General features: G+C 35.9%; 1 protein-coding gene and 1 pseudogene across 1 annotated transcript; both read right to left on the reverse strand.

The window, feature by feature from the left end:
• Window positions 1-18322: 18322 nt before the first annotated feature.
• Window positions 18323-19330, reverse strand: LOC118573007 (olfactory receptor 14A2-like). Its single transcript, XM_036173014.1, has one exon. The coding sequence runs from the start codon at window positions 19328-19330 to the stop codon at window positions 18323-18325; it is 1008 nt and encodes a 335-aa protein (XP_036028907.1).
• Window positions 19331-39629: 20299 nt separating this feature from the next.
• Window positions 39630-40597, reverse strand: LOC118573070 (annotated as a pseudogene).
• Between the last annotated feature and the right edge of the window lie 10084 nt (window positions 40598-50681).

Genomic DNA, 50681 nt, shown 5'->3' on the forward strand with positions numbered 1-50681 from the left:
AGTCTTCTAGGTATACATAGAGATATTTCAGATAGATAGGTAATTTTCAAATACTTCAAAGACCTTCAGAATATGGCATTTAAAATATTTTTAAAATTTAGACTTTCTGGACATTGAGACATGTGACTCCTGGCAATACTGATTTACTTCAGAGACGAGGATGGGCATTGAAGACACTTCATATCTTATCTTCACCTTGGCAAAAATAGCCATTTGGGCAAGAAACTGTTCTTGCCTGGACTGCTTGATCGACTGTATGTGCAGGACGCATAGAAAGGTGACCACTGAACTTTGCTTGACAAAATGGTCCTTCAGGTTCCTGCTTCGCAGAGGAAACTGCCAGACATTCTACAGGACACTGAGAAAAGTGACCAAGAGACTCTAGCCCTGTGGGCTGAAGACAAATGCCCCAACTTTACAAAGGAACATTAGGTGACTGTCCAGGCTGCCAACTGTCTCTGTCTACCCTGCAAGACTCGCAAAAATTGCTTGCATCCTTCTCCCGGTTATCAGGTAATATTATATCCTTCTGAGGTCTTTGATGTGGTTGAAGACTAGATAGTTATAAAAGATAAATTTGATATAAAACCTTGGACTCACAAATATAAGATAGATAGGATATCTTCTTTAATAATGTAACTATAATTCTTGCTTGATAATTGTTTTGTTATATGTAATTTTACTATGTAAAAGTTAAAACCTTCCTTAAAAAAAAAAAGAAAAGGGGAAGTGCTGTGGATATCGCTCTGTACAAATAAAATGCTGTTTGGCCAGTGGCTAGGCAGGAAGTATAGGCGGGACAAGAGAGAAGAGGATCTGGGAAGTAGAAGGCTGGAGAGAGATACAGCCAGCTGCTGCCATGTGAAGCAACATGTAAAGACACTGGTAAGCCACAAGCCATGTGGCAAAGTATAAACTAATAGAAATGGGTTAATTTAAGATAGAAGAAGTAGATAACAAGAAGCCTGCCACAGCCAAACAGTTTGTAAACAATGTAAGTTTCTGTGTGTTTACTTGGTTGGTTCTGAGCGTCTATGAGCCTGGCGGGTGAGAGAGATTTGTCCTAACTGGGTCAGGCAGGAAAACTCTAACTACAACACTTCCTACTTATTCAGTTAATATTTCCTTTTCAGGTCTCTGAGGGAGTTGAAGATTAGATAGTTATAGTTTTCCTTGTTAACAAATTCAGAAAAGAATCTCTAGAGAGTTGGAAAATGTATATGTTTGAAAGATATCAAAAGATAGATTTGGTTGGTAATACTAGTTAGGATAGAAAGTGAATTAGGTATAAATAATGGAGTATTTTCTCTAAAATTGTCAAATATTTATGAACTGAACATTGTTAATGTAATTCTTAACTGTATATAATATTGAACTTATTGTATATTTTTTCTTATATTAGATATAATATTTTATTTTAGACAAAAAATGAAATGTGGTGATATATTGTGTATGCTAATAAAATTTGCCTGAAGTTCAGAGAACAGAACAAGCCACTAGATTAAATATAGATGCCAGGCATTGGTGGTACACACCTTTAATCCTAGAACTTAGAAGATAGAGATCTGTCTGGACCTCTGTGAACTTAAAGCCACCCCAGGTACATAAGACTGATTTAGTCTAGGAAAGAAACAGAACCAGACAGTGGGGCACACACCTTTTATCCTAATAGTTGGGAAATGCAGATGTCTTTAATCCCAGCACTAGGAAATAATATGACTGGGACACGAAAGGTGTATAAATCACAGGAATGAGGGCTCTTTTGCATTGAGAAAAGCTTTTTGGCAGAAACCTTCTTTCAGCTGAAGCTTTTTCAGTTGAAATCCTTTTTAGCTGAACCCCTTTTAGCTGAGGACTCAGAGACATTCAGTCAGAGCATTCATGAAGTTACTTTGGCAGGAAGTAGCTGAGACTTGTTCCCTTGTCTCTCTGATCTTTCAGCATTTACCACAATGTCTAGTTCCAGGTTTTATATTAAAATATCTATTAGATTTTATGTCACAATGGTGGATATATTTTAAATGTACTTTGTAATCATTTAATGGTAAGAATATTAATAATTGTTCAACTAAAATTAGATTGATGTGCTTATTCAAGCACAATTTTGAAATTTCTCTGATGTGGTCCACACACTCCATGAAACTCTGTTGAAAGAAGTAGATGCACGGCCAAGGAATTCTGGGAAAAGACTGGAATTTAACTTGAAGCAGGTACTATGTATTCTAATGAATATCATATTAATGTCAAGGATATCATTTTTATAATCTGTACCTTGTGTTCTATTCAAGTATTTTAGGAGCTTCTCTCAAACCCATCAATTTTATATGCTTTGATTACAAATCATGTGAACCTCATTTTTTGAATAGATTCAAATCCAGCCAAAACTGACATCCAATCTGAGTTTCATGATCCAATTAAAAAATGTTTATATTTCTAACACATGTGGATTTTATGTTTTTAATATTTGAAACAAAAATTTAGTGATTTCCCATGCAAATTTTAATGCCAATGTGTAAGTTGATTGGTCTTTTAAGTAATCAAGAAATTGGAGATCAATGAAATTAATGTGTCTAAAATAATAAGTGATTTTGTCATATTGTTTAACCAATTGAGACAGGCAATCCCTAACAGAATGAAAGATGCCATAAAACAAGAAATAGGCTTGGATTGTCTCACCACTCTCCAGGTATTTCAGGTTTGCAAGTTTGAGATAAATAGGGCAGTGCTTTCTAAAATATAATGATATTTTTACTACTATCTAGATTTTTTCTGCTATCTAAATAATTGTAAGTAGTTCACAATTTGAAACAGATTAGTAAAAATTAGATGCAATCTAAACTTCATATTTTCTGTTGAAATGGGTAGTCATATTAAGATTATCATAAAAGTGTTTCAGATTGTCCCTTTCTTGAAAAACCTCCAATTTATAAACCCATCTGGAGACCAAATAAACATGAACCAGAAAACAAAAAACTGGGTATGGGGTATGACATTCACTACACTATGGATTATTTGCCACTCTCAGATTTAAGGATAATGGAGTAAAGTTTTCTCCATATTTGCCACATGGTCATCAATTTTATATATCTGAAGAGATGATAAAGTAGAATACAAACATCAGCTGGTGTTTTGAACTTACTTTTGAAACTCTATATACAATATAATTACACTGAATCTCAAGATTGAATTGAGTATCCTTATGGAATAGAGTTTTTCCTAATATAGTCACTAACTCATATTCATTTTAGGACATATTTTATTTCTGTTATATATAAATATGTGTGTATGCATATATATGTATATATATATATATATATGTGTGTGTGTGTATGTGTACACATATATATATACATATATGTATGTATATATATATGTGTACATGTGTGTGTGTCTATGTGTGTTTGTGTGTGTTTCACTTATACATATATGTGTGTGTTGATATATTTATTGTGAACCGTAATAAAATTTGCTTTAATATCAAAGAGATATTAAGGAACAATCCAGTGCCACATCTTAACTCTAAGATTCCTCCGCCTGAAAAGCCTGTAGTTCCTGTTTCCTCATGCATTATATACCCTTCTCTGGCCAGCAAAACTTTCTTATTAGTGCTCGTATTAAAGGCATGTGATTTCCAGTACAGGGATTAAAGGTGTGTACCAACACTGCCTGGCTCTGTTTCTCTCCTAGACTGAATCAATCTCAGGTAGTCCAGGGTGGCTTTGAACTCACAGAGATACAAACAGATCTCTGCCTCCCAAGTGCTAGGATTAAAGGTATGTGTCACCACTTCCTGGCATTTATTTATAATATTATATATGTATTTATAGTGGTTTGTTCTATTCTCTGTTCTTCAGGCAAATTTTATTAGGCTACAAAATGTATCACCATCTATATTAACTCACCCATGCCCACATATAATAGATAGATAGATGTTTATTGTACATACATAAAAACAAATATGTACATATGTTTCACATTTTATAAGTAATAATGAGTCATATTATCTAACCACAAAATGGAATGAAATATTACTTTTAATTTATTTCATGTGTATACAAGGATTTTTTTCAATGAGGCCATGTTCTAAGTCACTGGAACTATTGCCAAGTATGTATAAACTTTGCTTTCTAACCCATTTGTTACTTTATTTGAAATCCACCCTAAGTATGCAATGTGCCTTGCAGACCAAGATTCATAAAATCACATCAGTAGGGAAAGATTGTGTGCTGTTTTGCTTGTACCCCTGCCCAGAAAATGAAATTTCCAACATGACTCATTTGTATATAACTTATCAAAAGATTCATTAGGTGAATTAATATCTCCCATGTTTACATAATTCTATGATGTCTTATGGGATTTGAAAAGATAAATTTCTTTGTAAAATTAAATAAATCAACAATTCTTCCTCTTAAATAGCATGCCACAGTGTCTTGAACTACACTTTTACTTATTATTCTAGAACAATTTCACATATGCTTTTGGGAACTCTTTTATTGCAGTAAATATCACTGGAGCATTATCTTCAGTCTAAAATTCAGCACTACATAATGCAGTACATTTACTTTTGATTTTTCCCAAACCATGGGCTGGGCTGTATATCCTTAGTTTTACGTTCATGTAAGTCTTTTTCATAAGTTGTATATGCTTGTGGATGGTGCATCCTCTTTGTGAGGTAAGCATTCAGTAGTAAGTCCTATGTAATACAATGTCATCATTTGGTAGATTGTATTTTCAGTTGTACTGTATTCCAAATGTGATTTTGGAAGTGAGCATATAGAAGTCTAAATTAAATCTTTATTTTAATGTTAAATGAGATGTACAAAAAATTAATATTAAATAGTTGAGGATATCTCCTTTGCAGCAAGTGTTCCTTTGTTCCTTTGATAGTGATATTGTTGTTAGTGTATCAGGTAACTGAATAAAGAAGTTATTTTTTGGAGTAATGATACATATCTATATAACAAACAGATATTTTTATTTAATTTTCAGACTAACACACAAGTTGTTTTGTATAATTTAATATCATACCTGTGATGATATACATTAAGTTCAGATACAATATACCATGGAAATAATGACTGTAGTTTGTAGAGAACCAAGTGAACAATATTAAAAACAGTTGTATTAAAAACAGGGATCACCCAGTGACAGAGAAATGGATGAGATCTATATGAACAACATGGACGACAGTGGGAGTAATGAAGGGCAAGGTTTGAGGGAAAGAAAGCTTAGGGGAGCAGGAGGTCCCAGCTAGATCAAGAACAGAAAGAGAACTAGGAGTAACAGACCATGATAAATGAAGACCACATGAGAACAGGAATAGGCAGAGTGCTAGAGAGGTCCCCAGAAACCCAAAATGATACATCCACTGTAGACTGCTGGCAATGGTTGAGAGAAAGCCTGATGTGACCTAGTCTGGTGATCAGATGGCCAAACACCCTAATAGTCGTGCTGGAACTCTCATCCAATAACTGATGTAAGTGGATGCAGAGATCCTCAGCCAGGCCCCAGGTGGAGCTCCAGTGTCCAATCGTCGAAAAAGAGGAGGGACTGTAGGAGTGTGAATTGTTGAGACCAAAATTGCAAAAAGCACAGGGACAAATAGCCAAACAAATGGAAGCACATGAATTATGAACCAAAGGCTGTGGAGCCCCCAGCTGGATCAGGCCCTCTGGATAAGTGAGATAATTGAATAGCTAGAAATGTTTGGGAGGCATCCAGGCTGTGGGACCAGGACCTGCCCTTGGTGCATGAGCTGGCTGTTTGGAACCTTTGGCTTACACAGCGACACTTTGCTTAGCCTGGAGGGAGGGGACTGGACCTGCCTATACTGAATCCACCACGTTTAAATGGATCCCCAGGTGAGTCTTGTCCCTGGAGGAGATGGGAATGGAGGGGAGGGACTGGGGGGAATTTGGGGCCAGGGGTGGGTGGGGGGAGGACAGGGGAACCCATGGCTGATGTGTAAAATTAAAATATAAATATAATAATAATAATAAACTACGTAGCAAGAACTCCCACCTGGACCACAGGTGAGTGTCTGGGGTCACACCCTGAGAGGCCCACACAAGGTGCCAGCCCTGTGCACCAGCCACTCAGGGGAAGATCTGCCCAACTGGCCCAAAGTTCTGGCCATAGGGCAGGACTACCCATTCCCACTAGGAAGGTTTCCCCCTCTCTAAGACCCTCCAGTGGACCATACAACCTCCATACCCTACACCCACACCCACCTGTCTGAGACCCCAGACACTTCCTGAGACTCAGAAACCAGCCCCCAGCTTCCATCCTGCCCCAGAACTCCCATCTGGACCAGTGGTGAGTTTCTAGGGTTATAGTCAGAGAGGCACTCAACTCTGGGTCACACCCCTGGGCACCAGCCATCCCGGGAAGACCTGCCCAACTTGGCCCCAGTTTCCAGCCATTTGGCAGGCCCAGCAGGAAGGCTCCCCTTTTCCAAGACTGCAGGCAGACCCTGCAATCTCCACACCCTGACCTTACACCCATCTACCTGAGACCGCAGCCACTTCCAGAGACTTAGAAACCAGGCCCCAGCTTCCAACCTGCCCTGGAACTCTCATCTGGACCAGAAAACCCCAAGCTTACATCTGCCCAGGAACTCCCATCTGAACCAGTGCTTCAATCCAGCCTCAGAACTCCCATCTGGACAAGATAAGGAGACCCCAGGGACTTCCTGAGACTCAGCATCCAGCCCCCAGCTCCCATCCAGCCAGCACTCTCATCTAGACCAGAGCTCCCATCTGGCCCAGAGCTTCCATCTGGACCAGAGAGAGGCTCCCTAAATCTGTCAGCTCTCTCTGGACCAAGTACACTGATAAGAACAAGAATGAATACACCAGGAGATGGGCAGACTTCAAGACAGAAGTACATACAACAAAATAAACAGCAATACAACATCACCAGAACCTAGCCCTCCTCCAACAGCTAGACCTGAACATCACAGAATGGAAGAAGCAGAAGAAAACAGCCTTATAAGTAACATCTTGAAGAGGCTAGTGCCTTATATAAAGGATATCAAAAATAAAGTGGAGGAACAGACAAACAAAAAAATGGGAAAAACGCTATAAAAAACTAGAGGAAAGGACAAATAAAGCAGAAGAAAACAATAAGTTCCTGAAAGAAAATCATGAAAAAGCAACGAAACAGACAAGGGAAACAGTCCAAGACCTGAACAGGGAAATCAGTAAAATAGAAATACAGAGAACAATACAAAGGATTAATGAAACAAGGAGTTGGTTCTTTGAGAAGATCAAAAAGATAGACAAGCCCTTATCAAAACTAACCAAAAGACAGAGAGAGAGAATATACAAATTAACAAAATCAGAAAGGAAAGGGGGACATAACAACAGACAATGAGGAAATCCAGAGAATCATCAGGTCATACTTCAAAAACCTCAACTCCACAAAACTGGAAAATCTAAAAGAAATGGATAATCTCCTGCATAGGTACCACATACCTCATTTAAATCAAGACCAGATAAAACATTTAAATAGTCCAATAATGCCTGAGGAAATACAATCAGTCATTAAAAGTCTCCAAACCAAAAAAAAAAAAAAAAAAAAACAGGAACAGATAGTTTCAGTGCAGAATTCTACCAGATCTTCAAAGAAGACTCAATACAAATACTCTTTAAATTGTTGCACACAATAGACGCAGAAGGAATATTACCAAACTTCTTGTATGAGGCTACAACTCCCCTGATTCCTAAACCAAACAAAGACGCAACAAAGAGAGAACTTCAGACCAATCTCCCTCATGAACACTGATGCAAAATACTCAATAAAATACTGGCAAACAGACTCCAAGAACACATCAAAAAAATTACCCACCATGATCAAGTAGGCTTCATTACAGGGATGCAAGGGTAGGTCAATATATGAAAGTCCATCAATATAAACAAACTCAAAGAAAAAAACCCACATGATCATCTCACTAGATGCAGAAAAGGCATTTGACAAAATCCAAAACCCCTTCATGATAAAGTTCTTGGAGCTATCAGGAATACACAGAACATACCTAAACATAATAAAGGCAATTTACAGCAAGCCAACAGCCAACATCAATTTAAATAGAGAGAAACTCAACAACAAAACTACAGAAAACCTAAAATCTCATGGAAATTGAATAATGCTCAAAGCAATTCAACTAAATCCAGGAACAAGGCAAGGCTGTCCACTCTCCTCATACTTATTCAATATAGTACTTGAAGTTCTAGCCAGAGAAATAAGACAACATAAAGAGATTAAGGGGATACAAATTGGAAAGGAAGAAGTCAAGCTTTCCCTATTTGCAGATGACATGATAGTATACATGAGTGACCACAAAAATTCAACCAAGGAACTGATACATCTAATAAAAACATTCAGCAACATAGCAGGATACAAGATCAACTCAAAAAAATCAGTAGCCCTCCTATATACAATAGAAAATCAGGCTGAGAAGGAAATCAGAGATACATCACCCTTTACAATAGCCACAAATGGTATAAAATACCTTGGGGTTACTCTAACTAAGCATGTGAAGGACCTATATGACAAGAATTTTAAGTCCCTGAAAAAAGAAGATGTCAGAAAATGGAAAGATCTCCCATGCTCATGGATAGGTAGGAGTAACATAGTAAAAATGGCAATCTTAACAAAAGCAAACTACAGATTCAATGCAATTCCCATCAAATTACCAACACAATTCTTCACAGACCTGGAACTCATATGAATCTGCGACACATTGTTTGGTCTCACCAACATTTTGGAAACTTGGTCTAACTCTCCATGTAACCTTCATTGTTTTAGACTTCATTCCAACAAAGCAGTATCACATCAGTGGCACTGGTGAATTCTATTGTTAACTCACCTATAGCTTAAATATTTGATCACAGCTTCAGTGGCCTCTTTATGCCTTTGATGCTAGCCCTGGAGAAATATTTCCCTAGTGAATAATTTTGCACCAGAGAGCCACCAAGACAAACCAAGTTGAGCATATCCTCCTTCAATACATTTGCATATTCATAAGTTGATGGGTGGGGTTTAAATTTCAACGGATTTAACTTTTTTTGTATTTAACTATTTAACTATTTGTATAAAATAGTTTTTCAATTAATAGCACTAGTTAAAGATGTTTTGTCTACATTGTAATGGTTTAAAACTTTAGATTTCTTTACACTAATTAATCACCATTTGTATGTTTTTCAAATCTTTTAGAAACTTCTCACTGTAAGTTTGACTAAAACCCTAACTCTGCATTTGGCTCTGTTTCTTATTTAATAAAACCGTTCAGAATTAGATCTATAACCACTGGTAAGTTAACAATTCTCCATTGCTAGATCACACTAACAAGAATATTTGGACAGCAGAAATGGGTCTTGGAGAGTGAACACACACACACACACACACACACACACACACATCATAGATAGAACGGGGAAGTATTGGGACATGAATATAAACAAAAGACATTGTAAGAAACTCAGATCTTGTGTGGTTATCTTATCGTGTTTTAAAAAAAAAGGATTGGCAAAAGTCTATATATTCTACACACTCTCACACACTCTCTCACACACACACACACACACACATCAATTTGTGCAGAAAGTGAAGTGAAATAGAACTGGGAAGAGTTGGGGCATGAATATAATCAAAAGACATTGTAAGAAACTCAGATCTCTAAAATAACTAATGAAAATGGGATAAATAAATATATTATAGGAACATAGACTTGTTAACATGCCCTATAGTGGGTATTAACTCAACCCATAACATAGTGCTAGGTGGTCAGTTAGAGGCAGTGCTTCTTGCCTGCCTACTTGACCTCTTCAAAGGGAAGAGGGAGGGGGTCACAATTTCTCTTTGGGGCATGAAAAGTTTCCTGTCTCATAGTTCAGTGACTTGGGGCTTTCCTCATCTTTCCCTGGGAGTCAAATTGGAAGCAAATGGTGTTGCTTCATTTTGTATAAGTGTGATCTCCATTTCATCCTTTAAGAAGTAAGTTTTCTCCCCAGATATCAGTGGATTTCTCGCATTAATGTCCCTTATAACCTACACATTTCCAGCAAGGCCTTTAAACTAATAGAGCTTGGAGTCTTTTAAATGCATTGTTCATGTTAGTACTAAAATCCAAAGAACTAAATGATATGTTCAATAATCATTTCCACTGTTCTATCACTACTATTCTGTTAATTCTTTGAATTTTCACTTATTTTACTAATTGAGATACCCGGATGAAAAAAAAAATGGATACTATGTGTTATATGCTACTAAATTTTACTTAGTGCCAATAAAGTCTCCATCCTTTGATCTATGGTATTTGTTTTTCTAACTCACAAGAATACTCTCAGCTTTAAGTATGATTATGTAAATTTTGTTTTCAACTCCCTTTGCATGCTAGGATTTGGTTTGCTGACAATGCACAGGTCTGAGCATGTTTCATGTACAGCCACCTTGTTGAGTCAAGATTTTTTATTTTAGCCATTTGTTATATCTGACTCTTACACTCTTTCTACCACCTTTTTAGCAATAACCACTGAGAAGTCAGCATCAGTTGTCTGTAGTATTTTAATAGATCATTAACCACTATTAATAGCATTTTGCTTTGTGCTATTTGTGGCCTCTGGGAGCACATACTTGGATTACAGTGTTCTTACAAAAGTTCATTACCATCTACAGATGAAAAGAAAAAGTGTGAGATTAAAAGTGACTAGTGCAAAGGGAAGAAAAGATAATAGTAGAGGAATACTAGAGAGGTAAATTTGTATTTTTGTATGAAAAGTTCATAATGAGATATTTGTTAAAGAAAATCTAACTAAAGGTTTTTACTTGAGTCTTGATTGTGGTTACTCAGCTATCAACTTGACATGAGTTTGGCTTGGTTCTACATGAACAACCTGGACGACAGTGGGAGTAATGAAGGGCAAGGTTTGAGGGAAAGAAAGCTTAGGGGAGCAGGAGATCCCAGCTGGATCAAGAACAGAAAGGGAGAACTAGGAGTAACAGACCATGATAAATGAAGACCACATGAGAACAGGAATAGGCAGAGTGCTGGAGAGGTCCCCAGAAACCCAAAATGATACATCCACTGTAGACTGCTGGCAATGGTTGAGAGAAAGCCTTATGTGACCTAGTCTGGTGATCAGAAGGCCAAACACCCTAATAGTAGTTAGTGCTGGAACTCTCATCCAATAACTGATGTAAGTGGATGCAGAGATCCTCAGCCAGGCCCCAGGTGTCCAACTGTCAAGAAGGAGGAGGGACTGCAAGAGCATGAATTGTTGAATCCAAGATTGCAAAAAGCATAGGGACAAATAGCCAATCGAATTGAAGCACATGAATTATGAACCAAAGGCTGTGGAGCCCCCAGCTGGATCAGGCTCTCTGGATAAGTGAGCCAATTGAATAGCTTGATCTGTTTGGGAGGCTCCCATGCTGTGGGACCAGGACCTGCCCTTGGTGCATGAGCTGGCTGCTTGGAACCTTGGGCTTACACAGGGACACATGCTCAGCCTGGAAGGAGGGGACTGGACCTGCCTGTACTGAATCCACCAGGTTTAAATGAATCCCCTGGGGTGTCTTGGTCCTGGAGGACATGGGAATGGAGGGGAGGGGCTGGGAGGAGGGTGGTGGTGGGGACGGGAGGGGCAGGACAGGGGAACCCATGGCTGATGTATAAAAAATTAAAACACATAATTAAGAAGAAGAAGAAGAAGAAGAAGAAGAAGAAGAAGAAGAAGAAGAAGAAGAAGAAGAAGAAGAAGAAGAAGAAGAAGAAAAGAATGGAGACCTAGCTTGTAGATGGACAAAAGTAGTGGAAGTCCTTGATGATTAGAATCTGTCTTCCTTCTAGTGTTGTCTGCCTTCTGGTCAATTAGTATGGTCAGGGAGGCAATGCACTATCCTCCCCAAGATAGCCAAGACACTCTAGATGCAAGGTCTTTCCTGCCATGGTAGACTAGTGTCTCCTTAAACCTGAAGCCAAACTGAATCTTATCCCCCCCTAAGTCCTTGCTATCAGTTATTTGTCCACAGAAACAAAAAGAGTGATTACATAAATTATCACAGGCTTCTTATGTATCTTTGTTGTGTTTTTCTATCCTTCTTTCCAGGGATCCCTAGATCGAAGAAATGTCAAATATATTCTCACCTTCACAATGCTAAAATAAGAACAATACAATTTTTAAATTTCTGTGGCTACACCATGTGATTGTGTGTTTCAATTGAAACATTTATTTAATTTAAGCTAATTCATATCAATTTTAAAGTACTTTTTTTCTGATCCTTTGATGGCACATTTTAGATATTCTGAAAACAATTGTTACTTTAGAGTAAAAACCATAAAAATGTTATGAAAATGGAATTATTAGCCTTTACTCCATTGCTCCATCCACCCATCCATTATTTCACATTTTATGGTTTATTAATTTCATTTCTGAGTAGGAAAATTCACATCTTATATCTTCTTATATAAGATATGATGCTCTCATGTGTTTATTCTTTAACTTAATAGATGCTAGAAACCAGTATATATAAACCAAGTAGAGAAACTGCCTTGGGTTTTCCCTCACATTATGGTGGAAAATTGTCTGATGCATTGGTGTTTGTGGTTATAGTGGTGGTGGTGGTAATAATGGTAATGATAGTTCTGGATGTGCGTGTGTGTGTGTCTGTGTGTGTGTGTGTGTGTGTGTGTGTGTGTGTTTAACAATAAGTTTTCCAAAGAGCAAATTGAGAGTAAGTGAGGAAAGACATGGAAGGAGTTGAAGGGAAGAGAGTGTTTATTGGAAATGTATAAATACAGTACTCACTTATAAAATTATAGATAATTAAAATAAGGGTCAAGTGTAAATCTGAATAAAATATATCTTTCCCCTCTCTCTATGTTGAAGTATTTTCTCTGTCAGTTTTATGGTTTTGCATCTTTCAATAAGGTCTTTGAGACATTTTGAGAGAAATACTCTCCCTTGTCATTAACACTCATTCTTTTGCCTAGCTGAATCTACAGAAAATAATTCCAATTGTGGTTTTTATGAGAAAATTTGACATTTTAATTTCTGATAATTCTGTTAGATATTCTGCATTCTTATGCTTCTCTAAGCCTAAACAATAAATTCTTTGACCTTCTTCCTGTATATAAATTTCAAAATATTCAGAAACACAGACTGATATTAAACTTAGTTACACTCTCACTCCTTCATTACCAATATTGTATATTAGGAGAATTTCACACTGCAGTAACAAAATACTTACAGTGATTTAATGAAGGAATTTCTAATTTGCCTCTTTGTTTCTCATATACTTCATCACATTCAGGAAGGGATGCCATCAGGGCCAAGTGTTAAATGCTCACAATCCACCTGTGGTTAATCACAGAGAGATGAATTATTTCATCCCACTAACTCCTCCCTTTGATTCAATATGGGACCCTAGACCACAGAATTCAGTCCCACACAAACCTGGATGAATATTTCTACTTCAGTCATCCTCTATGATAATGTTTTCAGAGATTTGTTTCTCACATGATTTTAATTTTGTAAAGTTTATAACAAGAAAACCCCACCATCACAACTATTCTTAATATACTTTCACCTTAATGATTTTGACTTAGAGTGTTTAGGTAAAGTCCATGATATTAATGTATTTAAATATGTGGTAGTAAAGAAACATATGATGCTTTGAGAATACTTGATCAATAATAAACTCAGCATGAAAAGCAAATTAAGTTGTGATACACATTTATTGTTTGGTTGTATGGTCCTTAATAGATTGTAAAAGTGATGGTGAACATTTTTTTATCTATGTTCTTCAAAAACAGTTTACCTTCTGCAAATAGTTAGAACTTTTGACAAGACATTTCATGTCTCATGTAGGAGAGCCTTTTACTAGGATGATCCTAAATGGACGAAGTATTACAGTGTCCTATAATGCCTTATTTCCCTTAGAGCAACATTTCTCTCAACCATTATTAAAAAATTTCTGTTTAGAGCAGATGATAATTAACACAGAAAACTAAGATTGGTCAAGGTGAAAAAATTAAGAGTCTACAAAATCAGCCCTAAAGGGAAGATATACACTTCATCCTCAGGTCCAAATTCTCAGGGTTAATTGCTTAGAGGTTATGGAAAGTATATAAAAAGCCAAATTAATTGGATGATTATAAGAAAAATGTTTTCTCAATACAGAAAGGAAGCTGTACACAAGAACTCACACAGGTTTTGGCACTATTTACACAACTTGTGAAATGCCAAACCATATGAAATCCCAGCATAGAAGGGGGAATAAAACACAAAAATTCCACTCCTAGCAGAAGAAGTACTGGCAATTCATAGATGCTGAGAACTCAGGAGTTAGTTTTCTCTAAGAATGTAGACCCTGCCTGGTGGTGGTGGCACATGCCTTTAATCCCAGCACTTGGGAGGCAGAGCCAGGTGAATCTCTGAGTTCGAGGCCACCGTGGTCTATAGAGCTAGATCCAGGACAGGCAATAAAACTACACAGAGAATCCTTGTCTCAAAAGAAAAAAAGGGGGAAAAAAAGAAAGTAGCCCCTAGTAGATTAACCAATCTCTGATGCTAGATCACACATATAAGAAGCTTGGAGCTGCACAAATTCATCTTGAAGTGTTTTTAAAAGAAAACTACACAAAGTTGGGTGAATAGTTATATGTCATAGATCTGGGAATAATTGGGGTATGAATATGTTCAAACAATATTGAAAAATTTCCAAATTCTGAAAGGACTAATGAAAAGGTAATAAGTAAAAGACAGAAACCTACACTTTGTGGTTTGTACATCATAAATTATTCCAGTAAAGCATTTAAATTAATAAAACTTGGTCTCTTTTATGTGTGTTGTTCCTTGTATCACTAGAAAAATAGAGATTTAAATGTTCATAATACTCATTTCAACTGTTGTATTATTAACATGTTTTTAATATTCCAAGTCAAAGCCAGATTTAAACAATACTTATCCATAAACCCAGCCCCACAGAAAGCACTAAAATATGTTTTAATATTATTTTCTATTTTAAATAAAATATCTTAATAAGTTTTACTAATTTTATTAATGAATTAATTTTATTAATATGAGACACCTGGAAAATTTCCAGGATGAGAAATCATTTTAAGCAAAAAAGTAAGTAGTTTTTGTGATATATGACTAAATTTGTACTTAGTGCCAATAAATTCTCAATGCTTTCAAAAATAGTTATTTTTCTATCCCATGATCATTCTCTCAACATTAGAAATTATTATGTGAAATTTAAAATTAATTCATCAATTATGAAGTTATTAGTTGTAATTGTAATTTACTCTAATATATTTTAATTTATACATTTTAATTCATTCAATTTTAAAATTTATAAGGAATTTTTTGTCTAGATTTGCCATTTTGACATATTTTATATTTCAGACATCAAAAATATCATAATGGATTATTAATGCAATAATTATGTCTAGTTATCTTTCATATTCATATCAATGTTCATGTACAATATTCAGTGTACTGTATTTATAGCACTATGGAAGCTCCCTTCCATCTTCCTATATGTCACAGCTGTAAAATAGAACAGAACAAGGTGATTCCAATGGCAGTGTATGTGCTTCTGTAGTTGTGTTTGAGTGAGTGAGTGTGTGTGTGTGTGCATGCACACTCACATGCATGTGCATGTGTGTAAAAACAATAATTATTTTTTTAAAAAGAGGCCATGAATTTGAGAGGAAGTGAGGGGAGGACATTGAAGGAGTTGAAGGTAGAAGCAGATGTAGATGAAAACAAATCTGAAAAAGAGAAATCTTTATGCCTCTAATGTGAAGTGTTTTCTGTGGCAGTTTCAAAGGCTTGGGTTTTATGTTAAAGTCTGTGAACATTTATTAAGTAACCCTGTCTCATCATCAATACTACTTTTTTTTTTTTTTGGTTTCATCTTCTGATACTACTCTCTACACATCTTTTTTATTAGATAGTGATGTTGTAAATTATAATACTTCTATTATATTGTCTTGTTTAAATATCTGAATTTCCCTTCCAAATTTGTAGGAATTCTGAAAAAAAATCTCAAATCCTCAATATTCTTGCACCCCTACTTAACATACACTTTTTGAGCTATTGACATAATGAGTACATTTCTACAAATGTTTTCTATTGATATATGATGCCTGTGGTTGAAAGCAATTTCAGTCCCCCACCTCTCTCTGACTCCTATTATTGATGTTTCTTTAATATCCTCTCCACCTTATTCTCTTGCATCAGTAAGAGGTGTATAGAGCAAATTCCTACTGCTATTTTTGACTTATGCTTAAAATAAATGTTGAGTGAGTTGAAATCCAAAGAAAGAAGTCCATAGCATGTGGTAAAATATAGTTGACAAGCCAAAGACCAAACATAAACCAAAAAGACAGAAGTTGGTTTACCTGGTCTTTGAATTAAAAAAACAAAAAAACAAAAAAACCTCAAACCTCAAGTGTGTAAATTCAGAATGTTATTCTCAGTAATGCAGAAAAGTGGTGTTATAGACTAGACTACAGATACTGTGTGTGGGGGGGGTGCGGTTGGAAAACAACTTAGATGACTTTCTAGGTTCTTGGACTCACTGATGAAATAATCAATAAATAGACACAAAAACCCAGTAACCAGAAGTTTATTTGCAAAGTAAAACAGGTAAGATTTGAGCATTAAACAGCAAAGAGAGTGATCTTGTGACTACCATGTTAGGCTAGGATTGTTTGAATTATGGCTCAGCTAATGTTAACGGTATTCTAGTTTGATGTGATTTTTTTTTGTCTCCTCAGCTTTTATAATTTAAGTCTAGAGATTACCTTGTGGTTCAGTCAAGAGAATTCACACACAGCTAGTTGCTTCAATTATAGTAGGGTCACTTGCTGAATACTATAAAGTTTTACTATTGGAAGTTGATATACACACAGCTAGTTGAGTCAAGCATAGTAGGGTCACTTGCTGATTATTATGAAGTTTTCCTACTGGAACTTGATTTACTGCTCAGTGGATGGAGGTTTTAAGGAAATCCACATTGCTCAAGGGACTTGATATAGACAATGGTTTTAAAGATCACTGAGTGTATCCCAGAATGGTGAGTACATTTGTTTTCTGCTTGAATGAGAGGGGTAAGTGATTTATCTCAATATATGTTTGTCTCAGATGGAATAGCATATAAAGGATGTAGACATTGCTTCAGTACTTACTCTGATTCTAGTAACACTTTTTAAAAATGGTTATACATCATTGCTAATATAATTCCAAGTGGTTGTACATTATGAAAATCTCATGAAAAATATTTTATTTTTTTAGCAATGAAAACTAAATAAAGACAAAATATAGGTAATTTTTCTGATAAAGTAGATAATCTACAAAGAGATTTAAAACACAGCAAAGAGAATATTTTTTGTTTGAAGACACTGGTAAATTCATCTCAAAAAATAATTCATGGACTAGTGATTCTTATCTTTTGCAATTGTAGTAGGTTCGATAACTCTTTTGCAGACACTGATGAGAACACTCACCTGCATGTAGTTAAAAGTAATGCTTTACTGCCCTATAGGCAGGCTGACAAACATATATGGATGAATTTTGTTCATATATATATATATCCATATATAGTGAGGGAGTCTCCTCTCCCCAGCAATTGCCTAACACTTCTATAATATGGCAAAGGGCCTTGTGTTGTTTTAAACTCACTAGAGTTTATAGGATTATTTAGGCACATTCCTTAGACTCAGAAGACTTCCTCCTCTCACCTATATTGTTTCTATTCAGGAAATCCTACAGGAAAACAAACACACAAATTACAACGTCTCCAGTGATAATAGCCTCAATCTGAGTGGCTACTAATTCTCTTTTAGAATTTATATGACCTGGTCTTCCTCCAGGTTTGTCTTTTCTTTAAGCATTTGATATTACTTTAAGGAATAGGCCTACTAGGCATTAGGCTTAATGGGTTGACTTCTTGCCTATTGTTTCTAATTACAAGAAAGATTAGCATGGAAACTATGTGTGAATTTACCTTGATCATTCATATATTTCCACCTTTTATGTTGTTTTTATATTATAGTTGTTATTTTTATTTTTAAATCAATCATACATTGAATTATCAAATTATAAGATATTGAATCTTACTGTGAAAATAAATGACCAATCCTTTTAGATAATTATAGTTCCCAAATGAGAAGGACAGAGCAGAAACTGCAACCATGACTTCATATGTAAGTATCATATAATCTAATTTTCTGATCTTACCTCATATCATCCTTATTCTGAGTGTTTCTTTACTCAGGGTCAAAATGAATACTAAACTAGTGTTTCTTATTTCAAGAATTAAAAACCTTGCTTGTCACTTGTGAGGCACTATACCACTGACAGATACTTTGAAGTTTTAAACGAAGTGAACCCTTTGGACAGAGATTTTGCTGTAACCTCCTCAGAGCAGACTTGACATCACTGTTCCTCAGGCTGTAGATCAAAGGATTGAGTGCTGGAGGTAGCACAGTGTAGAGCACAGAAAAGAGCCTGTCTGTGATTGATGGTACATCTGAGGGAGGCTTCAGATATACAAAGCAAGCAGTAGCTATGAAAGCAGTGAAAACAGTGAGATGGGGGATGCACGTGGAAAATGCTTTGGACTGACCATTAATGGTAGGAATCTTCAACACAGTGGAGAAAATGTAAAAGTAAGAGATCACCACACAGATAAAGCAAGACATGCATAGAAACATGCCAATTCCCATAGTTGTGTAAATTACACCAAGTGTTTCAGAGCAGGAAATCCTTAGCAATGAGTGGACATCACAGAAAAACTGTGGAATCACATTGGAGCCACAGAAAGGCATGGAAAACGTGCCTGTTGTGTAGACAGTTCCAAAGAGTACCCCAGTGACCCAGGATACAACCACCATCAGTGCACAGATTCCACTATCCATAATGACTTCATATTGCAGGGGACAGCAGATGGCAATATAGCGGTCATAGGACATGGCAGTCAGGACAAATATCTCTCCTGCTGAGAAGGAAGTCATTAAAAGTATCTGGAAGGCACAACCCTGAATTGAAATGGAATTGTTATGAGTTAGGTTGTTGACAAAAAAATTAGGGATTGGGACAGACACAAGGAAAACATCAAAAAGGGACAAATTCTTCAGGAAAAAGTACATGGGTGTTTGGAGCCTCAGATCTAGGGTGATAAGAGTTATGATGAGGAAGTTACTCATCAGGATTGCTAGGTACATTACCAGGAAGATCACTCCACAGACAGTCTGTAGCTCTTGGATGTCTGAAAACCCCGTGAGGGTGAATCCTGCTATTCTAGTGAAGTTAGGCATTATAGCTTCTTTAAGTGGTCTGTCAGGAAGGAGAAAAGAACAAAAAATGACACAGTTACAAATAGTTGCACTGTTGTTCATATGCTCAGTGGAAAAGGAATGGGGCACACTACCTATTTAGTTCCTCATTGTTAAGAAACTCACCTTATATTATCATAAGATGCAACTTTCCCTTGATGCATAAGTTGTACTAATGTACCAATCATGACAATTTATTGTAGTATGTTTCTTATAAATTTTTAGAAAAACAGTAATATACGGTGCTTTTCTTAATATAACAGACTCCTCTTGAAACTGCAATTGCCAGGTAGATGACAGACAGCAGAATAAAACCTCGGTGTCTCTCCTTTCACTACTTTATTTCCTTTATCTTAACTTTGCATATCCATGCTTATCATGCAAAGGAATTTCATCTAAAGTTAATAAGTGACATTCTCCAAAGCTAAAGACTATATATTTTCATAAGATTGTTGTCTGCCAAATTTTATCATGTGTTATGGACTCTTGGAATAGCACCTGATGTCTTTATTCATTGGCTCCAATCTTTTTTGAACAGAACTTTTTTTTTTTTTTTTCATACAAATCTCTCAATGGCGAGCCTGTGCCTGAAGCAGGTATGACCAGCTCCTAGGACTAAGTTGTATCCTTTCCAGATCACATATCTGATAGAAAAACACCTTGCAGTGCAAATGAACATTCCCCTTACCAACAGAAGCATTTTCTCTGGATGAAATGGAGATTGACCCCAATTAAGCCTTTGCAATTTCCTTTTTACTGATGAGATTCTATACTTCCAGAATTGAGATAATGATCAACTAGGTCACAGTATGACAAAGAATGCTTGACCATTGCTCATATTCTTCTTTCCTTATAGTCTTGGATTTCTTCTCACTACTTGCAAATACATAGATACTTTAAATGCTTATATTTATCAAACATCTTTTCCAATGTTTACAATTTTTATTTGCTTTCTGTAGTGATTAATCACTATTAATTCTCTGGAATTCTCTAAAATGAGGATTCACATAGCATTATATATATATATATTCATGTATATGTGTGTGTGTGGTGTGTGTATGCCAATATACACATACACATATATTTTATGCATGCTGTATCTATCAGAAAAACAACAACAAAAAATGGCTATAGATGTGAAAATGATGGAGAGGCATGTGGACAGATTGAAGTAAGGTAAGAGAAAGGAGAAATGTAATTAAATTATTTTCTCAAAAATAAAAAAAACAAAGAAAAAATAAGGAGATAGACTAGAGAATTGGGTCAATAGACAAAAAAAAAACATTGCTCCTCTTAATGAAGATATAAGTTTAGTTCTCAAAACCTACATGTTTGTAACTCCATTTACAAGGAATCTAACAACTATTTCTGGGCTCTATAAGAACCAGGATGGCACAATGTACAAAAAACATAAATGTAGAAAAAATATACATAAAATAAAAATAATAGATACATCTTAAGGAAATAAAATAGATGAATAAAAGGATGAACCAAAAAAGAAAAAAGAAACAAACTTCTAGAGCTCAATCTTAGCATACACATTAGCTATGTGGGTGCTTGGTAATAAAGATTTTCTGTTCACACCAAATGCAAAGGACAATGGAACAAGACAGATATCACTGGAGAAGATATTTCAGAAAGAACAGCTGTAATATAAAATGAAGCTGGATCTCATTTAGATCATTTCGGAGGAACCTGTGGTTAACAGAGAGAAAGCGTGAAAGGTGTTGAGTATTATGATGACATTTGCCAGCTCACTGCAAACATCAGGTTGAAGAAACCCCCCCCCCACACACACACACACACACACACACACACACACACACACACAAAGAAACAGGCAAAAAGCTGAAAAAAATCACTGGTAAGTTACACTGCTTTGGAGTCTACCCTAATTCCCTAAATTACATTATATATTTATATAATCTTTATATTGGAGCAGAATACTTTAGTATATTTATCAACTGAAACTTGAAATCTGTACATTAAAACAATCCAGATTCCTCAGAGTTCTGGGAAAAAGATTGACTATTAGATATATGTAGGAAGATTTTCCAGCAGTCCAATTCAGGAGGGAAAAAATTTTTAGACAAAAAAATTTTAAATTTCTGATTATTGATAAATTGCCTAAATGCTTATAAGCTCTGTAATCATGGCATATTCTTACAATTTAGGCTTCTGATAAGAGTCAAAAGTCTGTGCTAAACTGCAATACTTTCTTAACATAGAATAAAACAAATACAAAGTAGAAGTTCATTTACCATCTTGTTAATTTTGTTTATCTTTCCTTTGAAAGAGCATGTGTAATCCAAAGTTCTCTAACAGATCTTTTTAAGTCATTTGGCTACAACCTTAAGATTACCCAAAGGAAAATCTTTCTGAGTAGTCTAACTTATTATGTATTTTCTCTTAAGACAATTAGTCTCATAGTAATTGGACCTTTATTTAGGAGGAACTAATCAGTCCCCAGAAAATACACTAGAATAAACCATAAAGAACAAGGCTTACACTCTTACCAAGATTATCTTAATTTATATATATATATATATATATATATATATATATATATATATATATATATTCTAAATTATTCTGAACATATAGTTATAGACTATTATTAAAGTTGTAAGTATTAGAATATATGAAGAAACTTTGCCTAAGGATTCTTGTAATATATTTTATGTTATTAGTTATTTTTATTGCTGTAACAAAATACCTGAAAAACAAAACACAGCATATGAAAACCAAAACTTATTTGTGCTAATTTTTAGAGTGTATGAACACATCATGACAAGGAAAGCATGATGTTAAACACATGGGGTGGCTGGTCACATTGTACCTGAATTATAAAGTAGAGTAGACACACGCTGAAATGCTGTTAATACTCTTCTCATTCTTTCCTCTTTATTATTCAGTTAAGGACCACAGTCAACAGAAAGGTACCTTTTATAACCAATGAGTGCACTTTGCAGCTCATTCAATCCTATTTGGAAAGGACGTTGCAAGTATGTCAGGATATTTCTCTCTTTTGTCATTCTAAATCACACACAGTTGAAAAGTATGATAAATCATGAAATCCTCATCCTTTTCCACTTGACACACAAACATACAATTTTAACACCATACCATTCCACTTCTGGTGTCTAAAGTTTCATATTCATTTCATAAAGCAAAATACACATAGTCTGTCTTTTAATGTTCACAGTTTAAAGAGGACCATCATTCTTCAGGAGTCTACAGTTCAGATCTCTTTTAAAAGTTAAGTTGACCTATAAATTTTGAACCCTTGTAAAATCAAAATAGAAGTTACATGTTTCAAATACACAGTAGAACAGTATATATAAACCCATTCCAAAGGAAGTGCATAAAAAAAGAAAAATTGGTTCAAAATAAAACTAAAGTATCAGATAAACACCAAATACTGCAGTTCCATGTCTTATATTATCATGAGTGTTTCAATAGACTAAGGCAACCCACAAACTAGCTCTACCACCCCCAACAATGTGACCTCTTTTTTAAACTGGACCCTCTTGATGCTTGCAGCTTTCTTTTGGAGATGCCCTAGAGTTATGGCATTACCAACATTCTGGGATTTCCACTGAAACTTGCTCTTCACTTCCTAGGGGCATGCAGTGGACTTTCTGATGCTCTTTGTGGATAATTTGACATTGCCACTCATCCTCTAGCTTCAACATCTTGCTGGAACTTTGATGGCAGCTTCCATATTCCCCTGCCTCTTGAATATGCCATGCTTACAAAGCCAGTGACACCAAGCATGGCTCTGCCAAGTTAGCCTACTTACATGCTCCAGTTGCAGTCAGGATCATTAGATGACAGAGTGGGCTTTACATGGCTTTGATGCTAATCTCTGGGAAACATTTTCCTAGATGACTGTCTTTGAACAGAGAAGCCCTATGCCATTCTAACTTTTAGTCATTTCCTTTGAAGGGAATTTGTATTTTCACAAGTTGGAGACTTTGATAAGTAAGGTCTTGCCATCAAATCCCTCTTGCTGCTGTCCAAGGTCTGAGCATGAGCCATCTCCATAGTTGAAATAGCCTATTTAGGAATGATGGGTAACTTGTCTTTATCCTTGTCATATACAACTTTTAACTTGCTTATACTTCCTCCCTATATAAAGTAGATATTTTCTAAACCTTCTAGCTCTTTCTAACAATAGACATAATAAAAATAAAACAAATAATAAAAAATATAGAAATCAATAGAGAAAAAACTTCACAGATATAACATATAAATGTCTGTATGTATTGTGAAGGGTAATGTTTCCATTATTTCTCTCTCATTCCTTTTATCACTTGTACATAAGAGGGCTACTGCAGACCTGTCAGCACCTGACTGGACTAGGAGGTGAGTCTATATCCTCATACCCAAACACCCTAGCCCCTAGGCTTTTGGCACAGGGGCATAAACTTGCAACCTTACACCACCACTCATTGAAGTTCATGTTTCAGTCCAGTTGGCAGGCAGACCTCCTGCACACAGGTCAGACTACTATCATTCCACATCAGACCCTGTAACCCAAGCCCCACCTTCCTCAAATCCCACCTACCCTGGGAGACTGCAACTGTTCCCTGAGACAGAACCTGCCAGCACCCAACTGCACTAAGAGAGCAATTGGCAAGCAGACCTACTTCAGATAGGTCAGACTACCACAATCTACCACACACTAAGACTGCAGCTACTCTCTGAGAAGAGCCCACTAGTGCCAGTTGGACTAAGAGCTGCTCGCTGAGATAAGGAATCTATCATCATTTGTAGAGTGAAGTACAATGTCAATAAGACAAAACAACAGCCTACAGAATGGGAAAAGCTCTTCACCAACCCCACATCTGACAGAGGGATCCATCTCCAAAATATATAGAGAACTCAAAAAGCTAGACTTCAAAATACTTAATTATCCAATTTAAAAAATGGGTGACAGAGATTAACAGAGAATTCTCAACCGAAGAATCTCAAATGAATGAAAGTCATTTAAGGAATTGTTCAACATCTTTAGTCATCAGGGAAATGCAAATCAAACAACCCCGAGATACCATCTTACACCTGACTAAGAAGACAGCTTATGTTGGAGAGGATGTGGAGCAAGGGGAATACTCCTACACTGTTGGTGTGAAAGCAAACTTGTACAGCCACTCTGGGAATCAGTATGGTGGTTTCGCAGAAAATTGGGAATAAGTTTTACCACTCTTGGGCATACACCCAATGAATGCTCAATCTTGCCACAAGGACACATGCTCAACTATATTCATATCAACATTATTCATAATAGCCAGAACCTGGAAACAGCCTAGATGCCCCTCAACTGAAGAATTGACATAGAAAATGTGGCATATATACACAATGAAGTACTACTTGGCTGTAAAAAAACAATGATATCATGAAATTTGTAGGAAAATGGATAGTACTAGAAAATATCGTCTTAAGTGAGGTAACCCAGACTCAGAAGGACAAACATAGTACGCACTCACTCATACGTTGATACTAGATGTGAGGAAAGGGATGGCCTGACTGTAACTTGCAACTCCAGAGAAGCTAGCTAACAGGGAAAGACCCTAGGAGGGACACATTAATGACCCAGTAAATGGGGAAGTGGATGAGATAAGCATGAGCAGACTGGGTTTGAGGGGTACCAGAGGGCAAGGAGTGGGGGATAAGAACATAGGGAAATGGGAGGGTCAACCTAGAGCAGATAAAGAGTGGGAAGGCAGGGAGGAAGATACGATGATAGATGAGGACATCATAGAATAGGAAAAAGCAGGGTCCTGGGGAGGCTCTCAGGAATCCACAAGGATGACCCCACCAGTGGTTCAGAGAGTGCCTGGATTGGTCTACTCTGGTGACTGGTCTAGCAAATAACCTAGCTGTCATTATAGAGCCTTTGTCTAGTGACTGATGGAGGCAGATGCAGAAACCCAAGACCAGCCAGCAGGCTGAGCTCTGGGAATCCCATTAATGAGCAAGAAGAGGGATTCTGCAGGGGAGGGATGTTGAGATCATGATGGGAGGATGTGCAGAGATGACTGGCCACACTAGTGGAAGCCCATGAACTGTAGACTGGTGGCTGTGGAACTCCCATGGTACTGGACTAGGCCCTCTGGATGTGGAAGATAGTTGTTTAGCTCAAACTGTTTAGGGGAGCACCCAGGCAGTTGGATAGGGGAATGACCCTGGTCTATGGTCAGGCTTCTGTGAATCTGGTGCCTGTGGTGTGACACCTTGCACAGTCTTGGTTCAGTGTGAAGGAGCTTGGACCTGCCTAGTCTTGTTATGCTGGCCTTTGCTGACTTCCCTCAGAAGGGAGATATGGGAATGCAGGGTGGCTTGGGAAAGAGGGCTGGGGGATGGGAGGATGGAGGAGGGGGTATCTATGGATGGTATGTGGAGTGAGTAGAAAATTTCTTTATTAAAAAATGAAAAAAGGATGTCTTCTGACGTTTTTGAGTTAATCTTCTATCCAGCTACTTCATTAAAGGTGTTTATCAGCAGTAGGAGTTCCAAGGTAGAATTTTTTGGGTCACTTATGTATACTATCATGTCATCTGCAAATAGCAATACTTTGACTTCTGCTTCTCCAATTAGTATCCACATGATCTCCTTTTGATCTCTTATTGCTCTTTCTAGAATTTCAAGTAGTCTATTGAATAGATATTTAGATGGAGGACAGTCTTGTCTTGTTCTTGATTTTAGGATAATTTCTTTGAGTTTCTATTTAATTTGATGTTGACTATTTGGTTGTTGTATATTGCTTTTATTATGTTTAGATATGTTCCTTGTATCCTTGATTCTTCCAATTCTTTTATTAGAGAGTTATGTTAGGATTTTGTCAAAGGCCTTTTCAGCATTGAATGAGATGATCATGTGTTTTTGTTGTTGTTCTTTATGTTGTCGATTATATTGATAGATTTTTGTATGTCGAACCATCTATGCATCACTAAGAGGAAGCCCACCAGATCATGGTGGATGATCTTTTATGTATTTTTGGATTTGATTTGCCAGCATTTTATTGAATATTTTGAAAGCATTGTTTATAGGGAAATTCATTTGTAATTCTCTTTCTTTTTGAATCTTTGTGTGGTCTGGACATCAGGATAACTGTAATCTCAAAAAAAAATTTGCAATGTTCATTCTGTTTCTGTTTTGTGGGATAATTTGAGAAGTAATAGTATTAGCTGTTCTTTGAAAGTCTGGTACAGTTCTGAACTGTACCCATCCTGTCCTGGGCTTTTCTTGTTTGGGAGACTTTTAATGACTGCTTCTATTTTCTTAGAGGCTAGAGTTTTGTTGATATTGTTTATCTGTTCTTGGTTCAATTTTGATATGTTGTTTCTGTCCAGAAATTTGTCCATTTCTTTTAGAATTTCCAAGTTTGTGGATTGCAAGTTTTTGAAGTATTACCTAAGGATTATATGAATTTCCTCAGTGTCTGTTGTTATGTTCACTTTTTTGTTTCTGATTTTGTTAATTTGGATATTCTTTTAATGCCTTAGAATGTTTGGATAAAGGCTTATCTATCCTGTTGATCTTTTTCAAAGAACCTGTTCTTTGTTTCCATTTTATTGATCTCTTTTCTCACTTTGATTATTTACTGCCTTCTACTTTTCTTCTGTTTGTTTACTTCCTTTTTTTCCACAGAGCTTTCAAGTATGCAGTTAAGTTGCTAGTATGAGATTTATCCAAATTCTTTATGAAGACACTTAGTACTATGAACTTTCTTTTTAGCACTGTTTTCCTTGTGTCCCATAAGTTTGGGTATGTTGTTCTTTCATTTCATTGAATTCTAGGAAGTCTTTAACTTCTGTATTTCTTCCTTGATTGAGAGTTATTCAGTTTCCATGATTTTGAAGGCTTTCTGTAGTTTGTGTTACTCTTGAACTCCAACTTTAATCCATAATGATCTGACAAAATACAGGTGGTTATTCTAATTTTTTTTTTTTATTCTCTTAAGACTTGCTTCATGATGGAGTATACGGTCAATTTTTGAGAAGGTTCCATGAGGTACTGAGAAGGCAGTATATTATTTGGTGTTTTGGTGAAATATTCTTTTGGTGTCTGTTAAGTCCATTTAAGTCATAACATCTGTTAGTACCCTTATTTCTCTGTTTAATTTCTGTCTGGACAACCTGTCCATTGGTGAGAGTGGAGTGTTGAAGTATCCCACTATTATTGCGTGTAGTTTTAGTAATGTTGCATTTACAAACATGGGTTTCTTAGTATTTGTGGCATAGATGGTCAGAATTGAACTGAGATATCTTCTTAGTAGATTTGTCATTTGATGAATATGAAATGTCATTATCTATCTCTTGATTAATTTTGAATTGATGTCTCTTTTATTGGATATTTGGATAAATATGCCATCTTCCTTCTTAGATCCATTTCATTGGAAAATGCTTTTCCAGTTCTTTACTCTGATACAATGTCCTGTCTTTGATGTTGAGGTGTCTTTCTTGTATGTAGCTGAAGGATAAATCATGTTTTCATATCCATTTTGTTAGCCTTTGTCTTTCTATTGGTGAATTAAGTTTGAGTCCATTGATATTGAGAGATATAATGACTGACAATGATTAATTTCTGTTATTTTTGTTGATGTTGTTGATGGTGTGTGTGTTTCCATTCTTTACTATTTGTTAGTGTGAGATAATGTATTGTCAGTGTTTTCAGGGGTGAAGCTAACTTCCATAGGTTGGAGATTTACTTGCAGTACCCTCTAGATAGCTGGATTTATGGATAGATATTGATTAAAATTAATTTGACATGAAATATCTTGTTTTCTCCATCTATGGTGATTGAAAAGTTTGCTTGTTATAGTAGTCTAGGCTGGCATCTATGGTCTCTTTGAGTCTGCAAGAGGTCTTTCAGGCTCTCCAATGAGAAGTCAGACATAATTCAGCTAGGTCTATCTTTATGCTACTTGGCCTTTTTCCTTTATTGTTTTTAATATTACTTCTTTATTCTGTATGTTTACTGTTTTAATTATTATGTGGTGAAGGCACTTTAATTCTTGTCCAGTCTAGCTGGTGTTTGAAATCTTCTTGTACCTTTATAGGTATGTCCTTCTTTATGTTGGGCAATTTATTCTATGATTTTTTGAATATATTTTCTGTGCTTTTGACAGGGATTCTTCTACTTCTATTATTCTTAGGTTTGGTCTTTTAATAATTTCTCAGATTTGTTGGATATTTTGTGTTGGGAATTTCTTAGATTTAACATTTTCTTTGACCAATGTATCTATTTCTTTTATTGTAACTTCAATACCTAACATTCTCTCAACACAATATAACAAAATCTCTCATATTGTGTTGGTGATACTTGCATCTCTAGTTCCTGTTCACTTATCCAGGTTTCCAATTTCCAGAATTGCTTCAGTTTGTGTTTTGTTAATGGCATTTATTTCCATTTTCAAGTCTTGAATAGTTTTGTTTGTCTCAACTATTGTTTTTTTTTTTCTAGATTTTCTTGACATGCTTTAAGAGACTTATTGATTCCCTCCAATTTTTTGTCTTTTCTTCCATTATTAAGGGAATTTTTCATTCCCTCCTTAAGGACTTCTATTATTTTCATAAAGTTATTTTTAAGGTCATCTTCTTGTGCTTCAGCAGCATTGGAATGTTCAAATTATATTTTCATAGGATAGCTAGCTTCTGATTGTGACATATTGCCCTTTCTGTTATTCATTATGTTCTTACACTGGCATTTAGGCATCTGCATTTTTGATGGTTTATGTCTAGGTATTGATTCCTGGGTTTATTTTTATTGGACTGGTGTTTTGTTACTTGATTTCTGTTACTCTCTTGCCTTCTTACCTAAGTGGCAAAGGGTTCTGGTGACTGCTGTGTCTTCAGGTACAGTAGGGTATCTTCACTGGCATTTGGGGGGTAGGGAGCTTGGGTCCCTTGATCTGTTCTGGCCTCCAGTAAAGCTGAAGTCTTCTTGGGTATCTAGGACTGTCCTGGTCTCCACTAAATCCTGAGTCTTTTTTCTTTCTTTCTTTTCTTTTCTTTTCTTTTATTTTATTTTTTTAAGTACATAGGACCAGCCTGGCCTCCAGAGAGCTGCTGGCACTGTTCTTTCAACAGCTATGGACTATAAGTGTAGTGATGAGATTTGTTGTTCCAACTGTTATGGACTATGTATGGCTTATAGAGTCTTCTGGAGTTTGAGGGGCAGGGCACTTGTCTATTATTGAGGGCTATTGTGGCTGGTGTCATCTGCACATCAGTGGTGGAAGTCTGCTGAGGTTAGGGGCAGGGGCCATGCAGCAGCAAAGCCAGGGTTGAGGTAAAATAGCATTGTCCTGGAGAAAGATCACTGGGGACAGAATCCAGGGAAGGGTACACTTATCCTCCAGGTCACTCAATCATTCTGGCTTATGTGTCCTGGGGAAAGATTATAGGGGACAGAATCCACATAGGAATAAAGAACTTATTCCTTCATAAACATTGATCCAAATATAGTCAATTAAATACTGACAAACCAACTCCAAGTTCTCATCAAGCAGATCAAGTAGTCTTCATCCCAGAGATAGGGGAATGATTCAACATATAAAAGTCTATCAATGGAGCCGGGCGGTGGTGGTGCACACCTGTAAACATAGCACTTGGGAGGCAGAGGCAGGTGGATCTCTGTGAGTTCAAGGCCAGCCTAGTCTACAAAGTGAGTTCCAGGACAGCCTCCAAAGCTACAAAGAAACCCTGTCTCAAAAAAAAACAAAAAAAAATCTATCAATGTATTCCACTATATAAACAAATTGATAGAAAAATCCCATATGATCATCTCATCAGATGCTGAAAAAGCCTTTGACAAAATCCAACACCCCTTCCTATTAAACGTATTAGAGGAATCAAGGATACAAGGAGCATACCCAAATATGATAAAAGAATATACAGCAAGCCAGTAGGCAACTTCAAATTAAATAGAGAGAAACACAAAGCAATGCCACTAAACTCAGGAAAAAGGCAAAGCTGTCGACTCTCTCAATTCTATTTAATATACTACTTGAAATTCTAGCTAAAGCAATGAAACAACTGAAGAAAATACAAACTGGAAAAGAAAATGTCAAAGTATCCTTATTTATAGATGACATGATAATATACGTAAGAGACCCAAAAAATGAACTCATAGATATGATAAGCACCTTTAGCAAAATGGCTGAATATAAGATAAACATAAAAAAATCCACAGCCCTTTTATATAAAAATGATGAAAAGACTGAGAATACAATAATAGAAACAACACCCTTATAATAACCACAAACAATATATAAAATATCATGAGGGAACACTATCCAAGCAAATGAAAGACCTGTATGACAAGAACTTTAATGGTCTGAGGAAAAAAGTTGGAGAAGTATCAAAAATGTAAAGATCTCTCATGCTCATGGATCAATAGGATTAACAAATTAAAAATGGTCATTTTATGAAGTCTACAGATTTGATGCAATCACCATCAAAATTCCAAAACAATTCTTTACAGACCTTACAAGAACTCAATACTCAATACTCAACTTCATAATGAAAAAATAAAAAACCCAAGATAGCTAAAACAATTGGGTATAATGAAAGAACATTTGGGGGTATCACAATCTCTGATTTTAAACTCTAATACATAACTATGGATTGTATTGGAATAAAATCCAACAAATGGCCAACAGAATCAAACTGAAGATCCAGATATAAATCCCTGTACCTATAGATATCAGGAGCTATTGAGAGCTAGCCTCAGTGTACTCTTAGGGATCAAAAAAGGCTACTGCCTGTGTAAGGTACAGGGGATCTGAGGGCAGAAAAAAATCTCACCCCATACTTCTTCATGTCAATTCTTTTATTAATGGTTTTCAATTTTTGTACACACATAAAAGAAAGGCAATTCTCTGGGTATCACAAAGTTACAGAGCTAGAATTTTTTCTCAGGAACAAGAAGCAGAGTTATCCCAAGTGACACCTTCAGCATCTTTCTGATTCCAGGAAGTCATGGCCAGAAAGATGCCTGGGCAACATTAAGAGACAGAAAAGTTGATTTAGGAGGCTTTAAATTTTAAGAAGGGAGAAGGAGAGTTCATGAATGAGACTATATTCCTAGGTTAAAATTCTGTGTCAATAAACAGGATGAGGGTTGGTTTAGGGAATTAATAGCTTTCATGGTGGTACTAGAGGTTAGCTCTTTCCCAAGTCAGCTGTGGGAGAATTAGGGGCACTCACTCTCTATTATCAGGAAGGACTAGGAATCAAGCAAGCTTGGACACCTTTTTATCTCTGAAGATCTCACATGTGATCTATTTGAAAGACTCCTTTCCTGACCACATGTCCTGCCAAATAGGGGATAATCACAGGGAGCTAGCTTCTAATGTTTGTCTCAGTTAACAGAGCAGAGATTAGGCTGTGTTAACCAAGGCAATTGACTTTGTGACTAGATTCTCTCACTGAAGGTCTTATGGAGTGAGGAAGTCATCAATGTACCAGCACATGGGAAAAATTGTACCCCATAATTTAACATTGTTGGGTCTTTTTTTTTTTTTGAGGCGGATTCCACTCAAAGAGGGGAAAGTTACAGTTACACAATTTATTAACTGTAAGAACAGTCATAATACAAAAGGCAATACTCTCAGTGTCTTGCAACTGAGTTGCCTCCAGCAGAATGCACTAATTCTGGTGGATTCCTTCTGCTTTAGAAGTTGAAATTCTACTGTATAGTCCCAAGGATCACAGCATATGGACACTTGATTTTTTTATGAAAAAGCCAAAATTATACAATGGAAAATAGAAAGTATCTTCAACAAATGATGCTGGACTAACAAGAGGGCAGCATGTAGAAGAATGCAAATAGATCCATATCTGTCACCATGAACAAAACTCAAGTTTAAATGGAACAAAGACCTAAAAAAACCAGATACACTGAACCTGATAAAAGTGAAAAGAGGGAAATGTTTTGAACACAATGACTCAAGGAGATAGCTTCCTTAACAGACTCCTAATAGCACAGACACTAAGATCAAATATAATAAATGGAACCTCATGAAACTGAAAAGCTTCTGTAAGACAAAGGTCACTGTGAATAGGACAGAACAGCAGCCTACATAATGGAAAAAGATCTTCAGCAGCCCCACAGCTGACATAGGGCTGATCTCTAAAATTTATAAAGAATGCAAGAAACTCAACATCAAAAAAATCCCATTAAATAATGGGGTAGGATACTAAACAGAGAATTCTCAAGAGAAGAATCTCAAATGGCAGGGAAATTTTTGAAAAATTCACATAAATGTTTAGTCATCAGGGAAATGCAAATCAAACTGACTCAGAGATTACATCTTACACCTTGCTAAATGGCTAAGATCTAAACCACAACTGACAGCTTATGCTGGAGAGGATGTGGAGCAAGATGAACTCTCCTCCATTGCTGGTGGGAGTACAACCTTGTACAGCCACTTTGGAAGTCAGTATGGTGATTTCTTAGAAAACTGGGAATCAATCTACAATACCCAGATATACCACTCTTGGGCATACACCCAAAGGAATATACCACAAGAACACTTGCTCAACTATGTTCATACCAGCTTTATTTGTAATACACAGAACCTGAAAACAACTTAGATGCCCCTCACCTGAAGAATGGATAAAGAAAATATGGTACATTAATACAATGGATTATTAAATCAGCTGTTAAAAACAATTACATTATGGAATCTGAAGGCAAATGGATTGAACTAGAAAAAAAAAATCATCCTGAGTGAGGTAACCCAACTCAGAAAGATCAACATGGTATGTACTTACTCATGAGTGGATATTAACTGTAAATAAAGGATAACCATGCTACAATTTCCAGATCTGGAGTGGCTTGGCAACAAGGAGTGCCTAAGAGGGATGTATGGAACTCCCTGGGAAACAGAAATGGAAGGGATCTCCTGGGTGGACTCTGGGTAATTGGGGATGGTAACTTGAGGGATATGGTTGGGGAGTGGATTGAGAGGGAGAGTACTGAAATAGAATACTGGAAAAGTGGGGCTTTTTAGAGTCTTGTAGGAACCTGATGCAAGAGAAATTCTCAAGAATCTACAAGGGTGACCCTAGCTAAGGCTAAGACTCCTAGCAATAATGGATATGTGGGCTGAATTGTCCCTCTCCTTTGATCAGATATGTGAATACCCCAATTGTTATCAGAGAGCCTTCATCCAGTAACTGATGGAAACAGTGCAGAGACCACAGCCAAACATTAGGGTGACATAGGAGAAGCCTGCTGAAGAGAGGGAAGAAAGAATATAGGAGCCTGAGCGTCAAAAACATCACAGGAAAACACACAGAAACAACTATCTAGGCTCATAGGAATTCTCAGAGTCTTAAATAACATTCAGAAAATCTGTATGGGACTGGATTAAGCCCTATACATATAAATTGTGGAGTGTGGCCTATTAGGGACTCCTAACAATGGGACCAAGGGCTGTCCCTAATGCTTTGGCTGGCTTTGGGGAATGTATTCCTCACACTAGATTGCCTTGCCGAGCCTAAATATAAGTCCTTAGTCTTACTGAAACTCGATATGCCATGCTTTGTTGATACATATGGAAGGCCTGCTCCATTCTGAACAGAAATGGAAGAGATTGAGGGGGGAGTCAGAGGATGGAGGAGAGGAAATGGAAAAAGAAGAGTGAGGGGATATTATAGTTGAGATGTAAAATAAATCAATAAAAAATTTTAAATGTCTGTAGGACACTTATGTTAATGAAGTACTAATGATCAAACATGAATGTATCTAATGAAAATTTCTTAAATTAGAAGAAAATGTGATAAAAATTATCACCTGTAAAGGAATATAGATGTTTGTTTCTGTGAAACTTTTACTGCAAGGAAAAAGCTTTTATTTTTCTTTCATTTTTGAGATTATAATTACATAATTTTCTCCTCTTTTTTCATATCTATAAACCCTCCCATGAACCTCTTCTAGTTGTCTTTTTAATTTACAACTTTATTTTTCATTAATTGCTGTCACATACACATATGAATAGGTATATAGATACATATTCCTAAATATGACCTGCTTAGTCTGTGTAATATTACTTGTACATATGTTTTTAGAGCTGACAATTTGGTATCAAATTGTGTTCTTCTCTGGGGAAGACTGTTGTTCCCACTCAGCATTCCTCAGTTTCATGAAGTTGTTTTTATAGGGTTGAGGCCTCATGGTTTTTTTGCCCATCCACTTAAACATGTCTGTTGTGGAGGCTCATGTTCAGCACATGTTTAAGCACTCACATTAATGAGATTGTTAAAAATTCAGTTTCCTATTGGGAGTGTATGTGTCTTTGTATGTGTGTGTGTGTGTGTGTGTGTGTGTGTGTGTGTGTGTGTGTGTGTGTGTATTGCATGTTTGTGTATGCATATGTAGTATAGGGGTTCATGTGAAGGCTAAGAATGGAAATTGGGTATACATAATCACTAAGTGCCTGTTTTCTCACAAATGGTATATCTAAGTAAACATGGAGTTTAAAGAGTTTTCTTAAGCAGGTCATTCAGAAAGTTCTAGAAGATCTCCTTTCTCTATCTACCTTCCTTCAATCTGGGTTAACTGGTATATGTGGCATGGCCATGTCCAAATTTTATGTGGGCACTGGTAATTCTCACTCATTTTCATCATACTTATAAGCAAATAATTGTACCAACTGAGCCATCTAATCAGCCTCCTATTGGAGTTTTAGTGTATTTTTCTCTTAGACAAACACTTGTAATTTTGAGAATCTTTATTTCTCTTTTATTCTGTATCAGATCATGTGTGTTTACATCTACAAGTGTGTGTGTGTGTGTGATATTTTCATTATTTAATCTTTTCACTAAATAGTAGAAGGAAAATTATTTAATGCTGGAGGAATACATAAAATATAGAATATTTCTGCATGATAAAAAGTAAGAAATGAAAAGGTCTTTTTAGCCTAGTATTGAATATTCTTCAAATATATAATTATATGGAAAAAAACATTCACATCATAATCTGTATACATACAATACTATATTTTAGTAGAAAGTATTTAGATTCCAATATACATATTTTTCTGACTTTTCTCTTAAAATTAAAACTCAGAAAAATATCAACAAAGAACTAAATTAAAATTCTTGAAATTTAAGAAAGTACTTTGAATTGTTCAACTGAAAGGAGAAGAAAATACAGGAACAGATAAAAAAATAAAATATCTGGCTAGATCTCTTCTTATATAGTTTTGATTTCTTTGAACACATGACATAATTTATTCTCAAAAATAAAAAAGAATAGCATGACATAAATGCACAATCAGATAGTCATGTGGAAAGTGTGAAGTTATAGCTGAACAAGGTTAACTGGCAGGTGATTCAAGCTCTGAGGTTTTCAGGGATGGGAGGGGCTATTCAGGAAAATGACATCCAAGGGGAGGTCCTCAAGTAAAAGAATCCTAGCTCTCATGCATGCATGGAAGGGAAGGGGAGGAAAGCAGGCTTTCCCATGAACATGGACAGCTTGTACAATGACTAGTGTGGAGAAGAACATGACCCATACAAGTGACAGGACACTCAACAGCAGTTTCACTTAGGCAAAAGAACAAATACACAAACACACACACACACACACACACACACACACACACACACACACACACACCAAAAAAAAAAAACCTGTTGGTATTGTGGTGTGCACCTGTAATTACAGCACCTGGGAGGCTGATGTAACACAATTGCCACCCTGGGATACACACTGAGTTCTAGGACAGCCTTAGTCACAATGTAAGACTTTGTCTCAAATAATAATAATAGTCATGATATCTGATCACAAGGTTTTTCTAGATCATTAAAAATCATATTGGCTTACATTCCTACAGAAAGATAGATATTACATTTGTAACATTTGTATCTATAAATCACAACTGACATTGTGAAATATTTGCTTTGGTTGTGGTGTAGAGGACACTGCAGAAAGTGATTCTGTGGGAAAGAAACTGACCCTTGAAGACAATTTTTTGTTCCCTAAACTGTAGACATGAAAAGCATGGAAACAGTGGATTTTAGTGTTGCTTGTACTAAAGGAGATTCGTTAGAAAAGAATGTGGAAGAAAATTGGAGTTAGGTTTGTTGTATGTTAATTAAATGCTAATTGCAATTCTGAGTACTCAGGATTTGTTACTAAATCAGTAAGAGTAGGATGGTTTTATCTTTCTTAAGGGGGATGGACAGAATTGAGTTCAAAACTCTATTCCTTATAGTCCACAATTTAGGCTTCAAGGATGTAATCACGGGTATTGGCACATGTTTAAAAGGAATTTCACCACTGAAATTTTTCAAAAAAAAAAAAAAGATCATGAGAACAAACATATTATCCAAAGTACAAATGTTATTAATGATTTTCTAAGTGTAAACAACAAGAGAATATTCAGCTAATCAAATGTTGTGTTTAAAATAATTTTAAATTAAGAAGTTTATGTACTTATGAATGACAAATACAAACACGTCCCACTTGCTACTGCTTGAATGAATGCATCAGGGCACAATACATCAATCACCACAAAGGAAATAAAATATAGATTATTATTCAGTCAATTATAAGTTCCCTGGCCTGAGAATAAGGATTCAGGTTTCCCCAATGACAATAATCTAAAATATAAGCACTTTCATGGAGTTTTGTAGCTACATAACAAAAGAAATTTATAAGTCAATATGAGTTCCAAATGTATTGGTGAATAATATTAATTGAGTTACAGAAAAATAGGTAAATTTCAGTGGTTATAATCCAGGGCATAATTAGATATAATGCACAGAATCTGATTCTGGAAAATAAATTACTACCACCAATATAATAAGGAAATCTATTTTTAGGTGGGATGGTAAAAAGAAATTGCTTTTTATCATTTTATATGTATGATTGAGATTCTTTGCATATAATTTTGATATTCTGATAGAAACTAAGTGTTAGAAGAGATGATGGTATTTGGGACCTAAATATCACACTTACAGTTAAGACTGTTTTGACAAAAGTTTACAGAAATCTATGAAGCTTTTGATATAAATACTAGGTAAAAGTCAGCTACAGTTGTGTTTACTAGCTATGAATCTCACATACAGACACATAAATGTGTGAGTCAAGATATGCCTACTGGTGCAATAATGGCATAACCAATATGAGACTAAACAACCATTTTCTGATTACATCTGAAACTGAATAATACTCTAAAGTTCAGACCTTGTATGCTCAATCTGATCAAAGACAAATTACTGGGGAAATGGCAGGTCCTAAAGATGAACTTACCACTTTCATTTTTCTAAATGGACCTAACAAATTACCTCCTAAAAATTAACCTTTATAACAAGACCTAGGGTGCCCTAAGCCTTGCTCAAAGAAGCTTATTCTGTGAACAGTTAAAGCCAAGATTCACAACTCATCAAGGAACTACAAGTTATTGTTGAATCTTCAGTTTTAAAGAGGGTACCCAAAACACTCCTTAGGAAAATCAAGAAACACTGTGAAAAGGGAGGTAGAAAGAATGTAAGAGCCAAGAGATAAGAAGAGAAGGATCCTGGAATGTAGTTTTAAGAGGATGAAAAGGTCACAGTGTTTGTGAACTCATAGCATCTACTATTGTTTACACAAGGCTGGCCCAAGACTGAGCCTGTAAATATTCAGAATCAGGAGGGTCTCATGAGGGCTGAAACCTTCCATTGCTCGTATTGAAAGTAGAGGGCTGCAAGTGGAAGAGCTCTCATTGTCTTCAGTGGCATGGTCACTGGTTGAATTGCCCATGTTCGAATACATAGCTCCATATCCATGCCCACACAGAGGTACTGGATAAACTCATTGGGTCCAAACAAGAGGACATGGATGTGGGTGGGTACTTCTTCACTAAAGAGTACTTTGTTAGGGATGGGAAGAAGAAAAGCCAAGGGTGGACATGTAGAGAGTGTTGCCACATGTTATATGTATGCATAAAACTTTTAATGAATAAATATATAAAAATAGAAAATAGTTTGCATTTTTGTATTTTTTAAATATTATTCTATTTTTTATGTATTCTGGAAAGGTTTTGTGCTAAGTTCAAGAAAGATTTCAAATATGAACTGTGCAACAAGCTATTACTTTATTACCTAAAGTAGTGGTTCTCATGATTCACTCTGGTAGCAGTCAGCTGGTGATTTTTTGCACTTCAGATTCTCTCTCTGTATCTAGGTTGGTATTGTGTATTCTCTTAGATCATTCTGATAAAGCTCAGTCACAGTTCTCACACTTAGAAGGTACAGCACTAAGGAGTAAGTCATGTGAACACTCACCATAGAGGTGCTTGTGATTTTCTTCTTCCATCACCTTGCCATCTCTTTTGTTCCTAAACTACACTAGAATAAATGAAAACCATAAAACTTCTTAATTTACAATGAAAATTTCTAAAAAAAAAATGCAAAACCTGCAGTCCCTTTTTATTTATTTCAAAATAAAAGTTAGGTCTTTTTCTTTTTTCATGAACACAGAATGTTCTATGTTGAATGAAATCATGAATTTCCTTCTTCAATATCCTCAAAGGCTAATATTGTGGATGTGTAGCACTTAAATTCATTTTATTTAACTCTTATCTACTTGAACATGTTTAAAAATTTAACGGTTTAAGAATTTATTAAATATTCCATTCTTATGTTATCTCATTAAGCCTTTTAAAACATTTTAATCATGGTACTCTTGCTAATGTTTTAAGTTCTATTCATTTTATTTATATCTATTTATTTACAATTTCACATTATCCAAAAAAATTGTATTTATCTAATCTTTTTCTAGTAAGATTTTCTAGCTATTCCTATGTTAACAAATAATTGTAAAAGCTAAAAATAGTGTATGATTCACCATCTACGTTTAATAAATGATTATTAAATGTATTTTGATGTACTTTTATTTAGTTTCCATCAGACTCTTAGATGGAAAAACACTGATTCATTTAATGCAGATTTTATGCATAGTTTTCCTGGGAGGTAAAAGATTTTAAAATATTCATTTGAAATAAACCAATTGTGAACAGCTTATTGGCAAAAAAAACAAAAACAAAACAAAAAAAACAAACAAACAAAAAAACCTTTCATTATTTACTCAGTATCACTGTGGTGCTGTATTAAATATCATAAATAGAACAGTTTTAAATAACTCTCAGGATAATTCAACACAAAACAAAAAATGTGCAGAGGTGAGCATATCAGAATTCCATTTCTTAATTTCAAGTACTTACCATGAACAAATGAGTCTGAGACTTCTCTCTAAACAGAAGTTAATTGTTGCCTTCTCAAAACTCATGCGTGTTTCTGTTTAATAGAAATCTCTTTTTCGCTACAAATTTTTGGAAAGCTTTCTTTACATCTTTGTTCCTCAGTGTATATATGAGAGGGTTGACTAATGGGGTGATCACACAGTAGAACACTGAGATGACTTTGCCAATTGTGAAATTGTACTTGGCAGGAGGGCGGACATAGGCAAAGATTATGGTGCCATAGTAGATAGTAACTACTGTGAGGTGGGAGGCACAGGTTGAGAATGTTTTCTTCCTAGCTTCCTGGGAAGACAGCCTAGTTATTGTGACCACAATGTTGCCATAGGAGCTCATTGTGAGAAGGAAAGAACTGAGAATCACCACAGAGCTGCAGGTGTAACCCAATGCCTCCCACCAAGAATGTATCTGAACAAGAGAGTTTAAAGATCGGGTCAGAGTCACAAAAGAAGTGGTTGATTTTTTGTGGGCCACAAAAGTTCAGCTGAGAGATCAGTATGGTGGGTAGCAGAGGGGCAATGAAGCCCCCCATCAAAGAGCCCACTGAAAACCTTATGCAAATCTGAACACTCATGAGAAGCGAGTAGTATAGAGGACGGCATACAGCCACGTCATAAGTGCCGGTCATAAGCCATCACTGCCAGCAAGATACATTCAGTGGCTCCCAGGGAGAAGAAGAAGTAGTACTGAGCAATATAGCCTGCAACAGGAATGGTGACTACCTTTGTGACACATGTGGCCAGCAACTTCGGTACCGTGGCTGTAGTGTACCAGATCTCCAGGAAGGACAGGTTTCCTAAGAAAATGTATATGGGTGTCTACAGTGTGGAATCCATCAGAATAAGGAAAATTATGAGAGTTTTTCCCATGAAAGACAGCAAATACACAGTGAGAAACATCACAAATAATGCAAGCTGCAGTGAGGAGGGGCCTGGAAATCCAAGAAAAATAAACTCTGTCACCACAGTTTGATTTGTTATATCCATATTCCTTCGTCTCAGCCTTGGGAGGAATCAACAGCACTCAAGTGATGGTAGGTGAGTGAGAATCAGGACTGTAATGCATTAGTCATTTCTGCCATGACTCTAAGTGATCCCTAGCAACCAGAGATGAAAGCTGTTGAAAACATAACTGACAATTTCACACATAATATAAATTTATTATCTAATTCATATTAAAAATAAATCTCTAATGTAAATATTCTATCTACCTCTTCCAAATGAAAAACAAAGTTAATAGGCTACCAACCCACTGTCCTGTCACTCAGGTAGCAATCTCTGAAGTAGATTGGTACTGCCAGGAGCCGACATGTCTCATAGTCATAGCAAAAGAGAAAAATTTCTAAGTTAATAAAACATTTTAAATGCCATATTCTGCAGATCTCTGAAGGGTTTGAAGATGAACTGTCTATCTAAAATATATCTGTTTGATGTTGAAAACACACCTAATATGACTACAATTTCAATTGTAATGTCTAACCACTAACTTTCATTTCTATATATCCTAATAGTTGGTAATACTAGCATTCAAGGATTAGCAAATTGCATTACATTGTTAAGTGAATGGAATAAATACAATATCTTGAGCAAGATTAGAAATATGTGTATGGTATATTGTAACAATCTCAATCTCAATAATAATAATAATTTGTATACAATATAAAACAATCCAATCGAATGTAAAGTATTTAAAACTAGTAATTGTCTTTTTCTTTTTCTTTTTTTTTCTTTTTAAACAAGCACCTTTTGCCTAGCTCTTTTCCTAACCCTTAACAACAACTTGTAACCAACCCTCCTAAACAATGAAAACTATCCCAGATCCAATACACATAAAAAGACCAAAAAGCCACCCACCCCACACCACCCCTTTGGGAATGTGGGTGTCGTATTCTTAAAATTGCTTCCTGCTGTGTATGGGTGAAGTTATCTTTATTCTGAAAAGAAAAATTTTGGGTTAATTGACAAATTCTAGGAAAGGTAACTATATTCTTCATTATCCATAAAGCCAAAGTTCAGGGTTTATCTCAAGTCCTTATTCATGTAGTCTTTGAAACTGGATCATCTCAGCTAGCCATCTCAGAATTGCTCTAAGCACTTTGTAGTTCAAAACTGATCTATAGATGATGTTTGTCAGCTTAGTGATATTATTTTCCACGTGGAATTGTCGTTGTGGGGCCCCATCTTCTTCCTGGAGATTTCAGTTGATATTAGGCCTGGCCGTGCTTTCCTGTAGAAAACTGAAAAGAGACTCAAACACAAAGACATGTATAGGCAGCTAATTGAAGCCTTTCCTCTAGAATTAATTAGTTCTCTATATGACCATCATTACCTTAAAAAAGTTATATATATATATATATATATATATATATATATATATTAAATTTTGATATAAAATTCATATTTTAAGAAAAGCTTAAAGAATCAGAATAGAATCAAAGAATTGAGATTAAGTAATAGAATACTCCCTTAATTAATTTGTTTTTTCTCCTGTCCCATGTCAGAAGATGGCTCTTTCTTCTGGTATGATACAGGGAGTTTTCATTTTCCTTTCAACAACATGCTTGAGTTTAAAGGAGGAGAGAGCCATTCTCCAACTCCAAAGTCAGCTTTAAACTTTAATAGTATTAATTTTTTAGAGAAGAGCAGAAACAAACATTTAGGAATATTTGTGAAATTTTGTAAATGATATACCAATAGGCCATTTTACTCTTTTTCCTGGGACAGATGATTTGTTCTTTTTCTTCAGTTGTCTCATTTGTCCAGTGTTCTTCAGATTCCTTAGCCTTCATTCTCCTAAAAGACAAAGACAACAACCCTTCCCCAAGACTAATTTTGGTGAGGTTCACTTTTGGCAAGTTACATCTGATTAAATGAAAAGGCATATATTAATGGTATAAGTGAGTTTAAACTGGATGGTCACATTGGTTGATGAGCTATCACCTCCTCTAATTAAGAGGTCTCTCTTGTTCAAATCGAACCTTTATCAATTTTGATGGTACCCACAGCTTATCTTCTCCTGAAGAAACTAAAGGAAAACCTTGTCCTCAATGTAACACATACCCTAGTTTCCATTTTGAGGTCAGCACATCCTTGTTGTATATAGGCTGATTTAATTCAGTAGTTTTTTTTCTATTAACCAATGTCTCTCTGCAGCTGTTGTTCCTTTCTCATTAGCACTGAGAAAATTCAGAGTTAATAGAGCATTGTGCAGTCTACTTCTGGGGTTTTTTGTTACCCCTTTCTGTTTATTTATCATGTCCTTTAGAGTTCTGTTGGATCTTTCTATAATTGCTTGGCCTGTAGGATTATGTGGTATACCTGTAACATGCTTTATATTATAATCAGCAAAAAAACTGTTCCATTTTAATAGAGACATATGATGGAGTATTGTCAGTTTTAATTTATGCAGGTATACCCATGATGCCCATAACTTCTAGCAAATGAGTGATTACAGAATCAGCTTTTTCAGAACTCAAAGCAGTTGCCGATTGAAATCCTGAATAAGTATCGATAGTATGGTGTACATATTTCAATTTTCCAAATTCCGCAAAGTGAAACACATCCATCTGCCAGATTTCATTCCTCTGAGTACCCTTTGGGTTACATCCTGCTGTTAATGGTGTCTGATTGTAGAAGGAACAAGTAGGACATTTCTTTACAATTTCCTTGGCTTGTTGCCAGGTTATGGAAAAATCCTTTTTTAAACCTTTACTATTGACATGATGTTTCTTATGAAATTCTGAGGCCTCCAGCACATTTCCTATTGTTAATTTATCAATCTCATCATTATCTTGTGCTAGAGGGCCTGGCAGACCAGTATGGGATTGGATGTGAGTTATATATAAAGGATGACTCCTTTCCCTGATTGTATCTTGTAATTGAATAAATAGTGAGGTTAATTTTGAAGCATCAGGGATAAATTCTGCAGTCTCAATATATAATACCACTCTTTCAGCATACTGAGAGTCAGTAACTATGTTGAGAGGTTCTGAGAAATCCATTAATACCAACAGAATAGCATATAATTCCGATTTTTGAACTGAATTATAAGGACTTTGAACCACTTTACTTAAATTTTCTGATTTGTAACCTGCCTTTCCTTGTTTTTTGGCATCTGTATAAAATGTCCGAACTCCAGATATGGGTTTTTCACATACAATTCGAGGCAAGATCCAATCAGCTCTCTTTATAAGATCAATTCTATTGCTTTTAGGATATTTGCTGTTAATTTCTTGCAAAAAGATTACTGAAAGCTCTTTGCCAAGGTTCACTTTCTGTCCATAATTTTTCAATGTCCTCTTTAGTTAAAGATACAACAATTTCTGCTGGGTCTTTTCCTTCTAATTGACGAAGTCTCAATTTTCCTTTCAAAATTAAGTCAGAGATTTTTTTCCACATAAGTTTATAATTTTTTATTTGGTTTGTTTGGTAAAAATATACATTCCAATATAATATCTTCTCTCTGCATTAATATTCCTGTAGAAGAATGCCTAGAAGGTAAAATAACCAAAATGCAATCCAGCTTTGGATCAATATGATCCACATGTCCTTCATGTACTTTTTTTTCCACCAAGGCCAATTCTTTCTCAGCTTCAGGTGATAATTCTCTTGGACTATTTAAGTCCTTGTCACCTTCTTAGGTTTTTAAGAAATTATTCAGTACATCATTTTTTACCCCAACAAAGTTTGTAGATGAGAAATGTGCCCAAATAATCTTTGAAATTCATTAAGAGTCTGTAGGCGATCTCTCCTAATTTGCACCTTTTGAGGTCTAATTTTTTTGTAGCTCTGTTTTATATCCTAAATAATTAATAGAATCTCCTCTTTGTATCTTTTCAGGAGCAATTTATAATCCCCAGCAAGGCAATATTTTCTTTACTTCTTCAAACATTCTTTCTAAAGTATCTGCATTTGAGTCAGCTAGTAAAATATCATCCATATAATGATAAATTATAGGTTTAGGAAATTTTTACGTATCACTTCCAAGGGCTGTTGTACAAAATATAGGCACAGGGTTGGACTATTCAACATTCCCTGTGGGAGGACTCTCCATTGAAATCTTCTAACTGGTTGAGAATTATTGTAACTAGGCACCGTGAAAGCAAATCTTTCTCTGACTTTTTCTTGTAAGGGTATTGAAAAGAAACAGTCTTTTAAATCGATAACTATGAGAGGCCATCCTTTAGGTAACAGAGTAGGCAAAGGAATTCCAGATTGTAGAGAGCCCATTGGCTGAGTTACTTTATTAATTGCTCTAAGGTCTGTTACCATTCTCCATTTACCAGATTTCTTTTTAATAACTAATACAGGAGAATTCCATGGGCTAGTAGATTCTTCAATATGCTGAGCATTTAACTGTTCTTCTACCAGCTCTTCTAAAGCCTGGAGTTTCTCTGTTGTTAAAGGCCATTGATGAACCCAATACATTTAACTATTTTAAATGTAGAGCTGTTGGTGTCTTTGGAAGATCATCAGTTTTTGTGCCCTGTTCTTGTATAATATGGATGGCTGGTGACCACTCATTAGAATAATACCTTCTAATATTTCTCTCAGAAACATGTGCTAGTTTATGATTTATTTCTGAGGTTGGAGGGATATTAATCTGAGTATTCCATTGTTGTAACAGGTCTCGACCCCACAGGTTCATGGCTTTAATCTCCCTCTCTGTCCTTCTGGGCCTATACATTCAAGCTATCTTGCACTCTGTTTCACTTGAGATAATGTTCCAATTCCAAACAGTTGAACATTTACCTCCTGAAGAGGCCAAGATGGATGCCAAAATTCTGGTGCAATTATGGTCACATCAGCACCTGTGTCTACCAGACCAGACAACAAAACATCACTTATTTTTATTGTTAATTTTGGTCGTTGTTCATTTATAGAAGTTTCCAAAAAAATTTTCTTTGTGGTTTCTCCTGAATTTTCTGTTCTCTCTGCCTCAGTTGTTCCATTACTCTGAGTAGCCTGGTTTATTCCAATAGGCATTTGGTTATTTAACTGCTCTGAGTAGGGGTCTCCTCTATGATTGCAGGAAAGGTCTGAACTGAATTCACTGCAGGGCCCTGCCTGAGGCCCCTCTGGGAGTTTCCTGAAGGCTGAGGCAAAGCATTACCTTGTCTGTCCCTTGTTGATCTACATTCATTGGTCCAATGTCTTCCCTTACCACACCTTCTACATACTCCAGAAGGAAGGGGCACTCTGTTGCCATTGTTCCTTGAAGAAACATTGTTTCTAGAAGTGCCCTGTTTACAGTCCCATTTCAAATGTCCTTGTTTTCCACATCCAAAACATCTGACAATCCTCAAGCCTCTTGAAATTGCTTCTCCTGCCCACATATTATCATGATCATGAGCCTCAATATTAACTGTGTCTCTAATCCAATCTTCCAAGGGTGCAGATCTTGCCTTTTAACGGCCTGATTATTCTCTTACATGCTGCATTTGCATTCTCTTGCATGGTGAATTTGTGTTCTCAAAAGCCAAAGATTCAATTATTATCTGGCTAGCTTCTGAATTTGGGACCATTATCTTTACTGCTGAAGTCAGTCTTTGTAAGAAATCTGTGAAAGATTCTTTTGGGCCCTGTATAACCTTTGTAAATGATTCAGTTTTCTTTCCTGGTTCCCCAACTATGTCCCATGCATTCAAGGCTGCCATTTGAAATAGAATTAGAGTTTGGATATCATATAAACATTGTGTTTGTACTGCAGCATATTGGCCTTCTCCAACAAGCTGATCCTGGAAGATTTGTATACCTCTATCCCTACATTGTTTTGCTATATTTTTAGCTTCCTCTTTGAACCACATTTGCCACTGGAGCTGCTGTCCGGGTTCCAAAACAGCCTGTGCCAGCTCCCACCAGCCCTGTGGTATAATCCTATTATAAGTTGACCAGGAGTTTAACATTTGCTTTACATATGGAGAATGCATGCCATAAGATACTATTGCTTCCTTAAACCTTCGTAAGTCTAACATTTGTTCTGGAGTCCAAATATTTTGTGTATTCACTTGACCAGGTTGCTGTTGTATGGTTACCAGATAAATTAAGGGTAACTGTGTGAAAACAGGCTTTCTTTCTGAAACCTTATAATCCAATCCTGAAACAACTTCACTGTTAATTTCTTCTGTCTGAATCTGAATTTCTCTATAATTCATTTTAATATATTTAACAAGTTTTTCTAAAATTTTTATCCTGGCAATTAAGTTGACTATCTTTTTAAGTAGTAAAATAAGGATAAGAATATTAATAAAGTACATAATTCAATCAACATTTATCTTATCATATAGTTGTTCCATTATCAGACTGCCTAAAACTTCAAACAAAGCCCAATTTTCTTCCAATGTACACATAAAACCCATTTTTTTAAAATGTGGAAAAAAATCTCTTTTAAAAAGTTTCCTTTAAAATATCTGATATAAATGACTTACTAATTCTGTGTAGAACAGTAGAAATCCGAGGGAATTTCAAAACAGCTACCAAGCATCCGAGGTGGGAATATATATGTGTATATATATATATGGAGAGAGAGAGAGAGAGAGACAGAGAGACAGAGAGACAGAGAGAGAGACAGAGAGAGACAGAGACAGAGAGAGACAGAGAGAGACAGAGAGACAGAGAGAGAGAGAGTAAGAGAGAGAGAGAAAGAAAGCATAGCCATGTTCTGAGTAAAAGCTTGAGTTCAACCATGTGTTCCTCCTTGAGCCAATTTGAGCCTGGGCTCTGGCTTCCTTAAGCTCCGACCGACCATGTGTGCTAGTGTTTCAGCCAAAAGCAGCCTAACTGCAGTTGCATGTAGCTACTGCAATTAGCGGTAGCTCCTGCAGGCCTGAGTGGTTCATAGCACTGGCTTTTTAAGCAAGTAACTCCAGCTGTGGCAGTAACCTCTTGTAGCTAAGGTGGGTTGGTCCTGAGACCTAAGCTGAGCTAAGCCCGAGTTAGGCCAGGGTTAGGTCCAAGCTAGGGAGCCGGGCCCACCCAGGTTGGAAGCCGGACACACTGCCAATGCAAGTGGTTTTTTAATGAATTCTTGCCACAATGGGCGCCAAATGAAGATGTAACCGACTTGTTAAAAAGGAAACACAGAACCAATTGCAGAGTTAAAAACCATGAGGTCAGAGCAAGAGTGGAAAACCTTACACTTCACTGCTTCTGCTGTCCTTCCTCTCCACAAGAGACCAACTTCTGTGTGTCCTATCTTTTTTATAGACTTTCTGTTCTGTTTTCTCATTGGTTGTAAACCCAGCCACATGACCTCATTGTCAATGCCTGTTTGTACAGACCTCCAGGTCTTCTATGGTTGGTATTGAGATTAAAGGTGTGTTTCTGCATTGCTGGCTGTGTCCTTGAACACACAAGAGATCTACCTAGCTCTGCCTCCCAAGTGCTGGGATTAAAGGCATGTACCACTACGGCCCAGCTTCTGCTCTGGCCTGCTCTGACCTCAAGGCAACTTTATTAACATACAAATAAAATCACATTTCAATACAAATAAAATATCACTATATGTCCCAACCACATATACACAGGAATAGGTAGGGAAACTAAAGACCATTGGTGGCCAAAGAATAGAAAATCTTTCAGAAAATATAACATGAGTTGATATGTATCATCAAAAAGAAACAATGAAAACAAGTTTGATGTTGTTAAAATTACTTAAATTCCTCAACAAAAACTGTTGATCCTTTAAATATTATTTTTGTTATATCAGCAAACCATTGCTGAATAAATATATATTTGCATTTGGGTTTTGTCTGCTGAATATGTTTTTGGGTAGAAAGATAAAATAGAAAGTTTTTTCATCTTTTAAAAGTTATTATTATATATTAGTTGTACACAATAACAGGAGTAAGACATTTTCACACAGGTTTATATTTACCCATTCCTTTTTCCCACACAGCTACTCTCTGATATTCCACTTTCCCCTTCTAATTATTATTATTATTATTTAGATGCCACACATTAGAGTGAACACATGATTCTTGTATTTCTACATCTGGCTTATTTTTTAAATTTCTTTTTATCAGTTAGGTTACCAATAACTGACCCAAGAAATAATTTAACTCAAGTCCAAAATGGTGAGCCAGTTATTTTACTCAGTCAATTATAATACAAATGTTGAGCTGTTCTTACAGGAATGTGGGTGAATTAAAACAATTGAATTACCAAGCAGTCCTACCTTAGATTGAGTAACAACCTCATGAAAGCTGTATTACTGAGGCCCATATTTAGTTAAATGCCCACCCCTTATTTAGTTAGGCACTTTGCCCAAGACCATGTGAAGCAAGGGGCCAGAGGGAATCATGAATGGATTCTCAAATGAAATCCTTTGATTTCCTGTCCTTTTGTTCTATTAGAAAATGTTAACAACCCAAGTACCATTAGCCTAGACCTAGAAGTTTCAGTTATAGTCTCAGTTAATTTTCTTGCCAAGATTGTTTTGCCAAGCACACTATAGATTATCACAGTAACCTCTGCTCCTTAGTGGCTGACAGACATATCAAAGTCTGATGAGACTGCTTTCTATTTGGATACCAGCAATCCCCATTCCCTCAAAGTCACAAAAGTGCATAAAGGAACTTACTCTATAAATTTTTTGTTGACTCCTTTCTGATTTGAAACCCAAGAACACAATTTTAGTGTATAATAATTCACCCTGATTCCTCAAGTTTCATGGTGTTGTGAGATATCCACCAGAGAAGGATATCTACTCAGACATGGATTTAAGTCAATAGAAAGTCCTTATTAAATAGACATCATAAATACTGGGTGTTTGAAATCCCAGTACACACCAGAGCCTCTCCAAATGAACTTTTAAGCACAAAAAAACATATTTTGGATTAAGATGATTCAGTTAATAAGAATAGTTAACCAAAAGACAGAAGCCAAAAAGCAAGTTTACTACATTTAGAGACTTTCCCAAGAACTATGGACTTTGATGGATTTGGTCTGATGATATTTCTATATGCTGGGTTTTATAGCCTGAATGGTACTTAGTAGGGTGGGTGGTCTTTCAATGGGATTTGGGGTTGGGATAATTGTCATTGTTTAGGACGGTTTGTTGCAAGTTGTTATTTTTAATGGTCAAGAAAGAAGCTAAACAAAGGAGATTAGATTTAAGGTTCTTGCTTGAAAAAAATAAAGTGGAATAAAAAAGGATATAAATAAGAGGCAGATTATTTAATCTGCTCTTAAAAAGTATAAAAATTATAGAATAGTAGATTATTGAATCTAATCTGAAAAGAAAAAAGAGAGGCTATAGACATGATACAGATAAAAAGGTAGATTATTGAATTTACATTTTATTTGAGACAGGGTTTCTCTGTGAAGCTTTGGAGCATGTTCTGGAACTTACTCTGTAGCCCAGGCTGGCCTTGAAATCATGGAGATATGCCTGCCTCTGCCTCCCAAGTGCTGGGATTAAAGGCATGCCCCACCACAATCCATCTTTTATTTTATTTTATTTTATTTTTTGGTTTTTTAATTTACTTTTAAAGACAACTACTAGTTTTAAATATTTTATATAGAATTCGATTTTCATATTTTGTGTTCAAATTATAGATTTTGATACAAATTTGAGATTGATTTTTTTACAAAATTATATATATATATATACATATATATATATATATTTCTAATCTTCAAGATATTGCACATATACAGTTCATTTAACAATGTAATGCAATTCGTTAATCCTTGAATGTTATTATTACCAACTATTAGGATATAAAGAAATGAAAATTAGTAGTTAGATATTACAATCAAATTTGTAGTCTGTTGTTAGAAGTTTTCCTGTATCCAGCCCAATCTGCAGTTGCTCAGACCCAAGTAAACACACATAGTTTTAATTTTTTATTAATTAAAACTGCTTGGACATTTGTGGCGATAATTTATTTGTGCTGAAATGTGGTGATATTTAATTTGTATGTTAATAAATTAAGGTTTTCTGGAGATCAGAGGCAAAAGCAAGCCATTTTAAGTAAACACAAAAGTCAGGCAGTGGTAGCACTTGCACATAATCCAATCACTTGGCAGGCTGGGTCTCTGTGTGTTCAAGGCCATACTTGGTAACAGA

Source organism: Onychomys torridus, chromosome 1, assembly GCF_903995425.1.
Source record: "Onychomys torridus chromosome 1, mOncTor1.1, whole genome shotgun sequence".
Taxonomy (NCBI): domain Eukaryota; kingdom Metazoa; phylum Chordata; class Mammalia; order Rodentia; family Cricetidae; genus Onychomys; species Onychomys torridus.

Coding starts and splice junctions, on each gene's coding strand:
- LOC118573007 (XM_036173014.1), bottom strand. CDS start 19,330: ATGCCTAACTTCACTAGAATAGCAGGATTCACCCTCACGGGGTTTTCA.